Here is a 70794-nt window from a genome sequence, read left to right as displayed (position 1 = left end):
TTTCCGGGCACGGTCTGGAACTGAGAACAGATGTTTTGGATGTTACTGTTTTCTTTTGAAATTTTATGTTAATTGTGCGAAAGAGAAATTTTTCAGCGGCGATTATCAATATCCACGCTTTCTTTCAAAAACTGTTCAGAGTCAAATTTTAAGAAACGGAATAAATTGATGATAACGAGAGAAGTGATACATGACACGTAAAGAATGTTTTAAACCAAATGTTACTCATTTCATAAACAAGTGATTGAGCGTTACTTTAAATTTCTTGAGATTAATGAAAGGGTCATTTTAATGTTTACTTTAAAATCAATAAATTGGAAGTTTCTAAGAAGTTAGCCGTTAAGCGCTTGAATTTTTCAGGGTCCAAGTCACCACTCAATTCCGAACGGCAAAGGAACCCAGAGTTGAACATCCATTTAAAAAAGGTTTTCATTTTATTTTTCGAAAGTAATGAAGGTTTGCTCAGTAGAAAAATCTCGATCAGACAGAGCACTTGCCACGCTTTTCAATTTAGCGGCTGCAGCGAAACTGTCAAAGCATATCAAAGAATAATTTCATGACCATAAGGCGCGTCCAGCAGGTAATGAATCTGTTAGGTTTCAAGTGAAAATTTGCATGAATATTGGTGGCAAGTGTGCAGCCAACTCCCCAGCTAAGACAAAGGAATATCCGAGGATATCACCCAAGTTATGCTGGCCAATTTTCAAATCTTACGTTCACTACGATAATGCAAATGTTACATAAAATGAGAAATAATTGTTTGTTCATAGAGTAGAACCAGAGAACACCCAAAAGAATACACCCCACGCCGAAAACAGCGAGCTGTTCGTAAACCCCACGCGCTGCAAAATATTTGAAGGATAAGAAACATAATAGCCTCTATTCTGCGCGAAAATACGTTCGTATGTTTGTCCTTGAACAGTATCTGTTGCTCAAAGGTCACTTCTTTCCTTGTCATCAATTCATTTCGTTCTTTGAATTTTGAACATTTTTGATAGAGTACTTTGATGTCGATGAAAAATAGATGTAAATCTAAAACCAAAAAAAAAAAATTATTTCCCTTTTAACTTTCTATTTGCCGTTTTATTTTCCCATTCTTGATTCCCTATTCGTGCTGTTAGTGACATTCTGATTGTTTCGCAAAATAAACAAAAATTTGCCTTTTGCACCCACGCCCTAATTTCACTAGTTGTGCGGTGTTTTTACGACGCCGAAGGGAGAGTGACAAAACAGACGATGAAAAATACTCGGCGATGCCACATACCAAAACGACTGATAAGTTATTTATTATCGAACCACAGGTAGCCCAAGCGCCTGCTGTGAGATGATCATTTCGCAAAATAAGAGTCATGGCGAAATTATAAGAGTTTGTATTGGAATATTTACAACCGCTCTAAGGAATGAAAAATCCAATCAAATTTTCAATGAAAATACCTCACTTTACTTTCACGGTGCATTGCTTGTTATCTGATCACTTGCTATTTTGAAAAGAACCCATTTAGAACTCTAAGAACCCATTTAGAACTCTAAGTTTACTAGATAAGTGCTTCTCTCCATTAATAAAATTAATTCTGTAACGTTCAATGTATGATTCACACATATATTTATGGATCATTTTCCCAACAGATTGTGTCAGCGTTACAGAATTTGTATGATAACTGACCTCTTAATTTGGCAGCTATACATCTCTTGTTTTAGATATCAGTGCCACAAGCTTTAGCGTCGGTGATCCCATTCTCAAATTGAAATTGGGTGATTAAACACGGGTTTATGACTAAAAATCGCCAAAATTAACACCAGAGGCCAAAAATATTTTTATCCTCAAACGTATTATTAGGATAGGTCTTTTCTGTGATAGTACGTTTGTCGACATACAATGTTGTCGATTGGAGATATTTGTGATTAAAAACCCAATTTGTTTGTTTTTGGAATAGTTGCGTGACACAGTTAACGATTAATTGCTATTAATTGGCAGAAGTTATATCAAATTACCCCAACTTTAGGAAACTGTTTCTTTAAGGTTCAAACAACCATTGGCCATCGCATTCTATCAGTGTGAGAGAGATTCGTTGATATTTGGAGCTAAGTTTACCTTTTAATCCAGGAATTTGATGTGGGGACTTTTAACACCCCAGGGATTAGCCAGAAGCCCGAACTACTTTGGATTTTTGAATAACTTAGTGACCAATGTAAACTGTGAAAGTTTGAGAGAAATCGGTGAGATGACATGTGTCACGCCTGCCCGGTCCTCTCGTAGACAGCCTGACTCTTAACATGTTCATAATATCACATGGACATATTAGGAAGTCACTAAAGACGAAATGCCAGCCTGCTGCAGGACCGCGGTGAGAACGCAAGTAACGCGCGCGAGAGAGCTGACTAAAGCATTGGTGTACAGTGTTACTCAGATTTGTTACCAAAAATTTGTTCACAGTTAATGTGGATGAATTTTGGTTTTAAGATTTACCTTGTTTTCAGGAGTAATACATTTGACATGGAAAGATGGACGCAACAGACCCCAAGATCCCGAAAAACGCTGTTTCAGAATCCCATCTTGAGGATAAATTGGAATGTGATGATAATCAGTCGGCCAGACGCAGTACATTTGAACAATTTCAAGAAACGATGGATCAGTTCCAGCAATGCAAAGTGGAAGCGGCCATAGAGTCTTTACAAGCTGGGCATAAGAACTTCCTGAATCTAACCCCAGATAGCCTCGGAAACCCGACTGATTATGAAAAGGAGCTGGTGGATCGAGGTAGAGAGATGTGTTTGAGTTATTGCTCCGCTCCTCCTTTCTTTGGTGCTGTTTTGTTAAACCCCAAGCTGATCGCAGATAAGGATGACCATTTCTATGTCAACTTCACTATTGTTTTTGCTGCTGTTGCACTCAAGCTGCACAAATATAAAATAGCTATAGACTTATTTCAGCGATGTGATTCTCTTTACACATTTGATGCCACGCCATGTCCTAAAGACAACGAGCAAGTTATGGATATTTTAAGAGCAGTAGCCAAGGCAAATGTAGGCTACGTTTATCTGATTATGGGAGTTATGGACAAGGCTAGCGATTATCTAGAATGCGCGCTGGAGATTTTTGAAACATTTAAAAACAAAAACAAAACTGACTCTCCAGAAATAAACATTGTTGCTATACAAACCAACTTAAGCTTAGCTTACCAGCTTCAGAAGAACTACATTGCTGCAGTGAAGTTGCAAGAGCGTCTTATTCTGAAGGCCAAATACCCCATTCTTCCCCCACATTTGGTAGCTGCCATACATTACAATAGAGCAGAGTTGTTCATAGAGCTCAAAGAACCTGTAAAAGCGCTCGTGGAGCTGAGGACGTTGGATTCACTATTTGAGAGGATGAACAACGAAGAAGCAATATTCTCGAAATTTATATCTTCAAAAATTTGTTTGGCGTATCAAAAGATTGGAGATGTAGCTCGTGCAGAGAAAATAGCGGAGCGCTTGACTTTCCCTTCACTTTCGCCTGAATCGCTATCATCACCACTCTCGCCTTCGTTAAAATCGTTTTCGACAGCATCGGGGTCAGGGTCAGAGTCGTCATCATCATCGTCGTCGTCATCAGTTTCATCATCGTCATCATCATCTCCGTCATCAACATCGTCATCTTCATCGTCTGCTTCGTCACTAATGTCTTCATTTTCGTTTTTCTTTACCGATTTTGAAGCTGTCCTCGGATGTAATGGAAAATGCCAATGGGACTTCTTGTTCGCAACGATATTGAATTTAGTTGATTTTCACTTAAACGAAAAAAACTTAGACTTTGCATCTTTCCTCGACGTTTTTATACCAATTTGCAAAGAAACGTTAGGGAAAAACCACCCAACATATGCATCGTTTCTCTATAGGCAAGGTGTTAGATTTTTTCTGATGGAAAGAAACCTGTCATCAAAAAATTGCTTTGAAGAAGCATTAAATATTTTGACAAGTTTTGGCTGCGGTTTAGATCACTCAGATTTGTTGCAATGTAACATCGCTCTTGCAAGGTTATTATTGTGCGAAGACTTTCAAAAGGTTCCTCAGTTGAAGTCGCGCCGTGACCGAAGCTGGCGAGAATTTCCTTGCGACGCAGCAGATGGAGTTGTAAGCCCTGATATTCCATCATTTAGAGAAGACAGTAACAAGTGGGACAGCAACGAAGAATTAGACGGACCAGGTAAAATTTCTGATCGAGAAAACCGTAGAGGCAAGAATTATGATCACCTTGAAAATGCACCCCAAAAGGATGAGAACAAAGAAATCAGCATCTCACAGAAGATACAGAAAACACCAAATGAAGTCAGTGGTGGACGGAATGACACTCTTAAAGCCTCTTTTCATGGAGGATATGTGGTTGCAGACAGCGGTGAAAACCCCGATGTCGTTAATACAAATGGGGCTTGCGGCTTTGACAAAGATTGGAATACCCAAGCTGTTGCCCTTCCAAAAACACTAGGAGATTCCCACGGGATTAATTCGAAAACAAAAACATATTTTGGTTTGAAAGGTGGACGCCGAAGCGATCTTCCGTCAGGGCACAGCTCACAAAGGGATGCAAGTGGGGATGACTTTGGCACAAATCACATCGGAATAGATCCCAGTTTCCTCGCACGTCATTCTTATGAGTGCAATGCATCTGATGAGCGCTGGGATTCTTGTGATCCATTTGAAGATTCAGAAGTGCTTGCAGGTTCCCACTCCGGGTATACCAGATCTAGGTGTATGACTGAAGTGTACCACCTTACTTCTCCAAGTTCAACGAAATTTCCTGAATGTCGTGATTTTACAAAAACTGTTCCAGCGAAGACCTTTGGACTACCTCATTCTTCAAGTTTCCTTGAAGATGGATGTAAAGCAAATCTCCCGTTTACAAATATCTCCCCAGATGGACATGTACTCGCCGAAAGGCCGACGTTCTCATCGCAATTTGAAAGAAAAGATGACGCTCCAGGATTTCTTCCGGACGGGGAAAGTGCAGGAGCTGGTCATGGTCTGTTAAACAGTTATTCAAACACATCTACTGACGAATCATTGGCCGTACTCGAGCAACGTGTGGCTGAAGCTTGGTGTCTTGTCGAGAAAACGTTGAAAGAAAGACAAGAAAGAGAGAAATCGATGAAAGAAACGGAGCAAAAAAGAAAAGATAAGCAGGCAAGGAAACAACAACTTGCACGTGAAAGAAAAGAAAGGGAAGCGAGGGAAGCAAGAGAAGCGGAACTCAGAAATGAAAGAGTAGAGGGGAACTCCACGAGCGGTGGACAAGAAATACCTTTGCAAGACTCGGCAAGTGCTGGGGTTCGACAATGGCTGTGTGAACATTATCAGCGGCTCTGCCGTGTCAAGTTCTCATGCTGCGGAAAGTTCTTTCCTTGTCATCGTTGTCATAACAACTCTGGGTGTCCAAATGATAATTCCAAAGCAAGAGAGGCGTGCTCTGTTGAGTGCTCTGTTTGTAGCCATCAACAAGAGGTAAATAGGAATGACATTGACTTGAAATTTTACATGAGAGTAAAGAGAGTTCTCCCACTTAGGTTATAACCGATTTAACTTCGAATGTTTGATTTTTAAGATCAACCAGGACGCCCACACCTGTGTTAGATGCAAAACAAGGTTCTCAGCATATTTCTGCTCGGTGTGTAAACACTTCACAGGGGAGGATAAAGCTCCTTATCACTGCGAAAAATGTGGTATCTGCCGGTAGGTGAAACAATATTCATGACGAGTTTTGTCTTCGTTTGTTTGGATGATATGCTTGTTGTCCAAAAGAATAAGGGTTAGGGAGTTATTGGCCTGCTTCAGAGCTATTGACTTGAGTTGAAGTAGGTATGAAGAATCCTGGCACAATCTGTAAGGCGAGAGCAAAGTATTCAAGGAGAGAGAAATGCTTTATCGAGGAGTACATAAAACACCCCATTGCTAGTTGTTTCTCAAAAAGGAATAAGAGTCCGACAAAATACAAGTTTCCTCCTCAATAATTATTGCAGCTTATCGAGTAAAAATACGGCGCTTATCAGTGTGAGTTCGAAATTTGTTTCCCAGCGAATCATGTTGTGCTCGAGTAAATACCTGCAAAGTGATGTTTCTATTTCCCGTTCAGTATCTACAAGGACCGCTCCTTCCACTGTGATGTGTGTAACGTCTGTCTGGACAAACGGCTGGAAGGAAGACATTCCTGCCGAGCAAATTCTGGACACGATGAGTGTTGCATCTGTTTGGAGGTAGTTACTTAATTTGCATAATAAGGTTGAATAAGAAATATATTTTAAAAGGTTTTGCTGTTTAGCCAAAGCAATTAACCTTGCACTACATTTGATTTTATTCACCTGTCACGTTAGTGACGTCAGGTGCTTGCATTTCTGGAGTCGAAATCTGACAAAAGAGAAGCAGATCACAATCCAAATGTCTGTATTTTTATTTGGTTGATCGATTCTTTATTTCCAGGACGCTTTTAGCGGTTGTCAGATCCTGCCATGCTCACACAAGGTTCACCGCGAATGTGCTATTTCTATGATACAGAACGGCGTGTAAGTACGCTTAAATATCGCTATATCTGTTTTTGGAAATAAACTTAAATATGTAAGAACACTCCACCACTGCACTGACAATGTGTTGGTATTTAATTCTGGATTGGGTGTGTGTGGACCTGCTCCAGCTATGAGAGTGCACTGAGCAGTTTTCATTTGCATTTATAATAAAAAACCTCCGTGCCCTCGTAAGGAGCTTTGGTCGGCAGTAGGCGAAGTGATTTATTAACAAACAGCGATTGGTTTTCGCAATTAAAATAACTTCAGAAAAGATTGGAAACTACGTGAAGAATCAACAGTACGGACTTCCGGAGATACAGACCTCAGTTCCCGCCTACAGCTGGGAATAAGTCTGGTGAAATCGACAAATCCCGGTTAACGCCCTCATTATCCTTCTTCGTCCCCTAAGCTTTTGGTAGGTCCAAAGATTATTTCGGTTTTGGTTTTTTAAGACGCTCTATGCATGTTGTCACGGAGTTCTCTTATATCTAAAGCGATATTACTTCATCGGTCAACTTTGAAAGACCTTTACGTTAAGTATGCCATAATTATTGCGACATTCCCACACCAGTTTTTCTCGAGTTCACTTGAATATTTCCTTTTAATTTGCAGTCGCAGCTGTCCTATTTGCCGCCATCCTTTGTACAGTCAGACTGGAATGAATGAGTGAATTACAACCTCGACCCCATTGTTCAAAATTCCAAAGCAAAATTGTTCCCTATTAAGATGTTTTAGATAGTGTCCTGATTGACGTATTCATTCTTTTTGTAGCCGTGAATTTAATCTTTTATCCCTAACGATGACTGGTTCTTTATTTCTCCTGGCGGTATCACACTTGAATCAAATGATAAATGCAACGAGAATATAGGCAATAATCACCAATTTAGGAAGCTACTGATTGGCAAACAAACTATCATTGTCAGTACCAGAGTACAATGTAAAAAGAACAATGTAGATTTTTAGGGTTGAAGATTGTAATAGTTATTTTAATCTTACCTGTACAAGGACGCAAACCTAATGGGAGAGGGGAAATGAGGATGGCAGGATCCCCTTAGGTCAAAGTGACTTCTATGCAGTGGCTTTTATATCCAAATTTATCGCTTTCATCGCTTAAAAGATTTGTGTAAAAGTGTGCAAGGTATCGATTAGTCTGGCGAGGAGGTGGCTAAGTGTATCATAGTAGCGAAGCCATTGTATGATAAAAGTATATTTCTTATCATTGTAAGGAAACGACATAGTAAATTGTCCAAAGCCTAAGCAACAATTAGATTTGGCAGCGGGTTGTTTTTTTTTCCGCAATCTAAAATGAAAATATGCCTCAAGGGATTTTACAACCCTTACACTTTAAGCCAAACAAAACATTTCACAGGGTGTTGTTATTAAATTCCTGGTAGTGTTTTATGGTTCTAAGAATGCTGTGTGAAATAAAGTCCCTCTACAACCTTTTTTTCATGTAGAGTTACACCAGAAGAGGTAGGAATTGTAAGAGTTTCAAGTTTCATCTTCTTTGCCTTTCGGGAGACGTGTGATAGAAATGAAGTGAAGAAAAATCGAGCTTGCTCTTGAAATTTCGGGAATCATCTATTAAGTTAGTAACGAGTAATATTGATGCATTTTTAGAGACTAAATTTACTTATTACTAAGCTTATTTTATAATGAACTGGTAACCTTCATAAATAGAAGGTATTTACTTTTCTTAGGTTTTGCATTTTTCATAGTTATGTAGGTCGTTTCTTATTTCATTTTGGTGTAACCTTGGGATTTGAAAATCATAGCTACGCGAACATTATATCGTTTTTTTGACAGACACTAACAAAGCACCAATTGATTGTCAGGAACCGTTTCTTCCCACACCTTTCAGTTGTATTACCAGTAAAACATTTACTCAACTTTGATCTTATCATCCCTTCTTAATCTGAGGGTCTAAAAAAAATGCAAAAAAATGCAAAAAAAATGAATTCGGACGGTTGAAGAACTTCATTGAGGACAAAGCGAAGAGATTTGTTAAACCGGAAAGCAAAACTCAATATTTCATAGAACTGGAACTCCTTGCTACTGCGGAAGGCACTTTTTCTTCGATTTCTGATGATTTTTCCCTTTTGCCATTCGTGTTATCGGCAGCTAAGGATGGTTCAGAATCTAAAACGCAATCTCTGGTTCTCATCAAGACAGAGAACACTTGTGAAGGAAGCCCTGCATTTATCTTCCAAGACAAATTAATTGCGAATTTTCTATTCGGAAAGCTTCTAAAGCAAATTTTGACCCATGAAGACGAGTTTGGTGCGGTTGTGAACGTGGTGGTTGTGAACGTGGTGGTCAAAGACAGCCAGCTCGTGTTGAAAATCCAAGGTCCACCCATAGGGCAAATAGTAATTCAGTGCCATGAAGACACCACCGAAATGAAAACCCACTTAATTCACTATTCTCAAAGCCGTAGAAAAGTTGAGATTGTTCGAGAAGTGCCACCGTGCAGTTGCTCTCTTATTGAGACGATCATCGCTGACAAAATGGAAAAATGTGCCCATAGTATTGGCATGTATTTCGAGACAAAAAATGATAATGCTTGGTATATTTCAATGAGAGTAAGTGTTTGAATGTTGTATTCATCACTGTAGGCATGAAACTTGTTTTTCAACCATGGTGGTGAATCCTTGTTATGCAACGATTCATGTACTAAAATGTAAAATCCAGCTTACCAATATAGCAAAATAAAAAATATGACAAAGTCAGAGTGAGAATGTTTTTCACCGCTTTTTCAGCTAACTTCAGGGATTTATGCATTAAATTGAAGAAATCTAAAATTTGGTTGTCTTTCAAATTTAAGAACAGCTTCTTTTTGCCTTAAACCCGTAGCAGGATCAGAAGTTAATTTTTGGCTATTGTTATAGTTTTTTATTAGCTCTGTTCTTAGGAGTGCAAGCCGCTAGAAATGCAGCTTAAAGCCGAACGTCCAGGCCGTATTTCTCCTCTTCCAACCTTGCTTTCCAGACAGTCATTCCTGTCAGAATCATCGACACCGACAGATTCCTGGAGTATTCCCTCAACATCTGACCTTAGTACTCTAATAGAGCTCAGTGACTCCGATGAGTCTGAAAATCTGGTGGAGCCCACATCATCATCCAGTGAAGTAAGTATGTCACCATCATTACCTCCATCGTCATCGTCATCGTCACCATCATCATCTTCATCATCATCATCATCATCATCATCATCATCATCATCATCATCATCATCATCGTCATCATTATCATCATCATCCTCCGGTGAAGAAGGTACTGATGAGGTCCCCAGAAGGTCAAGGTCAGAGCCAGCAGAGAAAGGTAAATCATCAACGAATTCTGTCTATTCGTGTGGTTTAGAATTGGAGAAACGCGGAAGAGAAGTTCCAAACCTTGCAAATTCAGAGGAAGAAAGATCTAGCATGGCTTATCTCAGTGTTTCAGATCTAGAGTTGAAATATAATAGCAACGATGCAGAGGAAAGACGGACAAATCTACCACCACTAGTTCCGCCATTAACTTTTAAGGTTCAGACGGATGGAAAATCACCCGAGAGTAAAGAAAACCTTGAGAAGTGTATTCAAACCGATGACTGGCTGGGGCATGCTATGGATGATGAAATAGATGGTGCAATGATAACAGTTTCGTATGAAAGTTCTGCAATCCAAAATTGTCATCCTTGTTACTCCTCAACGGGATCTGGTGAACCACCTTTTCAAGGGGAAGGTGGTGTAACTGACAACCTTCCACGAGTTACAGACCAGGTGGAGCGTCATGGTGGTGCCGCTGCCTCAACCAGTTGGTGCAATGATGCCACGGATGAAAACCGAAGGAATAAGGAACTTAAGTCGATTCGAAGTCACTGAAAGTTTCTTAAGAGAGGAAAAATAAGTATCAAGAGTTTCTATCGGGAGTTTTTATTATCGCGTTGTCTCGCTAAATTCGAATTCTTCATCGATGGAGGGAAGTGGAGGGATAGAAGCGACACTAGGAAGAGAAATAGATTATTAGTCGATTATAATTACCTCGGTTACCATTTCTGAGAACTTTCGATTTCGTCCTTCATTCCCTATTTTTTTATCTTAAACGCAAGGCCTTGTATCCTTGAATGAAGTTAACTGTAACTGGGAAAACAATGGTAATGAATATGAAATCTCCGTAGAAAACACTCGAAAATTGAGATAAGCACAGCACATGACAAAGAAAAAAAAACGGAGAAAGAAACAGAAAAAAAAATCAGTTTAAATCAGTTTCTCAACCGAACGCATTCAGCGGATTTTTCCAGGAAAGTTGGTCCCTTTTTTGGGTTATCAAAGAAGGATACACCAATAATTTTTGTCAATTTATTTTAGGTGTTCGACAAAAACACAGGTTTCATAGATGTGAAGCGCTTTCGTAAAGAACCTGAATGTAAATGATAAGAAAATGTCACGAAGCTACCAACGGAAATTCACGTAATGATCAGGAATGGACCTCAACTCTGCGGAGGTTTAACGCTCTCCACTTTTAGCACTAAAAATATATTCATATGGTCCAGAGCCTCCCAGCTTTAAGTTATAAAAAAATTAAGGTGGCTCTGTAAATGATCTACAGATTTTGTACAAAGTTATCTGGATATAATGGACACCGCAAGATATTGGCTGCTTTTTTGGGGACAGTTCGAAAGTCAAATTAATGAATCCGGTACCCCTCAAGTCACGAAGTTTTCTTATTTGAAATAATTAGTTGATTTGAAGGTGCGAAATCTCATCGATGGTTTTTTTGGGACTCTTTTTGTGGTTGCTTTAACCGTGCAAACAAAGAAATTGTGGTGTACACTGCGGTAACCATTTCTGTAAACGTTTGATTTCGTTCTTCATTCCATATTATTTTTTTAAAACCACATCGCCTTGTATTCTTAGATGAAGTGAACTGTAACTGGGAAAACACTGGTGACGTTTGCTTGAACGTTGGAAACAAAGAAATTGCGGTACACACTGTGCCAACCATTTCTGAAAACTTTTTGATTGTTCTTCATTCCCTACTTTCTTTAAAACCACAAAGCCTTGTTTCCTTAGATGAAGTGAACTGTAACTGGGAAAACAATGGTAACTAAAGTTAACGTGAAGTCTCTGAGGAAAACACTACAAAAAATTATTTGTGTATGCTTCTTTGATAGCGAAAGAATATAACCAGTTTTCCCGGAAAATCCGCCGCATACGTTGGGTTGGGTTGAGAAACCAAATTCTCTCTTGCCGTAAATATTATTAGACGTTTTGGTGTGTAGTATCGCTGAGTATTTTAACGAGCCCCGCAGGGCACGTAAAAATATGAACAAATAAATGTAGAGTAATTCTAAATATGCCTGTAGGTGTCTTGGCTCATCGATTAACAAAGAACCAATAAGCTTAATTCCGGACTACATCCTTTGCATCGTACATTCCAGACTACATCCATTGCTCAGGTGTCGATTATTGTTTGCGCAGGTGTCAAAACAATTTCCTGTTTGTATAATCGAAAATTATTGCATTAGGTAATGTGATAAAACAGCAAAAGGCCATAGAAGTTGCATTACGCTTAGAAATGTTGGATTATTATGGTATGAGAAGAACAGGTCGGATGCTGTACGCAAAAAATTTACAATGCCGCGTGATCGATGCGTGGCAAATTTCGCGCTAGGCTTAGGTGACTCAGAAGTGATGTGATTGTCACGCTCGACAACTTCCACGTTCGTTTTCATTTTGAAAGAGACATTCATGTAAAGTGCACCATGCTAAAATGAATAGAATGTTGTCAATTGTTGATGAGAACAAGTGAAAACAAAGAACAAAGAAGACATTGCACGTGTCAAATCTGCAGTCTCTTCCAAATCAGTGGCTAGTAATTAGTGATTAATAACCACATTACAAAGAACAATGAAAGCGCCTCCGTGTTGTTTTTAATGGATTTGAGAGTATTTTTAAGAAACTTAATATGTATTTCATGGGTCATTGATTTATCGATAAATTTAAAAACAATGTTCGCGTAGAACTTACGACAGATTCGTGTAGAACTGAGAGAATGAAACTGCACTTAACACACGGAAACTGATCAAGTAAGTACGGCAACAAGATATTAAACAGTTACGGTCAGTTAGGAGATATTTTTTCAACATATGTGAATTGAGTGAATCGTTCTGAAAATAATTTTTTCCTGCTAGCTTCGAATCTACGGATACTCACTGATGTACAAATAACTATTTCACTCATACATAAAGGGACGATTGTCTGAATGTAGAATAGGAACAATTTTACCGCATCATCGGGATCGGGATTGGCTGGTATAAACCTTCCGGATTACGGGATTGTGGAAAATTTTAGTCGGGATCGCGGGATTGAAGAATCCTATTGGGACCCTCGTTATAGACTGTGGCTCCAAAACACTAACATTCAACGACGATTAGCGACTTTTGATCAATTATATTTATGTTTGCATTACTAGCTTGATTTTAAACTTCTTTAAAATTATTGAATCTCTCGTATGACGACGTACAATGCAGAAGTGAAAATCGTTGGACTGCAAATGATGGAACTTGGCTCATGAGTGTTGTGAATGTGGCCGGAAAACTACATCCGGCCACTTTTAATTTTTCCTACTCTAATTTCTGGTGTACAACATTGGTTTCCTTCAGTTGCAAATACACATATCATGGAAAAGGAATCTAACGGTTTGACAGAGTCCTCCGAGGCCAGAAACACTACAGACCGTACCTTACGCCTGGAACTAATTTCTCGTAATCAAAATGGCCTACGCCATGACCAAGACACAGGGGTGGGGGCAGAGGTAAGAAACATTGAATACAGCATAGCCTTAAAAATAAAGAGAGGGGAACTGATATTGCCTGTCTGAGACTACGTAGCCGGCCGACTAGGGGAAGGAGGGCGTTGTAAAAGCAATTCATCAAAATTGAAGCTGAGATCACAGCTTTTATTTACTGCGACATGAAAACTGGAGCTACGAGGCCAAATGATCCAGAAAATTTGATCGCAGAGGCTCATTCAAAAATTGATTCCCTGTATGGCAAAAGATACTTTGGAGAATTACAAAATAAACTCACGAAAATCGTTGTTGTTTCCCAGTTGCGACTGCCCCCTGGAGGTACTTTGCGACATCTTTACAAAAAAAATATTTCTAGTTTTTATTTAATTAAAACAAAAACATTTCAGAGATTTATGAGGCATCAAAACGAGCGCGCCAAGCGAGTAAAATGATTCTAAATCGTCCGCTCAAAGAGCTAGCCATATAATAAACACTTTTGCAAATTATCTTATTTTGTTTCGTTTCTCTAGATTGTCGGGTCAAGCAACACTGCCATCGACTCCTCTGTGGCCGGTTTCCCTTCGGCCGAAGTCTTCCCAACGAACACTCAAGCTTCAGCTTTGTTTGCATTGTCTGCACTGAACTTAAGACCTTGGAATGTTGAGTCTTTAGAGTCCACGAACAACAGTCATCTTGCATTGGAGCAAGGAGTAGCCAGAGCAAAGGTCCAAATGAACAGGAGAATGCGGGAAAGAGAACAGCGTGAATTGAAGCGGGAACAACTTCAAACAAACCAGGACAGAAGGGAAAGAGAGATTAGAATGAGAAGAAATAGAGAGATGATAGAAAGAGAGAGAAGGAAAGTAAGAAGATCTAGTGGATGGAGAGAATGGCAAGAGGCAGGAGAATAACGCAATAAGAGAAGAGATTTGCTAAGTACGTGAAACCTTGTTTCATATAACATTCCTATTGTTTTAGAAATTTTTGTACAAATGTAGCTAATATGCATTTTCCGCGCAAGATACTGGTCTATGTAAACACCTAAAAAAATTTAATGTGTTCAACTTCCTCAATAATTGTGTTATCAATTTAGAGAGGGCTTGTCGCTTGCAATTTCGTTTAAGTTCTAAAAATCATGATCTTTGTTTTTTTCACATTAATGAACAACTTGAAAGTGAAATGTGATCATCGCAGTAAATTTTCCAATTTAAGCAATTGGAAAGAAGAAGCCTGAAAAAAAAAAAAATCAGGGCTTCAACGGGATCCCGTTGAAGCCCTGATTTTTTTTTTCAGGCTTCTTCTTTCCAATTGCTTAAATTGGAAAATTTACTGCGATGATCACATTTCACTTTCATCTACAACCGCAGTACAAATATGAATTATTTCATATAAAAACTTCACAATGAACAACTTGTTAGCTTTTAGCCAAGTCGTAACACTATAAATTTCATCGTTGAGGTAAACGATAAGAATAAGATTTCGGAATAAACATTCAGAATCTCTTATGCAAAAGCAGTTGTTAGACAAGAGCATATTTTCAGTTAGGTACCTTGAGATACGATTATGTACAATTTTTTTCCCAATTTTTCGAAAAAGCAGGAAGTATTGAAATTGATCTGTAATTTTAAATCAAGGATGGGTCGTCCGTATTTAATACAGGGACCACTTTTGGCAATTTTAAGTTTAGATGGAAAAATACCTGAAGTCAAAGACAAGTTGAAATATCCAGCAATGGTTCACAGATAAAATGGTGGACCTAGGCAAATTGTCCAGTCCAGGACCTTTGCCGTCTTTAAAGTTTTTTACAACTTCGAAGAGCTCGTTTATTTTAACGGAATCAAAATTTTGTAGAGAGGACGATGAGACTGGCGTTAGGTATACATTAAAAGATTGAGACAATGGGATGATCTTGCTGGCTAGATTTGGGCCAACATTAGCAAAGTGTTGGCAGAACCTATTTGCAATGTCTTTAGAATCAGTAATAGTCACACCGTGTTCTTGTATCAATGAAATTTTAATAGGTTTACATTTCGAACGATTTCGTAGCACAATTTAGAATTTTGCGTGTAGCTTTGAAATCACTTATTTTTAGCAAGCAAGGCTACATAATATTGTTTTTTGGTAATTCTTAATAGTCGCGTCATTTTTATTTTTAACAAGCAGGGCTTCATAGTATTGTTTTTTGGCAGTTCTTAATAGTCGCGTTGAGCGAGAACCCAGGTATTGTTTTTACAACTTGTTTTTTTGGCTTATTGTTTTCAATAATCCCCTAGAGATCGAAGGCTTTGTAATTTTTAGTCAACCCTTTTCTTTTTCACGTTATTAAAAGGAAAACAAGTGCAGATGATTCCTATGTATTTTTCTATAAATGAATCGTAAACTATATTTACATCTTCAGCTTCATTAATGAAAGACCAGTCGTTATCACACAGGCACATTGAATTATTTTCTTCGCTTTGTAGCTGTATCTCTCAGAGCCAAGCCTCTTTTGTCTTCCAGCGGCCTGTCGCGACCGTCTGAAACAATTGAAATCATAAATGTGGGTTTGTCACAGCAAATTCAATATATCTGTTCAAAATGTTTCATTACGCTCAAGTTAATGATTAAAACCAAAGACTTTTAAAGAGCCCCTAAACCTCCCTTCCACCAAAACAGGTAAAACTTGCTAAGAATAAAATAATTACCAAAATTCAAAACACAACATCTTACTGGATAAAATTCCTAAAGTTCAAACAAGTGATGACACTACTCAGGTTACGGAATTTATATTTTGTTGAACATCAAGATAATTTTTAAGAAGTTAAATAATTATGGAAATTGAGACAAGTGCTTTGTCGGATCGAAATTTCTCCTCTTATCAAACCTCTATTACTTTCGGTAATAAGTTCCGGCCACCACGGATTTAGTTTCAGCGTTGTATATTCGTGGAAGCGTTGTATATTGATTGGAAGCTTCCAGATGCAATTTCATAACAGAGTGAAGCTGCAATGCTAATCCTCTTGGCAGACAAGACTAAGACATGTTGATTTTAGCATGTATATCAATGAATTTGAATTGTAAGGCCAACCTGAACGGTGCTAGCACGCCAAGGCAGAATGCATTATGCGATGGATTTTAATTAAGCTACGACATAGATGGTTCGCGAGCCCAAGAGTCTTGCACGCCTCTTTGCCGGCGGCGATGTAAACGGAATGATATTTTTGTTTCCGCCTGGGCATGTTGTGAACTATCAAGCTGCGCTTCAATGATAGCTTTGAACAAAATTGAATAATGACCTTGGACAGCTTATGCTTTGATCAGTAGTTTCTGTTTCGATTATGTGACATCATTTTTTGCCCGCTCAAACAAGAACCTATCCTGAACTGAACAGTAGCTCAATCTAGTTTAACCAGGTAAGGCTAGAATTTTCCTGACTGTTTTTCAGATTAATACGCACAAGAGAGGTCTGTTTGCCAAAGCCTACTCCACAGGTCTGCAATCAAATCAACAGATTGTCACGAGATTAGTTTTAATTTAAAGGGGAAGCTAAACAAGCCAAACGCTTTGAACTGTTGCGGTTACTGTTAGAAGTCTAAATTCCTGCGTAGTGCAGTAGTCAGTGCTCATAGTGTGTATTTAACTTAATGTTCAATCGAGATGCACGCATGGGTGAACATGGAGGGAAAATAAGCTATCCGTTCTGCAATTGCTTGCGTGTCATTTCGATCCCAATGGATGACGGATTTGTTTTAAACCGCCCTCTAAACAGCTTCCGGACACAGCAGAAGAGACAAAGTGAGCAGATATTCGTTAACAGTCAAGATATAATGCACACAGGGCACTCCTTTGAATGCATATATTAAATGCAATAGTAATGAAAATGCATATATTGAATGCAATATTATGCCTTCTGAACAGCTTCTGGAGTAGGTTGAATAAGTAAAGTAAGCAGATGGTCGTTGATAGCCGAGATAGATTGCATAAGAAGAATGAATTTTAAAGCATGTCTGTTATAATTATTCTTTATTTTTATCGGAAATTGATTAAATAGCGGTGCGTTCCTCTTGAGTACTCGTGATCTGCTTTCATTTTTAGCTAACCATGTACCAAATAAGGGAGCATCTTTATCGAGTCTCTCGAAACCACAAGTAAAGTACTCACGAAAGTCAATCAGTGGAAAGGAAAACTGTGAAAAGGAACCAATCAAAACTGTAAGTTAAACCAACCAAAGTCCTTTGGGCGCGTGTTTCTGAAGTGTCCAAGACGTGATTAGGGTTAGTTTTGAACTTGATTGGCTGAGAGGATGGCGTGAGTCATCTGGAACGATCACCGAGCGAAGCATTCCCGGATTAATTTCGACACTCAATTCACATTTGCCCACGTAAACCAGTGTAAACCGTCAGATCATTTTATTTTTTCGTTTCCAATTGGTTATCAACAACTTATTGAACCATAGGTAGACAAGAGGGTAGCAAGGGAGGGTTCCTAATCCACGCACATTCACGCGTAAAGTTTAGAAACAATCACGCGTCACATGTTCTTAAAATAGTATTTCACGCGCCACGAATTTAAAAGGGAAATTTAAACCTCACTGAACCTTGCCTTCTTGTAAAATTCACGAGTCAAGTCTTGATATTTTGGACCTAATCACGTGTCAGGTACAAACTCTCTACCACCCTCAGACAACCCTGCAGGCGGTTTGAGATCGCAAGACGCCATACAATACGGTAATTGATCTCCTACGTAAGATCTACAGTGAAGTACCCGCAAAACACAGGAAACCACCGGCAAGGGAACAATTTTTTTTTATCAAACGTTAAATAAAATAAATTTTAGGAATCGAAGGTTACGAATTGTATCGAAGTAAATTTTCTCGCGATCACTCGAATTAAAACCAGATCAGCCAACAGAACAGGTGTCATTTCTAATTTGCGTTTGTCAGATAAGCGTAAAACAAACGCAATGCAAGCGCGAGGCTCCTCCATCTCCTCGCGCGAGTCTCGTGGGCCTCCGCAACTTGAGAAATGGATCGGTCGTTTCAAATTATAGTTGACCTAGTTTACATTCAAATTGATGGCACTAAATGCTGTTTCAGTTAAGATACTAGATAAACCAACGCTACAAATGTAATGGAAGCTAAAGTAATTATCGATCGATTCAACTTACTTTGTCACGTAGATAGGTGAATCTAAGTCTAAGACAAAAAAAACAAATCCACTTCCTCTTCGAAACCTAGTTGTTTTATTTCAACACGTCCATAAGATCATATGGACATGTTAGAAAATCACCAAATACGAAATGACAGCCTGCTGCAAGACTTCGGTGAAAACGAAAGAAACGCGCGCTGACTAAAACATTCCGCCACGTGTTTCATTATTCAGCTTGAGTATAAAAAAATTGAGGCCACTTGATGTGAATGAATTTCTGTTTTAAGCTTAAAGATGGACAGAACAGACCCCGAGATTCCGAAAAACGCTGGTTCAGGACTCCATCTTGAGGATGAATTGGAAGGTGATGATAATCAGTCGGCCAGACGCAGCACAGTTGAACACTTGAGAGAAACGATGGATCAGTTCCAGCAATGCAAAGTAGAAGCGGCCATAGAGTCTTTGCAAGTTGCGTATAAGCACTTCCTGAATCTAACCCCAGATAGCTTCGGCAACCCGACTAATTACGAGAAGGAGCAGATGGATCGAGGTAGAGAGATGTGTTGGAGTTATTGCTCCGCTCCTCCTTTCTTTGGTGTTGTTTTGTTAAACCCCAAGCTGCCCATAGATAACGATGACCATTTTTATGCCAGCTTTACTACTGTCTTTGGTGCTGTTGCACTCAAGCTGCATAAATATAAAATAGCTATAGACTTATTTCGGCGATGTCATTCTCTTTTCACATCTGATGTCGCGCCATGTCCTGGAAACAACATTCAAGTTATCGATACTTTAAAAGCAGTAGCCAAGGCGAATGTAGGCTGTGTTTATCTGATTATGAGAGTTATGGAGAAGGCTAAGGATTATCTAGAATGTGCGCTGGAGATTTTAGAAACATTTAAAAACAAAAACAAAACTTACCCTACAGAAATAAACATTGTTGTTATACAATCCAACTTAAGCCTAGCTTACCAGTGTCAAAAGAACTACCCTGCTGCAGTGAAGTTGCAAGAGCGTCTTCTTCTGAAGGCCAAAGACCCCATTATTCCCCCACATTTGGTAGCTGCCATATATTACAATAGAGCAGAGTTGTTCATAGAGCTCAAAGAGCCTGTCAAAGCACTCATGGAGCTGAGGACATTGGGGTCACTATCTGAGAGGATGAACGATGAAGGAGGAATGTTCTCAAAATTTATATCTTCTAAAATTTGTTTGGTGTATCAAAATGTTGGAGATGTGGCTCGAGCAGAGAAAATAGCGGAGCGCTTGGCTTTCCCTTCTCTTTCCCCTCAATCGCTATCAACACCACTATCGCCTTCCTCACAATCGTTTACGGCAGCATCAGGGTCAGTGTTAGGGTCATCATCATCATCATCATCTTTATCAGTTTCATCCTCGTCATCATCATGTTCGTCACCAACATTGTCATCTTCATCGTCTGCTTTGTCACCGATGTCTTCATTTTCGTTTTTCTTTCCCGATTTTGAAGCTGTCCTCGGATGTAATGGAAAATTCAACTGGGACTTCTTCTTCGCAATGATATTGAATTTAGTCGATTTTCACTTGAACGAAAAAAACTTAGACTTTGCATCTTTCCTCGACGTTTTTGTACCATATTGCAAAGAATTGCTTGGGAAAAACCACCCAACACATGCATCGTTTCTCTATAAGCAAGGTGTTAGATTTTTTCTGATGGAACAAAACCTGTCATCAAAAAATTGCTTTGAAGAAGCATTACATATTTTGAAAAGTTTTGACTACGGTTCAGATCACCCGGATTTAGTGCAATGTAACATCGCTCTTGCAAAGTTATTATTTTGCGAAGACTTTCAAGAGGTTCCTCAGTTGAAGTCGCGCCCTGACCGAAGCTGGCGAGAATATCCTTGCGACGCAGCAGATGGAGTTGTGAACCCTGATATTCCATCATTTAGAGGAGATATTAACAAGTGGGACAGCAATGAAGAATTAGACGAACCAGGTAAACTTTCTGGTCAAGAACATCGTAAAGGCAATCATTGCTATAGAGATAAAAATCCATCCCAAAAGGATAAAAACAGAGGAATCAGCATCTCACAAAAGATAATGAAAACACCAAACGAAGTCAGCGATGGAAGGAAAGTCGATTTAAAAACTTCTTTTCATGGAGGAGATGTGGTTGCAGACAGCGGTGAAAACTGCGATGTAGTTCCTACAAATGGGGCTTACGGCTTTGAAAAGGATTGGAATACCCAAGCTGTTGCCCCTCCAAAAACAGGAGATTCCCATGAGAGTAATTCGAAAACAAAAATATCTCTTGGTTTGAAAGGTGGACGCCGAAGCGATCTTCCGTCAGGCCACAGTTCACAAAGGGATCCGAATGAGGATGATTTTGGAACAAATTCCATCGGAATAGATCCCAGTTTTCTCGCACGTCATTCTTATGAGTGCAATGCATCTGATGAGCAAAGGGGTTCTTGCGGTCCATTTGAAGACTTAGAAGTACCTGCAGGTACCCACACCGAGTACAACAGATCTGGGCGTATGCCTGAATTGTACCACCCTACTGCCCCAAGTTCATCGACATTTCCTGAATGTCGTGATTTTACAAAATTCGATGCAGGAGATCAGTCTGCCTACCCTAGCATCATGGGATCTCCTCCACAAATATACTCAAGTCGTGATGGTTATCAACCGCAAGAGTCATCCCTTAACTTAGTCCTAATGCCCAAAACTGTTTCAGCGAGGAAGTTAAGACTGCCTCAATCTTCAAGTTTCCTCCAAGATGGATCTAAAGCAAATCTCCCGTTGAAAGTCAAAGAGTTTCCCACTGGTAATGTACGGGCAAGAAATCCGCCAAATATCTTAACAAATGGATATGTGCTAACCGAAAGGCCGACGTTATCATCGCAGTTCGAAAGAAGAGATGACGCTCCAGAATTTCTTCCGGACAGGGAAAGTGCAGGAGCTGATCAGGGTCTGTTAAACAGTAATTCAAACACATCTGCTGACGAGTCGTTGGCCGTACTCGAGCAACGTGTGGCTGAAGCTTGCTCTCTTGTCGAGAGAACTTTGAAAGAAAGACAAGAAAGAGAGAAAGCAATGAAAGAAACTGAGCTAAAAAGAAAAGAAAAGCGGGCAAGCAAAGAACAACTTGCACGTGAAAGAAAAGAATGGGAAGCGAGAGAAGCGAGAGAAAAGGAACTTATGAATGAAAGAGTAGAAGGGAACTCCACGAGCGGTGGACAAGAAACACCTTCGCAAGACTCGGCTAGTGCTGGGGTTCGACAATGGCTGTGTGAACATTATCAGCGGCTCTGCCGTGTCAAGTTCTCATGCTGCGGAAAGTTCTTTCCTTGTCATCGTTGTCATAACAACTCTGGGTGTCCAAATGACAATTCCAAAGCAAGAGAGGCGTGTTCTGTTGAGTGCTCTGTTTGTAGCCATCAACAAGAGGTAAATAGGGATGACATTGATTTCAAATTTTATATAAGAGGAAAGAGAGTTCTTACGCTTAGGTTATAAGCGATTTAACTTCGAATGCTTGACTTTTAAGATCAACCAGGACGCCCACACCTGTGCCAGATGCAAAACAAGGTTCTCAGCATATTTCTGCTCGGTGTGTAAACACTTCACAGGGGAGGATAAAGCTCCTTATCACTGCGAAAAATGTGGTATCTGCCGGTAGGTGAAACAGAGAAATTTTTCATAGATGAGTGCTTAAAACACCCCGTTGCTAGTTGCTTCTCAGTAAGGAATGAGAGTCCGACAAAATATTCCTCAAACGTATCAAGTTTCCTGCTCACTAATTGTTCTAGCTTATCGAGTAGAAAAATACAACGCTTTTCAGTATGAGTTAGAGATTTGTTTCCCCAACGAATCATGTTGTGCTCGAATAAATACCTGCTAAGTGATGCCCCTATTTTCCGTTCAGAATCTACAAGGACCGCTCCTTCCACTGTGATGTGTGTAACGTCTGTCTGGACAAACGGCTGGAAGGAAAACATTCTTGCCGAGCAAATTCAGGACACGATGAGTGCTGCATCTGTTTAGAGGTAGTTACGTAATTACTTATTAAGGCTGAATAAGAGTAAGGCATGGGAGAAATATGCTCCAAAAGATTTTGCCCTTTAGCCGAAGGAATTAACCTTGCATTCAATTGGGTTTTATTAACCTGTTACGCATAGCAACGTCAGGTGCCTGCATTTCTTAAGTGGAAATCTGGCGAAAGAGAAGCAGGGCAATTAGATCACAATCCAAATTTTTTTGTTTTTTGTTTTGTTTCATTGATCGGTTCTTTATTTCAGGACGCTTTCAGCGGTTGTCAGATCCTGCCATGCTCACACAAGGTTCACCGAGAGTGTGCCATTGCTATGATACAGAACGGCGTGTAAGTGTGCATGAAATATCGTGATATCTATTTTTGGGAATAAACTTAAATATGGGAGAACACTCCACTGCTCCGCTGAAAATTTGTTGGTATTCAATTCTGGATTGGGTGTGTATGTGTGTGGACATGCTCGAGCTATGAGTCTACAATGAGTAGTTTTCAGTTGCATGTAAAATTAAAAAATCTGTCTCCTCTTAAGGAGCCTTGGTCACCAGTGGGTAAGAGTGATATATTGACAAACAGCGATTGGTTTTTGCGATCAAAATAACTTGGGAAATGATAGGAAACTACATCAAGAATAAACAGTACGGACTTCCGGAGAAACAGACCTTCGCTCCCCCCTCTAGCTGGGAGTAAGTCTGGTGAAATCGACATATCCCGGATATCGTCCTGATTGTCCCCTTAGCTTTTCTGAGGTCCAGAGATAATTTCAGTTTTGGTTTCGAAACGCTCTTTGTCTTTTGTCATGGAGTTCTCTTCAATCTAAAGCGATGTTACGTCATTCATAAACTTGGCAAGACTTTTGATGTTAGGTAGGCCAGATTTTACTATGACATTCCCACACTAGTTTTTCTCAAGTTCACTTGAAATATTTCCTTTTAATTTGCAGTCGCAGCTGCCCAATTTGTCGCCATCCTTTGTACAGTCAGACAGGAATGAATTAATAACAACGTCGACTCCAGTGCTCAGAATTCCAAGAAAAGGCAAATTGTTCCTAATTGAGATGTTCTACTAAGTGTCTTGATGGACGTTTTCATTCTTTCTTGTAGAATTGAACTGTTTATCCCTGGGAATGACTGGCTCCTAATTTGTCCTCACGGTATCACCCTAGAATCAAATGGTAAATGTAACGAAAATAAAGGCAATGATCATTAATTTAGGAAGCTCCTGATTGTCAAACAAACTCTCATTGTTAGTACCAGAGGAAATATAAAGAGAACAGTGTGGATTGTTAGGGTATAAAGTGTTAACGATCGTAATAGTTATTTTAATCTTACTTGTACAAGGACACAAACCTGAGGGGGGAGGGGAAACGAGGGTGGCAGGATCCCTTTAGGTCGAAGTGATTTCTATACAGTGACTTTTGTATCCAATTTAGTAGAAGGCCATTCATCCCTTAAAAGATTTGTGTAAAATTGTGCAAAGCATCGGTTAGTCTGCCGAGGAGATGGAAAGCTAAGTTTATCATAATAGTGAAGCCATTGTAAAATTCTATTTCTTATAATTGTAAGGAAACAACAGAATACTTAGATTTGGTACGGGTTGTTTTTTATCGTCATCTAAAATGAAAATATGCTTTTATGGATTTTATAACTCTTACACTTTCAGCCAAACAAAACATTTCTCATGGTGTTGTCATTAAATTCCTGGTAGTGTTTTATGGTTATTAGAATGCTGTGTGAAATAAGGCCCCTCTACAACGTTTTTCTCAAATTTAGTTCCACCAGAAGAGGAAGGCATTCTAAGGGCTTCAAATTTCATCTTCTTTGCCTTCGGGAGACGTGTGATAGAAATGAAGGGAAGAAAAACCGAGCTTGCTCTTGAAATTTCTTAGGTTTTTACTCTTTTTATAGTTATGTAAGTAGTTTGTTATTTTATTCTGGTGTAACCTTGGGATTTCAAAGTTCAAGTAGCCATGCAAATCATGGCTACACGAACGTTACATCGTTTCAGCAAAGAAACTATACCGAATTCCTATTGAAAATGATTATTTACCTTGTCTTAGCAAGTTTGTAGTAAATTGTTTTTGCTACCAGACATCAGAGTCTCTCCATTCTCTTTCTCTTCTCCGTTTTTACAATCTTTTAATAGGCAAGCAACTAAACAATTAATTTGGCAAAGGAATGCGTCGCGAACATATCCTTTGGCACAGAAGATCCCCGTGTGGAGCTAAAATTAAATGTTCTCCCAAAAACATGAGGTTTTTTCGGAGAGGGGGGGATGACCAAAACCTCTTAAAATGAGAACCATTCTACAATTGAATTTTATCAGAAATAAGCTAGAAGCTCTGCAAGTGTGGCGCTTATTCATGAGCTGCGCCTATTTGAGGGTGGCGCTCATTGAATGCAACACAGAAATGTTCTTTTCTAATTCAACAGTATATTTATTGTCTGTTTTAATAATTTACAAGCACTAACGAAGCACTTATTGATTGTCAGGAATCGTTTCTTCCCGCATATTTCATTTATATTACCAGGGAAATATTTACTCAACTTTGATCTCACAATCCCTTCTAAACCTAAGGGTCTACTATCTCCAGCGTGGAAGGGCACGCTTCTTCTAAGTCTTCTTCTAGTTCTCCTAAGATATCAAACTGTGTAACATTAGAGGATTATGTCCGCGAACAAATATCTGTGCGTATTTTGGCGCCAAACGAACTCGATTAGTCTGGTACATTTCTTCACCAATCTCGCTCTATCTACTACCATATATAGTCTCACGTCAAACCGCCTTGAATATTGCTGGCTCAAGAAACGTTTTACTGTGCCTATTTTTTTTTAAAGCGATTCAGGCTCTCAAGAACCCGTCACTCATTTTTAAAAAACTCATTGCTAGTTCAGAATTTCATATCATGGCGCTAAAGACTCAGTCTTGCATACCCTGGCTACAGACTTAACTCGGACTCAGTCGCTGTCTTCTCAGGGCGCACAAGAAAAGTGTGGGATGTAGTGGGAAGAGAATAAGTCAAATATATTATGGTCATATTTGAGTAATATATCGTCATTAAATGAAATAATTCATATTTGTACTGCGGTTGTAGATGAAAGTGAAATGTGATCATCGCAGTAAATTTTCCAATTTAAGCAATTGGAAAGAAGAAGCCTGAAAAAAATCAGGACTTCAACGGGATTCGAACCCGTGACCTCCACGATACCGGTGCGATGCTCTACCAACTGAGCTATGAAGCCACACATTGGGAGCGAGGTCAATTTATTGAGATCATATCTTCCCGTGCAGTGAAATGATGTGAAGTTTTTAAATGAAATAATTCATATTATTCATAATATGAATTATTTCATTTAAAAACTTCACATCATTTCACTGCACGGGAAGATATGATCTCAATAAATTGACCTCGCTCCCAATGTGTGGCTTCATAGCTCAGTTGGTAGAGCATCGCACCGGTATCGTGGAGGTCACGGGTTCGAATCCCGTTGAAGTCCTGATTTTTTTCAGGCTTCTTCTTTCCAATTGCTTAAATTGGAAAATTTACTGCGATGATCACATTTCACTTTCATATCGTCATTCTCACAACTCTCCGCGTCCTCCGCTTGCCTTGTGGCCATAGCATTCACATCAGAATACGAAACCCACGGACTTCAAATTATTACGCCACTTCCTCCATATTTCAGAGAATTAAACAGAAAACGCATAAATTATGAATGGCGTCCAACAATAATATCTTCTATCTTCTTGCTTTATGTCTTAAACGATTATACATGCATACACATCACACTATCTTAGTTAAGACTGTGATCTTAGTTAACTAAGCTTTCCCGAAGTCGATTCATGAACCATAAAAGGAAATAACTCTGTGATAGTTACGTTAACCCTGCCGATGTCGAGTACTAATCATTACGTCACTTCCTTTATATTTCTGGGAAGTACGGTGGCTTCGAAGAATTCACTGATTGTGAAGAAGTTCCCATGCACTGAATCTGAGCATGAAGGCAAATCTTGAAGATTAAGGTATCTATCACAACATTATTTCCTATATTGTTCAGGAATTCATTTTTAGAAAATCTTAGTTGATCAAAATCTCTGTCTTAGTCAAGGTAGTCTGTTACCTATGCATATATAGAGGAACGGTTGTTTAAATTTCAAAGGATTAGAGCTTTTCTTAGATCAAAGAGTCATAAGTCGTTGTGTGAGGACTGGTTTCACACGTATCAGTGAACCAAATTTGTAAGAGAGAAGTATCATTCGTGCCCCTCATTTAAGATCCACTTATTTTTGGGCTGCTTCACTCGATAGAGGTAGAAGTATGGCGCCGGCCATAATCCATTCACTCAACTCTTTGTGAGCATGTTTAGCAAAAAATGGAAGCGAATTCGAGAAGGTGTCCAGAGAGAAGTGCATTTATTTTCTCACGAAAGCATGTGGTTTATGCCTTTTCTCGCGTCAAACGTCTCCCTGGAGTGCGCAGCTTCGGAAAGGCGAATTTTACGATAGTTCTGCTTCACTTGTGTGGGAAAGCAAAGCTCAAAACAAAGAAAATATTGGGTCTTACTTCAGCTTGAGAACCAGCCAAAAATTATTCTTCGCTTTGTCACAATTACCTTACGAGCCTCTTTTGCTTAACTTCTTCGTTTTGTATGTTATTCGTCGCTCATGAACGTGTAGGTAGACTTGCACCGAACATGAGCCCAAACATGAACTATTTTGGGCTTAAGTTTTCTAATTTCAGACATAAATTTCTATTTCAAAATTATCTGTTTAACTTACTGTCAGCTGAAGTAACCAAAAAGGTTGCCCTCCTTCTATAATCCCTCTTTCTGCAAATATGTTTTGCTAACTACTACGATTAAAAAGTCTTACGATGCCGCCACATGCTGTAAACTAAATTTATCAGTTACACAAACCACTGATAATTTTACGGAGAATGTCATTGTTTTTCTATTCGGTTACAGAGTCGTCACGAAACTTAAGAAGTACCTTTCTATTGTTAGTGATTTATAAAAATAGACTGTTTGCTGGTTGCCGTCTGTGGAGCTTAAATACGTATTTTCTGTCGCCAATTTCATTGACGTGTAACTTTGATCGGATTTCGTCTCGGCGCCGTGACGCATATGCTTCCTTCACTCTATCCAGCATGACATAAGTATAGCCGCAAACGCTAATCACTCGTATTTCAAACTTTACTAGAACAAACTTGACACATTGTTGAATACGGTAACTGAAAATGACAAAATTAAACACGCGAATGAGCATAAAATAACTTACATCGTATGAGTGAAAGTACTGGAAAACGACAAAGCGAAATGAACAAGGATACTTACAAGACGAATGTGACCCAACCAAAGACGAAAACATGAAACCCAGAGCTAGATATGTAACGATAATTTTCGCGAACTAGACAACTAACCAAATAAATTACGCGCAACCAATATATATACGATATGCAAATAAATATAACAAGTACAAAACTGGTAACTGACAAAGGACACTAATGAAGACGAGAAAATAAACAAATACAAATTCTTGCGCCTACAATAAGTTTCAAAACGCTTTTGATCTCAAGCTCCTTATTGAGAGAATTATACTTTTTGATGAGCAGGTTAAAAATTAAAATTCAAAAGAGCTCATCTAGCCCAGCCCTAGATTAAACTTTCTTTTTTCTCAATATAATAACACCCCTTGATTTTTTTAATCACCGTGAGAATATCCTAGAGTTAGTCCTTTATGACTGAAATTATCAGAGGTTCTTTTCCAGCCACTTGCGAGAAAAATTTGTACGACGGCCACCAAATTTTCATCAGTGGTCATACTCGTCTCCAAAGCCTACTCGGTTTTAAAAATTGCATCATTTTTCACAGGAACAAGTCCTTTCGGAATGAGGTCGATCTTTGGTCCTTAATTAAGCCTGCTTCAGTCCGGGGACTCCCCGGATTTCAAGTGTAGTTTTACCTTTGTTATGAATACCTTTAGAGTATTCGGGGTTTTTTAATTGCGTCAATTACAGTCAAGCGTAACGTGTCCATAAACAGAAACTAACAGTCTTTCAAACGTTGATTGGCACATTTGACACAGTAAAAGCAAAACCCGATTCGCAAACAGCCAAAGACTGAGAGGGGCTGATCTGATAGTTCTAGAAGCTTCTTCATTCATGACCAGTTTATATCTGTAACTTAAATTTTCTTCTCTCTGAAAAAACTTTGTGTCAAATAGTGGTTTCTTCATCCGAGAGCGCAATAATTCGCTTTGTTTCATCCTAATTCTCCTTCTTGCGTCACCAGACGGAATTTACTTTATCTCCGCGCAAGCTATCTCCGAGCAACGGGAATCGGTTCCTAATGAACACAATACCTGCTATTGTATAAGTTATGAAAACGTTTTACAATGATGAACTGATCATTGTGCCATAGTAAGTGAATAAATTATGGCAAACTAATTTTTGAGCTTTGTCGTTTTAGGCTCCGAAATTAAATTTTCCTTTTCTTATATTGTATTACCCATTATCTGACCATTGCCCTTTACGAAACATCTCGAGAATGTTTGCATACCTTAAAATTAGCTTAGATAATACACTAATTGCCTCTTTGTACATTGACCGCAGGCTGAAGGTTTTGAAATCTGTTTCCGAAAGTGAAAATTATATGTATGTGATAGCGTTGATTATTCTTCCAACTCAGGAACTTCGATATTAACGAGATCCCGAAGATCCATCGTACTTGCGGTAACAAGGAAACGTTTCAACAAGGTATGTTATCTGTGGCCTGAAAAGTCAAATCCATCAAATGAAGTACTGATGTCTTTAAGGGAAATTTTCTTTTTCGGGTAGTCATGATTTACCTCGAGCTATCGTCACAATTTCCGCTTTTCCAGAGTGATACAATATGAAATTGTGGCATGAAAACTTGATTCAAAAGTCGAGTTTTCCGCTAGTATTTAAATCAAGTTTGCGGATGCCATAAGCGCTTAACAGAAACCTGTCATGACATGCGAAAAGTATACCTCCATCTGGCGAATAAGCAGTGCGAGTTTCTTCGAAATGTAAATCAATGCTGCTAAATCTATAAATTCTCACGACCAGACACAGTGCAGCTCAAAAAGGTTATGTTTATATTACTCCGAGAACCAGACTGAACCAGCTACTATAACTTTTTTATTTAAGGGTATCCAATTGTGATTTTATTGGTTTCTTTCTGTTTTAAATGCTGTACGAAAACTTAAGCTGAGTTACCGTGTTGGGCAAAATGTGACCTTTCAAGTTTTCACGCTAGCCTGAGTATTCATTCGGGAAAATTTCTAGCCCGGACATTGAGACATTCACATTTTTATACTGAGCAGAATGAAACAACGAAAATAATGATGCGGCGAGACCTCGGTAACCGAAACTGAAAATCTTGGGAGATTGTTGATTGTATCAAACATATCTATTACCCAAAAGTACAAACATTCGAAGTACAAACATTCAAGGTACGCACTCTCATATCATAAAAGTGAAGTATCATTTATCGTTTCCATTGAAATTCGCAATCATAGTAAGTTATTGCAGAACTATTTTAATTACAATACGTAAATGGTTAATTAGGTTAATGAAGAACTTTGAGCAACAGCCTTGGAATGTAACAGAAAGATTGTTTGTCGGGGCCATTCAACGAAACGTTACGTAAAGGCTAATTTCCTCTTTCCTTTCTGAGAACAGTGGACTGCATGAAACGGATGTGGCACACTACTGCACGTGAAGTTTTTTATTAAGGTAATAAACTTACCTGAAAGGCAATTTGGAATAGGTAAGCTCGAGTTAATTTTTCAAAGATGAATAAAGTTTGCGATCCTCGAAAAAATTAATTAACGTCGTAAAGTCTTTAATTAACTAATTAATTAACGTCGTAAAGTCTTTCAGCTTTTTGATTCACGGCCATTCATCAATTGCCAGATATTAAGCACTTAGCTACCTGTGTACTCCTTGGTCTTGAATCAGGGGACTGAGAGAGAAAAAAGGAGAAAACAGAGGAAAGAAAGATGGAGAGAAAGGAGGTGCTTCTCTCCATATTCCATTCAATTAAAACTTCTCTCACGTACTTGAAGACCAGCTGCCCGTGCTAAGCGGAGAGCCTGGTATAGAACGGACAGTATAATATACTTGATTCTGCTCCACTTCCTTGTTCCGTCAGCGAGGAATACATGCTAACCAAATGTTTCACTATGAACAATATGATGTGATCTGTAGCTATAGTTGTGCGTTATGAAAGGTGAGTGATCTGTATCTTGTATGGGTCACATACATATACCATTACTGTGTTCAAAACTTCTTCATGCTGATACATATTTTGGTTCTGTTATCAAATCGATATAAATACGGAAGTCTGAAGTTCGGCTGACAACATGTTTCAAAACTGTTGTTTAATTCAGTTATTTTTGCTTTTGAGTGAGAAGAGATCGTCCGTTTGCTCAATATCTTTCCAAAAACGAATGACTGTTTATAGCCTATGAAAGAATTCATCTTGTACACAGCCATGCGATTATATCTCTCTTCATCAACAAATTTTCAATAGACATAGTAGATATAACTCCAACTTTGTATATAAATGGCTCAGGCACAGACAGTTTCTGCCTTTTTGTTTTATTTCTTTAAAGATTCAACGTCACTCTACCTTGATAAAGCAAACAAAGCTTACAGAGCACGCACCACGCGAAATCCTAAGCGGAAAAAAGAGGCACGCGTGTGTGTATATACTTGTCCTTACGACGGTCAAATTAAACGTGTACATAAGAAGTTTCTTTAATAGGCCTAAATTCAGTCCTTGGTATGCATAGTTATTTTTAACAGCCAAATATCTGGTAGACATAGATTCCAATTTTTTAGAGAGCGTCTCCTGGAGAGAGTGTATTCGTAAATTGTCTCGGATTTACTGTTACATTGCAGTCGGCTCCCGATGACTCGAACCCTCCCTAACTCGACATCGCGCTAACTCGAACCAAAATTGATCATGATTTCCCCTTGATGTCCGTCATACATTTACTGCAATTTTACCCTCAAATCTCCTGCTAGCCCTTCAAGTAATTCTTTTTACATTCTTACCCTCAATGACTCGAATCGCATTAAACCACGTCCGCCAATACGTGACAAATTAAAACAAACATTGTACTGCAGTCAAAACCCATTAATTTATTTTGAAGCAGAAATTTAATGTTTGCTTCGATGAAAATGTGTAGTGTAGGAAAAGAAAAACAATAAACGCCGTTTTTCCGCTATTTGCGACCCTTTGTTTTCAACTATCGAGTCTTTTTCCCATAAAGGTTCAAGTTATCGGGCGTCGACTATATTTAATTTCTCCTGGGAAAATAACTAGTATGCGATGCTCGACCCAGTTTACAGATTTACGCGGTAAGGGATCACGAAACGATGTTACCATGAAAAATGTACGGAATCTATTTTCTTTACAAACTTAGTTCTCTCAGAATGCTTTCTACTCGTTTACCTCTAGACAGACATACGAGAGGTTACGTAAAAGAAAGCTGGCATTATCGATCTGTCTAATATTTCAAGACCTCTGAGGTTGTTCGGAGGTTAATCGCAAGTTTTCGGAGAAATGAAGACTTCGAAGTAGACTGGTTTTTCTCAAAGTTTGTCTTCTGTTAAACTTTATTTCTTGATAAAAGAGACCACAAAACAAAAGCGAAAAGGAATCCTACAAAATTTTAATGAAAGCTAATATAATCGAAGAAGTAGGTCTTCCGCTCTGTAGAAACATCCGCGGTGCTTCCCCGCTGTAATATAAATTTCTAATTAATTGTGACGTCAACATGAACCGAGCCTAGAATTGCACCATCTTCGATGAAGAATACAGAGGCGGACATAAAAATGGCAGAAGAACAGTCAAAGACTATCAACACATCTCTGAACCCTTATGGATAATTAAGCGTTGTCAAGGTATCGAAGCTGATGTAAGCCATCGCTGTCGTCAAATGGGTGACTTGAAGGTGCCGATTATGTGGAGATGTCTAACACCTGTACCCCGCGAGCCAAAGCCATCGGCCAATCATTCTGTTTTTGCGGTGCCCAAATGCATGTTTATTAACATTTGTAGCCTCACTAAAACCAAGAACAAAGTTAGAGCCGTTGTTGCACTCGAGGCTGATATGTGACAGAATGATATAGCTGTGTGTGTGTAGTAATGGAAAGCACCTCAAACCAGCACAACCGGACGCCTTAGTAAACATCGCAAATTGTTCTATCTTCAATGTTTATCGCTCAACCTTGTATGAAGTTATCTGCATAAACTTGCGTCTCCCAACGGGACACCAGTTTTTAGTGTGCGGAATGTATCACCTACCTAAACGCAAATACGCGGAAGTAGATTCAATGAGCCATATAACCAACATTGTTGATAATAAATTGGATGAACACCCGCAAAATGTTGTTGTATGCGGCGGCGATTTGAATAAACTGAACATCGATCGATTAGAAGAATTGACAGGCTGGAATCGGCGATGCTGGATTTTCCGACAAGAGGCCTCTCACGCTTAGATAGTTGTCTCTCAAATCGCACGGACCTTTTCGGGAAATGCTACCCTTACCAAATGCTGACAAAAACCGATCACTGTGGTTTGAGTTTATCAGCTGGCAAAAAGTTTCATCCCAGCCGACACTAAGTTCAGGTGCGAGATCTGAGAGAGTATAGAAAGCGTGATTTATTCTCAGCATTGGCAGAGGAAGACTAGATAACTTGCTAAATTCGAAATCTTTTTTTCCCGAAATGTTGTTTCCAATCTAATATTACCATTCATAATTATTATAACTCGCGATGTAACGGTAAAATCCGACGGTCTCATTTCGTTAAGGTAGCTGCTGAAGGTAAAATAGATTCGTTTCGATTCTGAGAAAATGAAACAACAATATCCTGTGTGTAACAAAATTCCGAATGCAACTTTTTTCAGTCAGCCAAAACGAGCGTTTATTGTTCTCTTTTCACATCTGATCGTTGGCAATCGTAGTGTTTCGTAGTGTCACCTCCATCAATGCAACGATACTGAATAAAAACGGATCGGAGCAAAGCAGTTTATTTAAATCTCATTCGTGTGCCGAAGGTGACGTAGCCGTGTGTTCGTTTTACAGTCGTATTGTTTACATATGCTACATGTTATAGCAATACTTTGAAAGAGTAAAGTAAAGAGTAAAGTAAAGAGAGTAAAAGAGTTCACGTGTCCTGCTCGGGGGAACAACTGCGTGTTTAAGTTCGGAATAAAAAGTTGGTCTTTTGTTACACAGAACTGGGGTTTACTTCAGAAGGTGAAATCGATTAAAAAAACCTCGATTTATTGCTTATGAACTCACTTCGTCAGATTGCTGCGAAAGCTTCCAAAAAGCCGCCGACTTTATTCAGCTACTTTCGAACTTGCGTAGCTTGTTTACCTAGTTATTTATTTACTTTAATTCCACCTCTACTGTGGCGCTGTAACTATGAAAACAAGCAGCGGAGCTTCACTGAAAACTCTCGTAGAACAGTCACTCGTTTTCAACTCTCTGTCGCGCAACCCGTCAAAGTGCACGATGCCATCGGATAGTCAGTTTCCTACAATTACAAATGCCTCTCTGTTGAATAGAAATCATAGCATTTGGCTGGATGCCTGGGAAATGTCAACTACTTAAGTAGCTGTAGGTAACTATTTTTAGTACATCACGGGATAAATCAGTTTCAACTTTAGGCGCGAAAATCGTTACCTCGTTCTAATACATTGGAGGTTCGGCGCCAACACGTTGACCAATGGCCACTTCTACCTAACTGATGATTCTTCTATGGTAGATATCAAGGATGACTTTTAAATTAAGCTTTGTATTTGTAAAATTTGTAGCGTTGATACTTCACAAAGCACATCTTCAAATACATGCTTACATATATGGGAGTGTGACGCATTTGGCGCCAATTTACCCTTGAGTTTAGAATGGAATATGTGCTGTTGACATGTTAACAAACTGTGTATGTGCGATCTTTCTTAATTAGTGAGATGTAACTGCTCTGGGCCGGAAGCTGCTGATATGTTCTGAGAAAACGGACGAACGAGGTAATAAACGTTTGGAATTTATAACAGACGCTAGCTATAGTGTTAATTTTTTTCTGACTTGTAATTCTGCTTATGTTTCCGTGATTGAAACATGTTATGAGAAGATTCACTTAAGTGTTTCACAAGCGAGTGATCGTCTTCAATTTTATGTCCGCTTGTGAACCTTGCGGTGTGGTGACTAAATTTTCAATTCATACTCTGTCGAAAGATCAACAAGTTCACATAATCATATACTATATTGCGACGTGTAGACTGAATTATAAAATGATTGATTTGCATAATAATTGTTCACGATCCACTGCCCAATGATAGGCCTCAGTGACTTGATTAATTATAAACATCATCAGTAAATCGCTTAATGGCGTCCGATCCAAATAGGAGTCACAGAGCTAGTCTTCTTAAATTGTATAGTATTCTGTAAAGGGTTCTCTTTCCTTCTCAAATAAGAGCATCTTGAAGCTTTTCGCTCGGTTTCTGTTGTTTGTAGGCTATGTCCTGTCAACTGATCCAAATGTAAACAAATTCAAGATAGTTGGAAGACATGGGGTGACGTTATGAACATAAGGATAATAGTGTTGCCCCAGACAGCTATATCCGTTTCGCTTCCATGACCAACGCACTCTCTACCAACGTCACGTAACAACCTATCCATTTCACTTCCATAACTGACAGGTTCGCGACCAACATCACGTAACAACCGAGCAGTGGGGGTCTCATCATGGACGGGATCGGACGAAAAAACTTATCCTTGTGTTTGTTCGCCAAATACGATTTCAGTCAACTTTAACTCTTTATTAACACCTATCGTTTTCCTGGCGGCTTCAACAGAAAAGTATTTCTCCTTCAGGCCTTCGCTTTTTTCTTTCTTTTTTCATTTAACGGGGGGGGGGGGGAACTTGACAAGAATTCACGCGAAATGTAATGTAAATTTGTGGAAGGGGCGTTTAGGACTTGTCAATATTCATCACGAAGGGGGAGGGGAGGGGTTGGTTGGTTGATTGACAAGCAATTTTCTTAAGTCCTTCTTTATACACTGTTTTTAACGACTAATTCCCCAACGACTAGTCCCTTAATACATAGAAAGGAAAAAAGCATAGAGGACTCTTTCAAGGGTCGGTTAACTTTATGTTTTCTTTTTTGTCCACCTGTTTTAAATAAGAATAAATGTTATATTATGGGGGAGCAAAGTGATTTGTAGAGAAACTTTACAACCATCAATATCACCATCACCGTCATTTAAGCCAAAGGAACTTTCTTCAAATAAACCAGCTGTTTTCTTTATCCTAGAAACAAGGAAAATGGATCCTCCAGACAGAACTGAATTCCTTAGATTAACGGTTAGCTATCTGCAACAGGGGAACTTAGTTCAAGGGAAAGAGTCATTACAAAAAACTCACCAGTATTTCCAAGACTTGTTGCCAAGTGAGTTATCCAAACCTACTTTACAGGAGATAGAGATAGTAAACAAGGCAGAGAAAATATCGATAGAGAATGTGGCGTGGAGTCTTCGAAATGGAGTAATTTTGTTGCCCCAGACGTTCGTTAAGAACAACTTCTTTGTCTGCTTTGCCAATGTAGTTGGTGCTGTTGCTTTAATCACGATTTGTGTTGATATAGCTGAGAAAGTATTTGAGCAGTTAAAAGTGTACATTGAGAATGCTGAAGACGAAGAATCAATTATTAGCCTTGGAGTTGCCCTTAACAACTTAGGTTGCGTGTATATTATCAAAGGAAGTTTTCAAAACGCAAAAGTTAGTCTTCAAAGAGCTCTTGCGATATTTAGAGTACTCAAAACAGGAAAAGAGTGTGTCACTGTCGAGGAGAAAATATTAACAATAGCAAACAACTTACGACTAGTGCGTCAGGCTCAAAGAAGTTATGTAACTGACATGCAATTACAAAACGATTTCCTTTCTAATGTAAACCGCTTTGCCATACAACCAAGAATCACTGCAGTTGTTGATTACAATGAGGCCGTAACCTCTTTGGAGAGCAGAAATCTTAGAAAAGCTTTGGACGAGCTCGAGAACTTAAAAGCATTTTGTGAAACAAAATTACACCTAAACAAGGGTTTGTTAACCTTCCTTTTGTTAAAAATCCGTTTACTTTGTTTGATGCTTCAAGCTTCTAGTGGGACCACGACATTTATTGATTCTAAGATTTCGACCTTGCAAGGGCTGAAGGAACTTGTTGATGTTAGTACAAACTTTTCGTCAGACTTCTCAGTCACAACTGTGGAGACTGTGGCCGACATTCACCTTTATCAAGGTAATCTTGACCTTGTCTGTAGCTATTTCTCCTATCTTGTACCGGTTGTTCGTGAAAGATGTGGTGCAGATCACCCAACAGTTGCTTCTTTTCTGTCAAAGCAAGGACTTGTCTTCCTCCACTTGGAAAACTTCGCTCGTTCGAGGCAATGTTTTACCGATGCATTAGAGATTTTCGCCGGAGCTTTTGGTGCTATTCACCCCGATGTTCTCAAATGCAATGCAGGTCTTGCGAGGCTAGAATGGCTCGGTGGACATGAAGAAAAATCCTTAACGCGCAGTCAGACAGTTCTGGAAAATGTGGAAAGGATTTGCCAAGTTTCACTTGAGTGCCAATTGAAGCCAAAATTCATTGAATTGTCTTCACAAAGCGAAAGAACACCATCTCCTGATGTCGATCATGAAGAACAACTAAAACTTGAAACTCTGGTTTCTGAGTTTGGCATAGAAATAACCAGGGTTCTCAACCAGCATCAAACGAGTGATCTTGGGGATCGTCCAGGAGCACTCTCAGAAAGTGATGATTTTGTGGATTCCTCCATCTCCAAGGAATTCTATGCAAAGCTGAGCTTTAACTGGTTGAAAGCTGGTCTTTGTTTGTTTAACGTTGGAGTGGATCAAAGTGTCGCTTTTCTCTTTCTCTCGTTTACATATGCAAGTATGTTTTATGATCATTTGGATTGTTCTGAAGTCATTTTACTGAAAGTGATTTTCCTTGTGTGTCATCTAAAATCTAAGAAGTGTCGAACTTTTCTGAAAGTTCAAGAGAGATTAAGAAAAGAGTTCGGACGGTTGAAGAGCTTCATTGAGGACAAAGCGAAGAGATTTGATGAACCGGAGAGCAAAATTATATTTTTTGACGAAAATACAAACTTGATGGTTGCTCTGGCCGTAATCCTTCGGACGTTTGTAGAAATGGAAATGTACGAGATGATAGCTGATGTGCATAGTCTATTGTCTTTCCTGTCAAACCAACAGTCACCTCAGGTAACTCATGTATTTCTCGTTGAAGAGCTTCGGTTTGCGTTTTTTAGTTCAAACATACAATGTCTTGGCAAAGAAGTTATGCATGACCTGATTTTGTTGACGCCTCTTGGGGTGATGAACAATCGAAAAGTCACTGAAGAAAACGATGCAGATACTCCCTGTTACTCTCAAAGCAAGGAGCTTACAACATCTTTACGTGAAGATGAAAACTTTGGAGAAAGGAAATCGAGGCAAATTTTCAAAACTTTGGCACTCAAAACTGATAGTAATCAGTGGAAAGGATCTCGCAGATTTCTTGTGGAGTGTCCAATATCTCGTGGAGTTGATATTTCAGCACTAAATGAAATAAATGCGTGGAGTATAAATGCAGTAGAAGACAGTCTGCCTCACTTGATCTTATGCAGCCCTCAGAGCATAGAATTGACAGCACAGTACTTCCTAGAATTGGAACTCTTAACCTCTGCGGAAAGCACTCTTTCTTCGATTTCTGGTGATCTTTCCCTTTTGCCACTCGTGCTATCGGCAGCTAAGGATGGTTCAGGATCTGAAACGCAAACTCCGGTTCTCGTCAACACAGAAAACACTCATGAAGGAAGCCTATCATTTATCTTCCAAGACAAAATAATCGCGAATTTTCTATTCGGAAAGCTTTTAAAGCAAATTTTAACTAATGAAGGCGAGCTTGGTGAGGTTGTGAACGTGGTAGTCAAAGACAGCCAGCTCGTGTTGAACATCCAAGGCCCACCCATAGGGCAAATAGTAATTCGGTGCCATGAAGACACCATCAAAGTGAAAACCCACTTGATTCACTATTCTCAAAGCCGTAGAAAAGTTGAGATTGTCCGAGAAGAAGTTCCACCATGCAATTGTTCTCCAATTGAGACGGTGATCGCTGACAAAATGGAAAAATGTGCTCGTAGTTTTGGCATTCATTTCGAGACAAAAAGTGATGATGCCTGGTGTACTGCGTCACAACTGACTGGAAACGCTAGGGACATTTTAATGAGAGTAAGTGTTTTGAATGCAGCATTCATCACTGTAGGCATGAAACTTGTTTTTCAACCATGATGACGAATCCTTGTTATGCAACGATTCATCTCTTAAATGTAAAATCCAGCTTACCAATATAACAAAGTAAAAAATATGACAAAGTCAGAGTGAGAATGTCTTTTTTCAGCTAACACCATTGATTTATGTATTAAATTTAAGAATCTAAAATTTGGTTGTCTTTCAATTAAGAACAGCTTCTTTTTGCCTCATACCTCATAGCAGGATTAGAGGTTAATTTTTGGCTATTGTTCTTGTTTTTGACTCGTTCTATTTTTAGGAGCACCAGCCGCTAGAAAATCAACTTAAAGCAGAACGTCCAAGCCCTATTTCTTCTCTTCCAACCTTACCTTCCAGACAGTCGTTCCTGTCGGAATCATCGACACAAACAGATTCCTTGAGTATTCCCTCAACATCTGATCTTAGTACTCAAACAGAGGTCAGTGACTCTTATGACTCTGAAAATCTAGTGGAGCCCACATCATCATCCAGTAAAGTAAGTTTATCACCATCATTACCTCCATCGTCATCGTCATCATCATCTTCGTCATCATCACCTTCATCATCATCATCATCATCATCATCATCATCATCATCATCCTCCGGTGAAGAAGGTACTGATGAGGTCTCCAGAAGGTCAAGGTCAGAGCCAGAAGAGAAAGTTAAATCCTTGGTGTATTCCGTCTATTCGTGTGGTTTAGAATTGGAGAAACGCGGAAGAGAAGTTCCAAATCTTGCAAATTCAGAGTTCAACTATAGTAGCAACGATGTAGAGGAAGGACAGACAAATCAACCACCACTCGTTCTGCCATTAACTTTGAGGGTTCAGACTGATGGAAAATTACGCAAGAGTAAAGAAAACCTTGAGAAGTGTATTCAAACCGATGATTGGCTAGGGAATTCTATGGATGATGAAGTTGATGGTGCAATGAAAAATGTTTCGTGTGAAAGTTCTGCAATCCAACATTGTCTTCCCTGTTATTCCTCGATAGGATCTACTGAACCACCTTTTCAAAGGGAAGGCGGTGTGACTGACAACCTTCCACGAATTACAGACCAGGTAGAACGTCATGGTGGTGCCGCTGCCTCAACCAGTTCGTGCAATAATGCCACGGATGAAAACCGAAGGAATAGGGAATGTAAAGTCGATTCGAAGTCACTGAAAGTTTCTCAAGAGTTGAAAAACAAGAATCAAGAGTATCTATCTGGAAGAAGTCACAACACAAGGCCTGGGGAATTTACAGGCTTAAAGGGTGGACGAAAAGTTCCATTTTTCTCTAACAGGGGCCGAAGTTACGAGAATCGCGAATCGGTTACTTACTGGAACGACAAAGACGCAAAACCTGAGAAGGTTAGACCACAAGATGATATGCGAAACACCATAGATAAAAAAGAATCAAACTTCTTTGGTATAAGGCCTTGCTTCCTTGCTCGTCACTCAGATGACAGTTGCATTACCACTCCTATCGATGACATGGGGAATACGAGGGAAAACGCCATTGGAGGGTCTTCCAACACCTTGTCAGGGAATCAAGGGTCACCTTGTTTAACTAATGAGCAAGACTATCGAGCTACGTACTCCTTTCAAGCCCCATCGTTTCAGTCTGAAAGTTCAAATGTATCTGCTCACGCACAAGGTCCAAACCCTTACGGCTCCTTCGATCCTAACCCTGCGGTCGGCTGGGATCTACAAGTGCCTGTTCGTCCTCTACTCTCTCTTCCCTGCAACGGATCGGAGCATCTCAAAACGCTTTCCTGCGATGAACGGCGAATTGTAGTGATATCTCCGCATGCTTTAATGAATGGTTACACGCCGTTGGCGCAAACACCCCTTCTACCAGAACAAAGAAAAGTCGAGGATCAGCGTTCTGATCCTGAAGTAAAACAGGAGAGAAAGTATGATTTTAAATTAATGAATGGAAATCCTGCAAGTTTATCTAATACCACTTCAATTACACAAGGCCTTGTCTCCCCTGAAATGGAAATCTCCACTCTACCACGAGCAGCCACTAACAGAAATCTGACATGGGAAACAAGAATACTTGCAGATCAGGACACTGCTTGCCAAGGGCCACCGTCTCTCTCAAATTGTGATTCGTTAGCTGACCTAGAGCTACAAGTGGCCGAAACTTGTTCCTTTGTCGAAAAAACCTTGAAAAAAAGACAAGTAAAGAAAAAGGCAATGAAGGAAAAAGAGCGAAGGCAAAAAGAAGAGCGGGCCAGGAAAGAACAACAAGCACGTGAAGGAAGAGAAAGGGAGGCAAGTGAAACAAGACAAACGGAATGTAGGAATGACAGAGAGGAAGTCAGTAACCCGAAGAGCGGTGGAAGGGAAACACCTACGCAAACATCAGCTGGTGCTGAGGGTCGACAATGGCTCTGTGAACATTATAAGCGGCTCTGCCGTGTCAAGTTCCCATGCTGTGGAAAGTTCTTTCCCTGTCATCGTTGTCATAACAACTCTGGGTGTTCAAATGATAATTCCAAAGCAAGAGAGGCGTGTTATGTTGAGTGCTCGGTTTGTAACCATCAACAAGAGGTATTTAGACATATCATTAAATTTGAAATTTCATAAGTGCGGAAATGGACAAGTAACATTTAGACTATATGTGAATTGCTTTTAATGCTTTCTTCTTTTTTAAGATCAACCAGGACGCCCAAACCTGTGCTAGATGTAAAACAAAGCTCTCGGCATATTTCTGCTCTATGTGTAAACACTTCACGGGCACAGACAAAAATCCATATCACTGCACAAAATGTGGTATCTGCCGGTAGGTGAAACGATATTCATGACGAAATTCCTTCTTTTTTGTTTGTTTCATGATATTCCTGCTTTCCCAAAAGTAAGGAAGTAATTGGCCTACTTCGATACCAAGTCTTACCGTATGAATGGAAAGAAAATTCTGACGCCAGCTTCAGGGCGAGAGCAACGCTAAGTAAGAAAGATAGACGCCTTGATCGATACGAACATGAAATTTACCACTTCCAGTGTTTTCTAATCCGTCTTTGCGAAATCGTAATAAAAAAATTGAGCTCGACTGAATATGAGTTTTTGTTTCCTCATTGGCATCAGGTTTCCTTTCGTTAGATCGAATCGAGTAGAAATGTAGGGTTTTTACTTTGCATTAGAAATTTATTTTCTTTACGAGTCATGTTAAGTTTTGCTCGAGTATTTACCTGCGAAGTAATGTTCCTGTTTTCGTTTCAGCATTTTCAAAGACCGCTCCTTCCACTGTGATGTGTGTAACGTCTGTCTGGACAAACGGCTAGAAGGAAGACATTCTTGTCGAGAAAATTCAGGACATGATGAGTGCTGCATCTGTTTGGAGGTAATGACCTACTCTTCGTACTAAATGTTGCTGCAAGGGGATTTCTCTGTCTTGTTCGTTTCACATCTTTTCTCGTTTGTCGCGTCTACTTGTTAAATGACTGTCAGTGTCTGTGGATTTTGTCATCGGTTGTACTGTATGATTAACATTTTGTGTTCTCATGTCGTTGTGAAGTATCACGTTATTTGTTGTTTATGCCCGATTATTATGAAGCAACTGCACACTTTTCACTGCCGTTAAATATGGATTCCAATAAGGAAAATGTCTCTTCGTGTCATGGAACGTTTTCCTTTTTGCTTGTGTAAGAGTATAGATTTCAAAAAAATTGTCTAAAGACACGGCACACAAAATCGGCTCTACAAGAGGAAATATTGGCCAACAGCTTTTTTCCTTCTGCTGTAATTATAGCCTTATTATCGACAATGAAGGTGAAATCTGGTAAATGCAATGTTTGAGCGACAAATCTAGCAACATACTAAGGGACCGGTCATTATTTATCGCCTGGGGGGGGTCGGAGTATTTTTGTTGTCACATCGGAGCATTTACCTGATCCCCCCGTAGAGTATCTAGTTTTTTAGAGATCCCCCCTTATCGGTAGTGGAAAGTTTCATGATCCCCCCCCCTTTTCTCCCAGCCACCGCCAAATAACTTTTTGAATATGCAAGTGATATTTTAATAGTGGTACTTACGTCTCATGGACCTTGAACCACAACGGTAAATATTTGCTCGTCAGATACGAACTGAATTGTCGAGGAAGTGCCAATCTCAGGCTGTTCATCCAAATCCACGAAAACATAGTCATCGTCGCTCTCTGCCTCTCCACTTTCGGATTCTTCATCCTCGGATTCCACGTCATCTTCATCACTCGACAGTTCTTCTGTTATCACAGTCTCTTTATTCTGTCGGTAATAGTGACATCGAATGGCCTTCACTTTGTCAAGTTTCCGACCCACAGTCATCAAACCATGCTTGTTGAGATACAGGTCTAGTTCTCTTACCCGCAACTTTTCAACTTTGCCACCCTCGATGAGGTTATCCCATTGAAAGTCCTTGTACGTTCGTTCGGCCTCTTGCCTTCTTCGCTCCTGAGCTGCTCTTGTTCTGATGTCCTTTCGGATCTCAATATCCTTCAAATGATTAACATATGCAATGACGTGCTTCTCTTCCACATTATATTTTGAGCAGAAGCTCTTCATGGTATCCTGATCGTTTCTGATACTGTCAGAATTTCCTCGTACAGATTTTTAATACATTTTCTTGGAAGGTAATCATCTGGTGTCCTGCCCGTCGATTCCGTCTGATAGATATCCATGAAATGTCCAGGATTGTTTGAATCTGGTACAGGTTGCGGAATTCTTTCCGTTTCTGGACCGACCCATCTATTGTTAGAACACCAGGAACAGAGATTGGAACTTTCTTCTCTTGACTCTTTACAGGCATCACGACAGAATTCCATAAAAAGTTCTCCACGAATATAGTGGTCTTCCATAAACGATTCGATCTTTCGGAAGTATGCTGCACCGGGCGCTTGCTCTTTGTTTCGTTCTGATGCACCCCGATAGTTGTCGAGGTAAACAGACCTAAAATTCCTTTTTTTTTGGTCTGATCCCCCCCATTATGCTTGTCAATTACGGCTGATCCCCCCTAAAGGTCTTCAAAAAACCATGTGATCCCCCCCTAAATACTCCGACCCCCCCCCCCAGGCGATAAATAATGACCGGTCCCTAAGAGAGCATTTTATTTTTTCTCAGCAATGTTCTTAAGACAAAAGAAAGCGTTTTAATAGAATTGTTCAAAAAAGAAATGATTGTAAAAGTTAAATTGATGGATAATACCTGCAAATACGTTTACTTAATGAACGTTTGGAACATTTATTTGAAGGACGCATTCAGCGGTTGTCAAATCTTGCCATGCTCACACAAGGTTCATAGAGAGTGTGCCATTGCAATGATTCAGAATGGCGTGTAAGTATGCTTACAAAGTCATGATTTGTTATGAATTAACTAACATAACGAAGAGAGCGTTAGTGCTCTCTTCCATTTGACGGTATCTTGTTAAAATTCTGAATCGGATTTGTAGGTGGAGTTGTGGCAGAGGCTGAAGGGGGCTGTTGCCTGCCTCTGTTCATCTCTCGACTTCTAGCTGCGTGAACTGGAGCGTCAAAATCAAGCATTGTTTTTAGCGTCTTCTTTCCTTTCAAGGAACTTGTCTTTGTTTCAACTGAATCTTTCATTGATTTGTGATGTTAGCTTCTGACTGGCTGTTGTGAGTAGCTGGGTTTTGGTCTAACGACACTCGAGAGAAAAGCTCTCTTTGCATGCAGCCTTGGAACAGTTCTGAATCCACAGCAATGCTGGGTCGATTGGGAGTTTTGCAGTCTCTTATAGTTTTACCCGTGATTTTACGGTGATATCGACTTGAATGTTCTCGCGTTTAATTCAAACAAGTTTAAGTTCCATTCGCCCGAAATATTTCCTTTACATTTGCAGTCGTAGCTGCCCAATTTGTCGTCATCCTCTATACAGTTAGACGAATGGCAACGAGTGAATGACAACGTCCATCCCAGGCCCTTCTCTTCTCGCCTCGTTGATGAAATAAAGAGGACTCTGTGAATGGAGTTGAAAGGATGTTTTGTTTAAATTTCTTCTAGATAATTTTTAGGTGTTCAGAGTTTGTTGACCTTTTAGCATAAATTCTATAACAGCTTTAGTACTTAAATTCAATGGAGTTGTCTGATTGTCCTGGTAAGAAGGCACTACCTACTCAGAACTTCTCACGCCCAGACGATCAGACTACTCAATCGTATCTTGCCCCAAGTTTAAAATATATATTGTACTATCTTTTTTAGTTTCATTGATCGGTACGTTTTTACATAAGTGTGACATTTAGAATTCGAACAAATGTATTAGGTTTAGGTGTGTGAAGTGCAGATGATATGTAGGTCTCCAGAATCAAACTATCAAAACGTTATCGCTACTTGTAAAATATTGAGTTTTTTCACCGACAACCCAGAATTTAGAGAGGCAAGTTAAATAAGTCGTCGATGCTGATCTCAAATTTCGCGTATAGAAAGCCTGGCTTAAGATTTCCTTAGGTATATGTATCCAGGATATTGAGTTGCTTCGGTAATGAAAGATACTCTGGCGAAAAAAAAAAGCAAACAAACAAGAACAAAACAGAACTAATATCGTCGATTATTCTAAACGTATTACTATACAACACTGCATAAATTCTAAAATGACTCGATTTATCCCAAGGGGCTCTTTCCTCGCAAATTTTGGCAACTTCGCGGGTCATATTCTGAGATCTTAATCTAAGGAGTAGTATAGCGGGCATTCGCTCAAAACCCAGCCCGTTCTGTTTCGTTTTCATAAATTTTTTATAGTTTGAATTTCAAAGCTATTGATATCTGAGAAACGGCATTTTCGGACTAGTGACTACCGGAACTTTCAGTAAATGGGCTCCTGAGCAATCAAAAAGACTAAATTTGTAAACTAGAACGTAAAATTTTGCATTCAAAATTGAACAACTTCGCGTCTATGAGAAACGATGAGAAATTCAGCGTGAGTTCATCGCTTATTTTGGGTTGGTTGCTGAATTGAATCATTCTATATGGCACAAAATTGAGTAACAAATGATCCTATAAGTTAGCTTTATGAAGAATACCGCATGCTTTTAGTTAGTTCCTTGTTCATAATTTTTTTTTAAAAAGCTGTAATCTCAAATAAATTTACGAGTTCCACCGTATTCTTGAATTGAACCTTTTAGTCACGTGGTCGTCGTAAAATAGAAATAGTATTGTGGGCATGAAGCCATGCTTGTAAAGGGGTACCATAAACTCCTCAAAATTTATATCGAAATCATCCGAAGCTCCAAACTGGCTCTGAGAGTTAAGAAATAGAAATTGAGAAGCTCATGAGATAAATCTTCGGTTCAGGCCACGCTCAGACGCTCTATCACTTGGCTTACAGTCAGCTTAGTCAGGCTGTTACTGAGCTTATATGTGACACACATCCCGCAGTCTGCTAGGAGCAACAGTGTCGAAAGCTTCGTGTGATTTAATATTGTAAGAAAGATGTTGGGTCCAATTTTGTTTCTTCGTCCACTCTCGTAACACTGGAGGCGAAAAACATCTTTCCTCATTTTACTACCCAGCTGAAGATTCATCGACATTGTTGATCCTAGCAGTATAAAGTAGTGACTTAGCTCACCTTGGAGTCTCTGTGGCTCAGTTGCAGAGCATCAGGGCGCGAAGGTCTCAGTTTCGACTCTTCATGACTTGGCGTTTTTCTTTGCCCCATGCTTGTGATCGAATCAGAGAAAGAAAACTTTACTCATGTACTTATCCAAAAAAAAAAATTAATAAACAACAAGAGATTTCCAGATTAGAGGGTGTACAATACTGCAACAACTCATTGAGAGTTATATATTTCTTTATTTTCTGATGTCAATATAATTTTTTTGGGGAAACTTTTTCTGGTTGCTCAAACCGTGCAAACAAAGAAATTGCGGTGCATTGCTGAAAATGTCAGGCTTGTTGGTTTATGTTGGGGTGAAAATCATGCGATTTTAGATGTTTATTATTTGTGGTGACTGGCCTGTTATAAAACCGTAACCATTACGCTATTATCTCCGTAAGTAAATATGTTAGTAAATAAGCAAGCAAATAAGCACGTAAGTAAGTTAAAATGTAAGAAAGTAAGTAAAAAGAAAGTGTGCGACTTTTCGAAAACTTTTGAAGCAATCTAAAGAGTGAGACCGAAAACTCCTCGGGAATTACTAATACCGCGTAGTCTCGCTGAATTCGAAAGTTGTCTCGCTAAATTCGAATTCTTCGCTGGTGGTGCAAAGCGGAGGGCTAAAGGCGACGTAAGGATGAGAAATAGGTTATTACTGTAAAGTCGATGAGAATTACTTCGGTAACCATTTCTAAAAACTTTCGATTTCGTTCTTCATTCCCTTCTTTTTTCTTTTTTAACCGTAAGGCCTCGTATCCTTCAATGAAGTGAAAAAACTAGGAAAACAATGGTAACTAAAATCAATATGAAGTCTCCCTGGAAAACACTCGAAAATTAGGCCAAGCACAATACATGTAAAAAAAAAATCAGTTTAAATAGTTATGAATAACATTTCACGGAAAGAGGGAGTTGGTTTTTCTCAACCGAAAGCATTCGGTCGATATTCCGGGAAAGTTGGCCGTTTTCTTGCGTTATTAAAAGAAGCATAAACTTAAAATTTTTGTCAATTTTTGTAGGTGTTCGACACAAACAAAGGCTTTTTAGATGTTGAGGGCTCTCGTCGAGAACCTGACCACCTTCGCGGGCATCCTTCGGGAAAAAAAATTCCTTTGCGCGCTAGTTCCACTAAAATCCTAGCAAACTATGCATCAAAAGAAAGCTTAATAAATGCAGTTTACGATAAAAATATAATTTAGGCGACTTTTCTTTAAGGAAGTGTCAGGAGCCGGTAAGGCGTGAAACGACCGAAGGTTCTTCAACTGAATTTATCGGGTATCGAATGCCGCAGCACGAGCAATATGGCTGCATAGTCTTATTCTCAAGGCATCAGTCAATAAATAGTGTCAGGCTTTTTTAGATAAGATATCTGCATCTAAAATTGGAGTAGCTAAAAATATGGGAGGCGTGTTGCGTAAATGGACGCAACGAGACAACTCATCACGAGCCTCAGGTAAACGGAAGTTCAAATATTCGAGCTGGTTGGTATGGTGTGACGTCATAAACCGGCTACGTTCCATCATCGCCTTGACAGCTTGTATTGATAATTGCTTACAGTTCCTTTGCAAAGACTGTGACAACGAATACATCGGACAGACCAAACGTCAGTCTGGGATACGTTTGAAAGAGCATCAAGAAGCGGTTTTCTTTTTCAAAAAAGAAAATCCAGGTTTATCGGAGTACACATGCCTAGCTAACCACACAATTGAATGGGATAAGTCTAAAATTATCACCACTAATCGGCGTTACCACCAGCACCATTGATTGGCATATTAACTCCGCCCACGCTGCTTTAAATCGTGATGATGGCGGCTTACTTCCTGACGCCAATTAACACCTCGTCAGAAAAAAGGCAGCTAATTAGTGATCGTATAAAAGGACCTCTTGTTGCAGCGTTTAGATCACCCCTAATGAAGGCACTAGACAGGAGTGTCGGAACGTTGGGTCTATGAATTGTAACTTCTTCGGTTACATTCATTAAATCTGTAAACCAGAGTAGCATCAAACTATGTCTGCTTACAGTAATCTGAGTAATTGCTTTATTTTGTACAATATCTCTATTCCTGCATGTTTTTTTTAAGGGGCTGGATCGGCCTATTGACATTTCGAGATTGGATTTGATGTTAATACGCTTAGGCAAAAGCGGGAAAGTTTAGTTTCCCACGGTCGAGTGCACTTATGCATCCCTTCGAACTTCGAAGGGTTGAATTGCTGCACTCTCCTTCTACAGATGAGGCAAGGCAATGGTTTATCTTAAGTTTCAAGGTATGTGACTTAAGGGTCAGCAAATTTTTTTCAAGTTGCCCGTTAGTGGCACATTTTCCAAGCGAGTTTTTTACGGTCCAGCTATCGGATTTGAAAAATGGTGGGAGCTTGGATGGCCGATATGTTCAGAACAAAGCAGTGGCCATCGCCTCTCTATTTGGAGTTGTTTCTGCCATCCTCCGGTAGAAATTCAAAGAAGGAGAATTGGCGAAATATCGTTGGTTGATCGATAAAATAAATTCACTTTAAATCAGAACTAAGGCTAGCAGGACTCGACCAAGTGAGGACTTTCGTGAGGAGCTGAAAGATGCTCATGATACCTCCGCAGCTATCGGAATTAAAAATGATCGACTAAAAGCTGAGCTCATCAAGCGCAGAGTCAGCTAGAATCCCTATTAGAAGAAATAAAAAAAATCAGTCAAGTTAGACAAACATCAGAGTTAAACAAAATTAAGGAGAAGGATGAGAAGGTCACCAAGGATGCGTGGACATCGATCAGCGATGTTTGCGACAGATTTCTGGTCCACCTCGCTGATGTAGGCGCAAGTCAGGTCCACAGTCCTGAGGTGGGGCGAATGCTCAGTGACATCGCTTAGAAAATTAGAATTAACAGCAGCAGCCCGCTGCAAGCGTTGGAAACAATGCTGGGATACAGTGGCCCTCAGTTTTTGCAATCTCTCACAGTACCAGACTGGACCCCGCTGTATTTCAAACTGCAGTCGAGGATCCCGGACCAAGCCTGGCAGACGTTACTTAGCATTTGCAAGTTAGGACGAACCGGCGTAAGTCATAACGATTATATTTTTATTAAGATTGGAAAAAGTGTATTTGCTGTCTTATATTTTGTTGTGATTATTAATTTTAATTAATTAATTAATTTTTGAGCAAGTCACCTCATGCTAAAAGACAAGGAAAACTAGTGAGTTGCAACAATTTTTTAGAAATGTTACAATGTCACATTTTTTGCTCTATAGGGAAAATGTGGAGGCCCTAATAAAAGATATAAATCGCCAGAAGGATGCCATCAAGAAAACGGGAATAGCGGTTGATGGAAGATGCTTTAAAGTTAAATTTACAGGTTATTTATGTCTTCCAATCTTGACTCTTTATACTTTTTTTACCTTATTATTATTTTTTTTTGCAATGTTTTTATGTTACATGTCTAGCCATGTTATAGTATTATTGAATCTATTTTATGCCTGGCAGTGTTAAAAAATATCTAGGAAAGTGGTGTTTAATATAAAGTCTACCATTTGAGATCTGTGGTATAGCTATTTAAACTTAAACTTGATATTATCTTCTTGTCTTTTTTGTGACAGTTACTCTTGATTACAAAGCATTGATAACGCTACTCAAGCGAAAAGGTTGTGGTGCCGACAAATACATCGATAACCTTTGCAACCGACGATTGGACACAGAGCGCTGTGTATTCTGCAAAGTTATTAGCGTAGGTTCTACCTGAAATTGCTAAATGACATGCATCATAGCAGAATTCTACAATAACACAAAACATATTCAGGTGACCGGTATTTGTGATGAGTTTTTCTACAGTGAGTAGGAGCTTTCTTTGTGTTGACTTTATGGAAAGGCAGAAATTTGTCCATAAAAATGAACATATTTTATCTTTGGTGAACAGTGATTATATATAATTTATATTATAAATTTCCTCCTTAAAGTTTTATCTATAATTTAGTCTCTTCGTAAAATTCATCGACCAGTATAGTTTCGTTGCCTTCGTCTGGAGGGAATTCGTTTTGACTTGTTCCCCTTAAACTATTTTGTTTTCTGAGAAATAAGGCTTGAAAGCTTTGACGGTATGGCCGCATTCTCCAGGCATACAACAACGGGTTTAGGGCAGAGTTACTGTACAGAATCGGGATGGACAGTCGATAACCTGCAATGCACCATTTTTGATGAACACACTCTTTGCAGTAACGCCGGATGGTGGTGAATAACCAAAACGGAACGAGAGAAACGAAGAAGACAAGAATTATCAGACAGGCAGTCGTCATCAGTTGCTTCTGCATCTCAGCCGATCGCCTGGATATTTTTTCTTTTTTGTAGAGTCTTCCATGTCGATATTGCACTATAAAATAAGCAGCTGAGTATGTGAAAATAATCGTGAGAAGTGGTAGGACAAAAATGAGGTAAAGAAACACAACATCGTACAAATCTCGCTCCACTACCAGCTCCAGACAGCTTGTAACAATGGCTAACATCCAACACAGCACACAACAGAGGATGGTTTTTGGGATGGTCAGGGAGTTACGATAAACGTACGGGAAGGCAATAGCTATGAACCGTTCAACCGCAAAAATGATCATGATACAAACACTCGCGCGAACGGTTATCTGCGAAACGATCTTGGCCTGAAGCATAACTTTTCCCACTTCCATTCCTTCCAGAATATGTGCTATTCCAACATCCACGGCGGTTACACATCCCGTTAGAAAGTCTGTTATGCCCAGAGAGACCACAAGAACTGCGGTGGCGTTGCGAAATTTCCTCAGCGGGTCTTTGTAGATTATGAACAGGAGGATGCCATTGGAGATCGATATCAACAACGCGAAAAAGAGTAGTATGCTTCCGTTGATAATAAAGACATGGGACTTGAAGTCTTCATTGCCTTGATTAAGGCTGGCAGTCATCCTTACCAAAGTAGCGGACGAAAAGCTAGAGGACCTTTCTATTCAGCGACAAGCGACAACTGACGTTAAATGCGGAAATTCAATGTATACTAATTGCTTGTGGTTTTCATGAGCCGTTTCGTTCGTTCAAATGGAATTCAAAGGGTGCTATCAGTTTCAAATATCAAATTTTCCCGACACACCTTCGTTTGTCATTATTCCTGGAATGTTTTGGTGAAATCTGACGAAAATCGGTCAAATCTCCATACCCTATCAATTTGCTCAAAGTGGTTGTATTCCTTCAAAAATCAAATGCGAGATCTTGGCTCATATAGGTTCGCAAACAACTCGCGCAACCCCAGGAGATTATCTCGCCCCCTGAAACCGTAAACCGATGGGACGGGACCTCCTGGCGTCAATGACGATGGATTAACGTCATACGACAACAGGATAGTGTGGTTTCTAAAAGTATGTCTTCTGTTAACCCTTAGATCACAAAAGCGGAAAATGAAACTTTACCACCGGAAAGACAGAAAGACAGACAGACGTAAAAGACTGCTGGCACTATGGATCTGCCTAATCTGTCAAGACCTCTCAGATTTATGGCTTTCAACATATGAAAATCATGTGTGCACTACGGTTGAAGAAACGAATATAGAATCGAACCTCGTAGTTATGAACATTGCTGAACTAGTAGTTGAAATAAGGCTTTAAAAAAATCATGACCTTTGCGATACCGGTGCAAAGCTCTACCAACTGAGCTAACAAACCTCTGAGATTGTTTGGAGGTTATCCCAAGTTTTCTGAGTGATGAAAACTTCAAAACCAATTAAAACCGGTCGAATTGGACTGGTTGTTTTCAAAGTGCGTCTTCTGTTAAACTTTATCTTTTGGTAAAAGAGATCACAAAACATAAGCGAAAAAATAATCCTACAAAACATTAAATGAAAGCTGATTCCATTGCAGAAGTAGGTCTTCCGCTTTGCTATGCCCACAAAAGCATCTTTGTTTGAAGTGCAGCTAGTGGTACTTTTAGTCAATTGAATTTGTTCTTCAATTGCAGTTTCAAATATTAGAAGTGTTTCAAATCGATCTCATGTCGGCACAAGATTTAATGTGAGGTGGCACTCTCAGAATGTTCGCCTTCATTCCCTAGGTTCATGAAGTTCACATAATTATTTGTCCTTCAAACCTTTACACTCATTTTTGAAAAATGCTTGATATAGAAGTTTAGACATTGGAATATATCTGTATAAATCAGTTTTCTGGTTATAGTCATCCTACCAATTCAAAGTATCATTTTTGATGTTCTAAGGGTTTAAGTTTATCTTCTTTTTGGCTTTCGAGAGAAAAAATATGTAAAGTAAAACAATAGTGCAAGACTCAAAGACTGAAAAACATGATTGTTGTCAGGTTCCACTGTGGACTCTGAATAAATTGTACTGCTAACATCACTGTGTACCGATAAACTTGTTAAGAATGATTAAAAGAGTGCTTATCGTGTCTGGCCGCCGCCTCTGAGAGGGAAATGGGACAAAATGTAGTAATTTAGAACCTTCAGTATGGTTGAGTCTAGGAAGTGAAATCCATTGGGTCGAATTTGAAGAACAGTGATTAACCGAGCGGCAGTAAACGCGAGAAAATGCATGCCTTGCACGAATTAATTCGAATTCACCGTTGCAGAGAAATAACCGAAAAATCCGTGACGTCAAAATGAAGTGAAGTCTTAAAGTGTGTCTTCTGTTAAACTTTATCTTTCTATAAAAGAGATCACAAAACATAAGCGAAAAAGGAATCCTACAAAATATTTAATGAAAGCTGATCCCCTTGAATAAGTAGGTCTTCCGCTCTGTTATACCCACAAAAACATCCGCGGGACTTCCCCGTTTAAATATGAAAGTCTAATTAACCGGGAAGTCAACATGAACCGAGCCAAAACCGAGCCGGTTCTTCAATTGTTCGTCAAATTATTCGTAGCCCGCTCTCCAATGCTGGTGCCTACATCAACCAGAAGAAGAAACGCAGTTTGGAAGGGCCATAGGGCTAAGCTATGGAAATCTCATTAACATCATTGACGATATGCTTGTTCACTTAAACATGGCTCAGCCTCACACCATCTTCGATGAAAGTTTCTTGAAATCAGAAATCACGATCGTAGTAAACAATAGTTGTACAAAATGGTTTACCACCAAATTAGAACATTGCTACCTCTCGATCGAACAGTGCGCAGTGTATACATAGAGTATAGACAATAAAATTTCGTCTGTTTTGCTAACTTCGCTTTCTACGTTCGTCGAGAAAATCGCAGGGCTAAAAGTTACATTACGACGGGAAATAGAAGAGTGGTGTAATGTCTAGTTTTATTACAGCTTCACTCAAATAGACTGCAAATAGACAATAAACTTAAGTAAATTATCGCTACAACAAAGGAGACAACCAAAAGCAGTGACGCACCATGTAATAAAAGCACATAGAAATATAAATATAAAAGTCTAAATTATCCTAAATAAAATTAAAACGTTCCTTTTAAAGGCTACGATACTGTATTTGATTCTCAAGTATTATTAGGTAAACTACCCTGTTTATAAAGAACCTGGTTAAAAAAGCTACATTTAAAACCATTAGTTCTTCTAAAATTTGGAGCAAGGTCTTGTGTGTCATTTTTCCTCAAGTTACAATTTATATTTCTGTCCTTAAAAAATAGGAGCTTGTTTGAAATAGCTATATTACATTGAACAAAACTATAACATCTCTTATGAACCTCCTTCTAGATAATGAAAGCAATTTTAACTTAGATAATCTAGTATCATAATGATCATCAGACTTAGTGATCCATCTGGTGGCTCTTCGCTGGACAGCCTCTAGTTTATCAATGTTGCAATTAGTATATGGGTGTCAAGTTTTGCATGAATATTATAATAAAGGTCCCACAGGAGTATAATAGTAAAGTGTTTTCAAAGTATCAATGTCATTTAAGTCTCTACAAGTCCTTTTGAACAGCCCTAAAAAACCCTATTAGCCTTAGTTATTTGATCCACATGTTGGTTCCATGAAAGATCACAAGTAGTAAACAATCCTAAATCTTTATACACACTAATACTTTCCAAAGGTTGACCTTCCATATTGCATTCCCCAATTAAAGGTGACTCTTCCCTAGTTATTCGCATTGTCTTCTTATCCATATTACACCATTCTGCTATTTTATCTGTGTCACTTTGAAAAGTAGTCAGGTCTTCTTGGGTATTGATAAGCCTCAGTGGTAGATCCAGACCTTGAGCAAAAGGGGAGGGAAAGCCGGCTTTTTGTCCTCTGCCCTGTCAGCTTTTCTTCCTTCTGCGATTTTCCTTTTTCACCTAAAATAAGGGAAGGCCCGAGCTCCCTGGGCCCCTCCCCTTGATCCGCCACTGAGCCTGTACATTTTATTGTCGTCAGCTAACAGACCAACTGAACTGTCCTTACTAAATATCCCCCGGTAAATAATTAATATATACTATGAAGAAAAATGGTCCCAATAAGGCACCTCGTGGAACACCAGAGGTCACGGTTAATCGATCAGAAGCCTCTTCTTTCACCACTACACGCTGTTGACCCTCTGTTAGATAAACTCAATTGAGCTAAACACCAATTGAGCTAGCCTCTGTCGACACCATATTTGCAAAGCTTGGCTAAGAGGATATCCTGACAAACAAGGTCAAAAGCTTTTGAAAAGTCTATAAATACTACATCAACTTCTCTCTCCTCTGTAATTTTCAACTGGCTCTCGTTCGCCATCCTTATGAATAGGTGTAATGTCTGCTGATTTCCATTTCCATAATTTAGGCAAACGTCTCTTTTTGACAGAAAGATTGAAGAACATACTCAGAGGAGCTGCAGATGCATTAGCAGTCTCCTTTAGTAAACTAGCAGGTTTTTTATCAACTCCACAAGACTTATTACTCGGGCTCACTTAACTTTTGAGTTTCTTTTCCGATGACTGGGTTTTGCTTGTAGTTGTTTTGCGCTTTTCCATTTGTATCTAAAAATACAAACCCTAGTTCTTTAAGCGCCGGTTTGCGAGAAGAAAAGAAATAACTTCTACAGCCCACGCTTCATGTAACAAAGTTTCCCTTCCGTACTCCCGGTAAAATTGTCTTTGTTCTAAGCGACATTTCCCTTACCCCACCCCGAGAATTTTGATATTGTCAACATCTGGTAGTCAACGAATATTTTGAATCTTGCGCTCGGAAGCTGGCTAAGCGTCGGTTCTTTCAAACCTTTGTTCCAGAAACAATAGAGCCTCTAAGCTGCAAACAATTAAAATTCCCATAAAAGGAAAATAATCCAGTGCCATTGTCTACCAAAAATTAAACACAAAGTTTGATATGCATATAGTCAAGGGGATGTTGTTGTATTTGGACAAAATGCAGGCAACAATGTGTTGAAATGAGTTTACGTGCATTAACTTACCACAATATGAAAGGAATAGGCAATCCCGATGACTTGAAACAAACAATGCATAATGGTAATAAACTATATAGCAGTTTGTTACAATTATCAAGATACAAAAGTAAAGCAATTGTCTTCTCTTCTGACATATGAAGACATTTGTTCCCCTGCAATGAAACAGACAAAACACATTCGTGGTGTGAATAATCTAGAAGAGGAAATTAATAATATTATTAAAGAAAAAGAAAGGAATGTCAGACTATGGAATATGATATACAATTGATTTGATTCTCAAGTAAAATTACTGAAATTGAAAGGAAACGCATCGTGAGAAAACACAGAAAAAAACATACGTACGACAGCAAGGAACCTGTTGTCCAAAAAAGGTTTCTAGAAGTGATTAAAAGAAAATATTTAATCCAACTATGGATGCTACAAGGAAGAAAGAGGTACTTTCCCAACGTAGTGAGAAATTAGTGAAAGCCAGATCGGTTGAATTGTGTATTAAACAGTTCAAGAGGAAATAAGAAAAGACCCTTATTCTACATGTACTCTCTGTAATCGAATACTTTATAATAAATCAATAATAACATGCATAAACTAGAAGTATCTTGCCAAACATATTTCAATATTCAACAGCACGAAGAATTAATACAGCAAGTTCTTAACTGGCTCAAAGTACATAATCCATTGTACAAAGATGTACCAGTTGATATTAACAATATTAATAGCAACCTCACAGCTTTACAAAATGATGCAGACGATAATGCTACACATCAACATGGTACATCAAACAATGTAACAACAGATAGTGATTCTGCATTGGAGTATGATGCAATAGAAATGATAATTGAAATAGTAATGAAGAAGAAAAAGATGAACCCGTAAATAAATGTAGAGCCCCAGTGTGCGAGATGTGCTTAGAGTCAATTATGCCAAACTATCCAGTGGTGAATGCTCAAATAAAACGCTCGATACGAAGCCCGTGTGAACGCTCTTCGAGCCTCTAGTTAGCATTAAAACGGTTGAGTAGTTTTTTAACTTCTATTTCCCTTCTCTTTCTTTCTACATTTTCTCTATTTCTTCTCATTCTAATCTCTCTTTCCCTTCTGTCCTAGTCCGTTTAAAGTTGTTCCCTTTCCAATTCACGCTGTTCTCTTCCCCCATTCTCCTGTTCATTTGGACCGTTGCTCTGGCAACTTTTTGCAAAGAGAGGGGTGTTGTTCGTGGACTCTAAAGACTCAACATTGAAAGGTCTCATGTTCAGTGCAGACAATGCAAACAAAGTTGAGGCTTGAGAGTTAGTTGGGAAGACTTCGGCCGAAAGGGAAACAGCCGCAGATGATATAGACTCATTTTACCCGCCTGGAATGCTCATTTTTATGCGTCATAAATCTATGAGCTGTTTCAAACAGGGCCAGTTTGTTTAAGTAAATAAATATTGGCAATATTTCAGTCTTTAAAGATGTCGCAAGGCACTTCAAGGGGGCAGTCACAATAGCGAACAAAATAACGATTATCGTGAATTAACGATTATCCTGAATTAAAACGGTAGAGAAACTCTGATTTAAAGTGATGAATGGAAATCCTGCATTTTTATTTAATACTACTTCAGTTACACGAGGCCTGGTCCCCCCTGAAATGGAAATCTCCGCTCTACCACAAGCTGCCATGAACAGAAATCTGACATGGGAAACAAGAACACTTGTAGGTCAGGACATTGCTCACCAAGGGCCACTGGGCATCTTGAACGAAAATTCGTCTCCGTCAAATGATGATTCCTTAGCTGACCTAAGGCGACGAGCGGCCCAAAATTGTTTCCTTTTCGAAAAAAACTTGAAAAAAAGAGAAGAAAAATAAAATAAGAGGCAATGAAGGAAAAAGAACGAAGAAAAAAAGAAGAGCGGGCCAGGAAAGAACAACAAGCACGTAAAAGAGGAGAAAGGGAGGCAAGTGAAACAAGACAAACGGAATGCAGGAATGACAGAGAAGAAGTCAGCAACCCGACGAGCGGTGGAGGAGAAACACTCGAGCAAATGCTAATGTCAGGGACCTCTCGTTTGGAAAAAAAAAAGGGGAAAGAAAGGGTAAAAAAGGGATGGAAAAACAAGCTTGGCCCGGAAAGAACGATTTCAAAACAGACATAAGGAAAGGAATCAGAGCCAAGAAATGAGCTCGAAGGGCATTGAGAGTGACAGGTCGCAAAACTCAGCTGGTGCTGCAGCTTCTAATCGGCAGTGTGAACATTATCAGCATCTGTGCCTTCTGAAGTTCCCATGTTGTAAAAAATTCGCTCCGTGTAACCTTTGCCATAAGAACTCCGGCTGTCGAATGTTGATGGCGAAGAAAAAGATGCGTGTTTTGGTATGTGATCGGTTTGTGGACATAAGCAAGAGGTATGTATACATTTCATGGCTTCGAAGTTTCAAGTTGCAGATGAGTTATTTTACTTGTAAGTTCTGTTAATTCCGATTATTAAATTTTTCAAGATCAACCAGGACGCACAAACTTGTACTAGATGTAAGACAACGTTCTCTGCATATTTTTGCTCAATATGCAAACATTTCAGTGGTAAAGACACAAGTCCTTTCCACTGCACTAAGTGCGATATCTGCCGTTAAGTTAACAACATTCATGACAATTTATTTTCCCTGTCGTGTTGATTGTTTGTTTGTTTTCCTAAAGAATAAGGGTCAGAGAGTTATTGGCCTGTTTCACTACCAAGTGTTAGTGTGGGGATGAAGAATATTGACGCTAGCTTAAAGGCGAGAGCAGACTTTAACAAGAGAGAGAAACCTTGATATATACGCACATAAAACTATCTACTGCCAGTAGTTTCTTCCTCATTTGCTCCAGCAGAATTGTCTTCAAAATATACGCGAGTAACCATGGTAACGAGTTCTGGTTTCTCATCGCGCATCAAGTTCTCTTTCAATAGGTTTCTCAGCCGATTCGAATAGAAATACAAAGTCTATGAGTATGAGTTAGAAATTTATTTGCTCAACGAGTGGTTGACCTGCGAAGTGACGTTCCTATTTTCTTTTAGCATCCATAAGGACCACTCCTTCCACTGTGATGTGTGTAACGTCTGTCTAGACAAGGGGCTGGAAGGGAGGTATAGGTGCAGACCGAATTCAGGGCATGATGAGTGCTGTATCTGTTTGGAGGTAATGACTAACCCTGTGTTACGACAAAACTTGAAGAGAAGGGGTTCTCTTTGTTTTGTTCGTTTCATTGTGTTTCGTGTTTGTCGGGAGCACTTGTTAATCATAGTTGTTAGTGTTTGTAAATTTCGTCTTCAGTTGTTTCGTTTACACTTTATTATATCGCTGTGAAATGTTCCGTTATTTGTTACGTTCTGTCTAAAAACTCAGACCTTTAGGTCAATGTTTATGTTCTGGTGCTGCAGAAGTGCCGTTTGCTCTGGAGTCTTTTGGAGAGTAATTCATACATTTCTAAGTTTTCGTTTCCCTTAATGCCCGTGCTTCAAACCTTTTTTCCCAGGACTCATTCGGTGGTTGTCTCATCCTGCCATGTTCACACAAGGTTCACAGAGAGTGTGCTGATGCAAAAGCTGAAACTGTCTGTATAAAGAACTGCGGTCTTGTTTGGTTTAGAAAACTTTTGCCACCCTCTCAACCATTAAAAACCGGCTGAACCAAAACTCATTTCCTTCAATGAGCCGATACGTGTGTGTTTAGATTAAATCTTTCATAAGGCCCTTGTGACGTTATTTACAGACCGGCCGTGATAGTTTTAGTTTTGGCCTCGGGACAGTTGAAAGAGAAGTTTTCTTTCCATGCAGCCTTGGATAATGTTTGGATCCACAGGAATATTAGGCTGTGAGTGAGCTTTGCAGAATCTTTTAATCAAACTCGTGATTTCGACAGTGATCTCGGCTTGAATATTTCCTTTCCACAACCAATTCAAACAAGACTAATTTAAGTCAGTCTAACATACTTTTTCATTTAATTTACAGCCGTAGCTGTCCAATTTGCCGTTATCCTCTATACAGTGAATGACGTCTTCCCCGTGCTCCTCTTTTCTTCCTTCGAAGTGGTGAGGATCCTGTCTGAATAGATGATTGTAATCTCGAGCATTCTACAAAGAGACGTCATCCTCACGAAATCTCCTTTTTTTTTTTGGTATTTTTTTTTATTTTGGTTTCTTTTGAGCGCGTTGGTTCTCTTTTAGTCTGAGAGCATAAATTATATATCATCTCTTGACTGAGTTCTCGTAGTCTGATAGTCCGGCTGAGAGTAGTCCCTAGAATAGGTGTGGTTGGTATTAACGTTTCGACAACCGTAACAGAAGTCATCATCAGGTCCTACTCTGCTTGTGTGACTCTGTTAAGGTTGTCTAGGCGTTAGTAGGGGCGTAAGCAAACCACGGCAGCGAAGGTAACGCACCCGTCAAAACAAAAGATCTAATGGGCGGAACAATAGCTCAGCACGTGTGTTTTCAGATTTTGGTCATCTTCTGCAGAACATCAGTGAAACCCTAAGCAAAATTTGCGTCGTCTGAGAACGGAAACTGCAATGGCAAATTATCTTAATTTCCATTTGGAAATCGACGCTGCTCACATACTTTATGCTCAAGTGAGGTGTGGCTTCGTAAGCCGGAGTCGGTAAACAAAAGCAGCCATTTGGAAATTTTAGCTAAGAGTAGAATTTATTTTTAATCCACGTCTTCTGCGGCGTCTTGACGACTCTCTTGTTCTGACTTAAAATAATAAAGGAAAAAGTTATTACAGGATAGAATCTTTTCATTGGTTGTCCGTTCGTGCTTATTTGTCGCGTCCAGTCTAAGTTAAAACAAAATTGTTCAAAATTTGTAACCCTTAGTAGTCATATGATGTAATAAGGATTGACTGAATTTGGTTTGGTTTGGCCGGACTAGAAAATATTTGGGTCTCGGTCACGATGTTCCGACTAAGCGCATGATCTCGGGGCTCTTACTCACTCGTTAAATACATATGAAGTTACACAAGCAATCTCGTTTAATTTTAATAAATTAGGCGCAAAAAAATTTTGATCAGCTCCTTCCATTTGACGACAGGTTCAGACTCTAGTTTTGTCTTTTTCGTTTCTATCTTATTTGTTTCGTTGATTTTTTTTACGCCTTCATCGGTCGAAATATCGACAGTTTTTGTTTATCGATAGGTTTTGTGTGACTGGAATTAACACAATTAAAAATCTAATGGATATTATCGAAGTCTTCATAACAATGGCAAAACTGCACTAGAAATTAAAGAAGGAAATTCCCCTGATTGAATATCTTTTATCTATCAACCACCGTGCACTGAGCAGGCTATTCATCGACCAAAAATCGATCTAATTTTAGAGGGCTAGTTTATGTAATGAAAATACTGCAATTTTTAAAACCGAGAAGCCTTGGGCGGGAGTTTACAATTAGTAACAAAATCTCGATTTTTATTTCCTGGTGAATAAAGGCGATCTCATCATTACAAATACAAATTCGACTAAACGTGTATTTCACGGCCGTGAATTATTTCAGGTAGGCTATCATTTGTAAATTAACATGACATAATTCGTTTATATTAAAAAAAAAAAATTATAAAAAATTCTGACCAAGGCGTTTAACAAAATACTATCAAACGATTTCGACTGAATTTAGTCATCATCAAAGTAAAAAGTACAATGTTAACGTATTACGAAAGATGACCCCCAAAGGAAGCAGTGGTTCATAAGGCATATCTTTGATGTTGTTCACTGTTTGAGTGAAAATCCTACACTTTTGGACTGCTATGAAGACGAGTGAAAACCACGAACAGCAGGAATTGTACGATTTTGTCAGAATTTTTTTTATATCTGTTCTGAGTCGTGGGGGTGAGATAGAATACTTTTGCAGTTTTTCGGGGTCTGCTGTTTTACTGAGGTTCCAATGGAAATCATTGAATGAAACTATTTTGGTAGGCCAATGTCATTTTCCGTACTTAAAATTCCTGTCTTGACTAACACGCAAAATTACTCACTTTTCTAGGCGTCGCGCAGGCCCGTAAACACTTTTTAACTTTCAAACGAACGGCAACAGACAGTGAATCTCCATTACATTCCACTTATATTCACGCTACCTCGTTGCCACCAAAGATGATGTTCACTCCACCACGATAGAATGCAAATGATTCATTTTTTTGTGTTACGATTATGATGCAACACAATCAGAGTGTACACACGGCCTGACGTCATTGATGTCAACAGACAGTGAATCTTCATTACATTCCACTTATATTCACGCTACCTCGTTGCCACCAAAGATGATGTTCACTCCACCACGATAGAATGCAAATGATTCATTTTTTTGTGTTACGATTATGATGCAACACAATCAGAGTGTACACACGGCCTGACGTCATTGATGTCAACAGACAGTGAATCTTCATTACATTCCACTTATATTCACGCTACCTCGTTGCCACCAAAGATGATGTTCACTCCACCACGATAGAATGCGAATGATTCTTTTTTTTGTGTTACGATTATGATGCAACACAATCAGAGTGTACACACGGCCTGACGTCATTGTAGTGGGTCCACCAAAGTAGATCAGATTAAGAAACATAAGCAGGCTCTGTTTCTCAGTCAGATGTACTTTGTCATTTAACGCATCAAAAGAAATATAAACGTCCGAAGATTAAAAAATGTTTGTGGTCTACATCTGCACAAGTGCGCAGAAACAAACTCACCCAATCCCTCCAGTCCATCCACTATCCTGAGGGCGAAGTTCGTTAATGTTCATCATTTCGTCTCCATGCACATATCCATTAAGCCTTCAAAAGTATTCATGCTGCAAAGTAAACTTGGCTTTGTCTCCATGACTGCCTATCTTGTGAGTCATATCATGTTTGACATAAGCAGCCTATCGCTTTTGCGTGTTTATTTTTGATTTGACACATCGAGGAAGCCTGCTGTTTTTGAGCCTTTGTCATAGCTGTGTTCCGCAGCAGTTATGTACAAAAAGGCTTGTACAATTGCGCTGAAAAAATAATTTCGAAAAAACTGAATGGACCATCAGATACTTAACTCCGTAAATGGCGGCATTCTGGTATGCCAGAAGGTCAAATCCGATTTGTGGTAAGTGTTAAATTTATGTAAGTATGAATAGTAAGTGCTGTCCTACACGTATTCCCTTGAACGAGACTCCTTATCCGGAGGACAGAACTCTTGCAGAAACGAAATACAAATTTAAACACAGAATAAAAAGTGTCCATTTTGAAATGCAAAAGAAATTTAAGAACAGAAGGAATCGCTTGATAATAAAACTCACGGTTTTGCAGTTAAATGTGAAAAATATAAATTTACATGAATCAAACAATTCGTGTATTTATTAAATATTCGTGGCACTTGCGTGGGGTAACTTCGAGAGAAGTGACAAATCGGGCTTCGTATAATCTCTTTTAAATTTTCATACTGTCGTCGTTTGTTGGCTGACAAACGGAAAAAAAATGTTTCTCGGAGAACTTATTGTGGTGTCCCCTTAGCTAAAACTTGCAATGATCGTACCGCCAAGAAGTAGTTATGTGGGTTTTAGTACGTAGTTATGTGGTATTTTTAAAGAAAATCACAATTACCTTTTATTTTCACGATGCAACTGAAATTTACGCCATCCCCATGATTAGCGGTGCGTTTTCTATTTTTTGTAAAATTCTAATAGACCTTATATCCACTTCCAGTTTTTCGGGCGCATAGCGAAAGTGTATGCGGTAGAGACGCAAGTATGAGCGGCGACAAGAAACAAAATAACCACCCGCCGCTCAGCCTTTGTATGTACTTTTTGTGAGCGAATGGCGCTCTGACGCAGGGTTTACGCTCGAAACGTCAGCTTTAGAAGCTCTTTAAAGTGGCAAATTTACAAAGTTATACTTCAGACTTACTGTGAAAACTCTGGTTGGTCGAGAGCATACATAGGGAAATGCCTGTTGCGATCGTAACTACATGGTAGCGTAATTTCACTTTCAGAATTTCCCAGTGAAAACAGCATTTGCCTTTCTCTTTCTTGGTTTCTCTATGTTTCTCTACCTTAATGATGTCGAGCTTGAGGAGCGAAGAGTGTATTCTGTTCGATAGTATCATTCGTTTAAACGTTATTTAGCTACAATGTTGAATTGATTTTATGTTTTCGGAACATCTAGGGTGCTGTTCGTGGAAAAACATTTTATTTATCTAACTTAGAGTATTCTTCGGGGGCAAGAAGGATTTAAATTGATTTTGAATTTATTTGAAACGTGAATCTCATGGGTTGGTTGAAGCAGATAAGTGCTGATCCAGGAATAAAAGCTAAACGCAGTTTAAATTTTTGTAGTTTATAAGTGTTTGTTCTTGTACGCGAGCATCATTTGCATTTATATCGGTTACGAATAATTTCCGCCCCGCTGAGCTTTAGAAGTGCGCAAAAAATTAGCGATTTTTGTCCTGAATATCGTTTGTCTGATAATGCCAAGAAACTCGAAATTGACTATGAATCGAAAGCTACTATTAAATCGGCAAAATAAGAAATTTCGTTGAGCGACTCTGACTATGACTAACAGCTGCTTTTAAAGGAGTGAACTCAAACACGTAGATTATTGCATCCTCGTATAATCGTTATTCATGAGCTCTCCTAGGTTTTCTAGAGTCGCAAGTGTGTCCACTTATGTCCAGGAATGCACGCAGTAAAGAAAATTGCAGATTTGACAAAACGTCTTAAAACCAAGTGAATGTACATGGATTTAACGATTTTGGCGAATTTAGTTGAAGCTCCTCAAAGCGAAATCAGCTCGGTGGATTTTGCATGCATTTCTGGACATAACTAATGATATGATACTCGCTCAAAGCAAATCGTCACAAATCCGTTTCGTTTAAAATTATTTTAACCACTATCCGGAGTCAATTGAACAAAAAGCACACATTGGACTGCATTCCATAATGCGCCTAAGAAGTGAAGAGAAAAATTTTCATGACCGTGCTTGATTATTTACCTGTCTTTGGATATCCGAAAAAAATGTAAAACAGGAAATTTTCACCTGAATTTTCACTACACTAATGCATTCAGACTCATCGACTGAAATCAAGCTGATTGAAGGAAACAAACCTTGGTTACTGTTATCTTATCGATTTGCGAATCCATGTCTGTATTACATAATCGACTGCAAAAATTGTGAAAATGAAAATCATGTTAAGCAGAAAGTGAAGTGTGCAGATGTTTTCACAGAAGAAATTAACTTGTGGTATTTAGACTTCTGGAGAGAGTGGATTTTTTTTTGTTTTCATTATTGGTGAATTGTGACTGGGGGTGGGTAGTGTTGAGAAATTCGTATGCCATACCTCGTTAAAACTTATCATAAAATAGTATTTCCCCTTTCAGCCTTGTATTTTTGGTCCTTTTCATTGAGGGCCTTTCCGTCGTAACTCCTTATCTGCGAATTTGCCTGAGGGAGAGGTAGTGTAGTAACGGCAGTCTGGCATACTAGGTGGCTTATTTTCGGCCTCCACATTGAAACCTTTGCATTTGTGTCGGAAAAATCTCAATGATTTCTTCAATCACTTACTCCCCTTGTCTGGGAATAGATATTGTTAAGTTAACAATATTGACAATTAAGATTAAAAATCCCTTTCTACAGTTTGATCAGGTAATTATTCTCATATACAAAATTTCACATTAAAGATTCCAATCAAATATCCCATTTTCACCATTGGTTTATTGCACATAGCACTTTTTTTCAATTCGCTTTTCTAAGTCAACGATGAAAAAGGTTTCCAAGTCGTTTGGCTTGGATAGTATAATTATGTCACGTCAGAACTGCATTAGTTTTAGATATTATATTGATTATCCATTGAAGCATAAACATGGAATTGAACATTTCTGGATTGTTATAAAAATTATACATCTAATCAGGCTCCCTAGAAAATATATGTTAAATTGACCAGTTGATTGTTAATTTTTAATATCTTTCGGTTTTAAGATTTTTTCTTTTTCACGAATAGGTACTGCAAGAAGATAATTTGGTTTGATCACTTGCGTTAATAATATGGATTGGCTACCGTAAATAGTGTTTAAAGCTGACGTTTCGAGCGTTTCAGAGCGAAGGACAGAAGACCGGAGTACTGGTAACCGAGTATGGAGAGTGTACTATTCTCCAGTGGCATAAATATGTGAGGAGAACACCACGATAGACATAGCTCGGATTGCACTGATGACTTATCAGTAAGACTAGACACTGCTAACCACCTCCAACAATATTTGGATCTGTTTCAACGAGGTAATTTGGAAATGGCTGAGAGAAGCCTTCAAATTGCTCACAGGAATCTCCTAGAGATAAAACAAGATAGCTTTTTTAACATCTTCAAAGACCGCTCCTTCCACTGTGATGTGTGTAACGTCTGTCTGGACAAACGGCTGGAAGGAAGACATTCTTCCCGAGAAAATTCAGGACATGACGAGCGCTGCCTCTGTTTGGAGGGAATGACTTACTCCTCGCATTAAAATTGCGTTGTTGCAAAACTTTCCACCATTACTCGCATTTCTTTTGAAGACGATTCCACTGAGGCAAATGAGCTAAAAAACCATTGGCAGTAGATAGTTTCATGCGCGTATATATAAAGGTTTCTCTCCCTTTTTAAAGTTTGCTCTTGCCCTTAAGTTAGCATCAGTATTCTTCATTCCCACATAAGCAGGCCAATAACTCTCTGTCTTGTTCGTTTCATTTCGTTTCTTGTATCTTGGATTTCGTCATCAGTTGATTTGTGTAGTTAATATTTTGTGTTGTCATGATGTCTCTTCGTATTATTTCTGCACTGGAAAGTTTTCCTTTCTTCTAGTGTAGGAGTATGGATTTCAAAAGAATGTCTAAAGACACTCGTGACACTGGTTGCACACAACATCGGCTCTGCAAAAGGAAATATTGGCCAATAGTTTTTCCCTACTTGTGTGATTATATCCATATTATCGACAATGAGAGTGAAATCTGGTAAATGCAATGTTTGAGCGACAAATCTTAAAAAAAAATAATTGTAAAAGTTAATTTGATAGATAATGCTTGAAATTCCTTTTGGTTAATGGAAGTTTGGAACATTTATTTTCAGGGCGCGTCCAGCGGTTTCAAATCCTGCCATGCTCACAAAGGTTCGTAGAGGGTATGCCATTGCAATGATATGGAATGGCGTGTAAGTATGCTCCCAATGACATGATTTTTATGAATTAACTAACATAACAAAGAACGCTTTAGTGCTTCCTATCCATTTTCCCGGACGTAGTTAAAATTCTGAATCGGATTTGTATGTGGAGAGTTGTGTCAGAGGCTGTAGGGGGCAGTTCCTGACTCTCGACTTCTGGATGCGAGAACCGGAGAGTCGAAATCAATCGTTCGACTGCAAATGGTGGAACTTGATTCACGAGTGCACTGAATGTACCCGGAAAACTATATCCATTTACTTGTAATTTTTCCCACTCTGCTTTCTGTTTGTACAGCATTGGTTTCCCTAAGCTGTAAATAAGTGTATCATGGAAAACGAAGCTTACGGTTTGACAGACTTCTTCGTGGCCAGACACACTACAGACCCTACCTTACGCTTGGAACTGCTTTCTCGTAATCAAAATGGCTTCCGCCATGGCCAAGACTCAGGGATGGGGACAGAGGTAAGAAAGACTGACTACAGCATAGCTTTAAGATGAGGAAAGGATTTAATATTGCTTTTCTGGGACTAAGTGGTGGGTCTGCTGGGGCAGGAAGGGCGTCGTAAAAGTCATTCTCGATCACCAAAATTGATGCTGAGATCGCAGCTTTCATTTATTTCGACATAAAAATTGGAGAAAACTGACACCAAATGATCTAGAAAAATTTTATATCACAAGCTTACTCAAAATTGATTTCCTGTATGACAAAAAGATACTTCCAAAATTACAAAAATTACAAAATAAACTCACGAAGATCGTTGTTGTTTTCGTTGTCACGGCTGACCCATATAGGTGTTTTGCGATATCTTTACAGATAGAATATTACCAAATTTTTTGTACTGAAAAAAATAAACAGCTCAGCTTTATGAGGCATCAAATCGAGCATTCTAAGCGAGTAAAATGATTCTATATCATATATTAAAGTTCACACTTTAATATATGATATGGCCCGCCTTAGGAGCTAGCCATACAATAAACATTTTTACAAATTGTCGTATTTTGTTTCATTTATCCAGATTGCCATGTCAAACAACACTGCTACCGACACGTTTTTAGATGGTTCCCCTTCAGCCGAAGTGTTCCCAAGGAATTCGCAAGCTTCAACTTTGCTTGTATTGTCTGTACTGAACATAAGACCTTGGAATGTTGAGTCTTTAGAGTCCACGAACAACAGTCCTCTTGCACTGGAGCAAGGAGTAGCCAGAGCAATGGTCCAAATAAACAGGGGAAGACGGGAAAGAGAACAGCGTGAACTGGAGCGGGAACAACTTCAAACGAACCAGGACAGAGAATCGCAAGAGGCAGAAGAATAAGGCAACAGAAGAAGAGATTTTCTAAGTAGATGAAACCTTGTTTCATATAACTTTCCTATTGTTTTAGAAATGTTTGTACAAATGTAGTCAATATGTATTTTCCACGCTAGATGCTGCCTGTAAACACATTAAAATCCTCAACAATTGTGTTACCAATTTTGAGAAGGCGTGTCGCTAGAAATTTTTGTTTAGTGCTAAAAATCATGATCTTTGTTTTTTTCACTTTAATGAACAACTTGTTAGCTTTAATCCAAGTCGCAACATGACGAATTTCATCGTTGAGGTAATCCATAAGAATTTTAAGATTTCGGTTTTGGTAAAAAATTCTGGTATCTTTGGCTAAAAAAAGTTAATCTATTAAGTTTATCTGTTATGCAAAACCAGTTGTTAGACAAGATCATATTTTCAGTAAGGTACCTTGAGATACAATTATATACAATTATTTCAAAATTATTCGAAAAAGCAGGAAGCATTGAGACTGGTCTGTAATTTTTAATCAAGGATGGGTCGTCCGCCGTTAATACAGAGACCACTTTAGTAATTTTAAGTATAAGTTGTGGCTTTTCTGCACTATCAATTTCATTTTCAAATTTGCATATTTACATCGACATCAATTCGTTCACCCCGGTAAAGTTTCGATGTGAACGCTATACGTCCTCTGAATTCGTTCACTTCGGCAAAGGTTCAATGTGAACGCGATACGTCCTCCCACTTCAACGATTAGAGGGCAAAAGATTTAGACACACGAAACATATTTCAAGCTAACGTAGGTGAGTTTGTCTGCGGTTAGTAAAATTTATTATGTTTGTTTACATTACATCTTAATTCTGATCGCATCTGGTCGAATTGTTCAATCACATGATTGTCATAAGGGAGAGACCCGCTCGAAGCTTGACTTTCTGATATGTGGTACGAATATTTTCCTTCAGATCCCTGTACCCTATGTTTTCTTTCGTGATCGTTTCTTTTTCTTTTTTTTTTTAACTGAAGAATCCCTTTATCTGTCTTCAATTCATGCGCTATCTTTGTTGTGTGCCCAACAAAAATGGTGCGCAACGAAGGGATTATTCAGTTCATGAAACATACATGAGGGTTTCTCACAGACAACTTCAATTGTAAACATTGCAACTTTCAAAGTTCGATGTTTACGTCATCGTTTTTAGAAAAGTGCTGTATAAGTGCGTGGGAGGAATTTTCAAGACAAGTATTAGAAACTGCTGCTCTTGATTAACATGTTATCTCTTAATAACTGTCTGATTTTCAGTCTAGGGGACGAAAATAATTTTTTTCTATTCGTTTTGAAATAAATCTTTGTTTCGTAGGCTACAAATGTTCACAACTTATTTGATTTCAACAAGGCATATAGCCTGATGTAAACACAGAAACCATTTTACATTTCTTCAATAGTTTTCATTTTATTTTTCGAAAGTAATGGTGGTTTGCTTGGAAGAAAAATTTCGATCAAGACGAAGCACTCGCCACACTTTTCAAGCTAGCGGCTGTAGCAAAACTAAAAAAGCATATCAAAGAATAATTTCATGACCATGAGGCACTTCCAGCAGATATCGAATCTATTAGGTTTCAAGCGAAAATTTGCATGAATGTTGGTGGCGATTGTGCAGCCGACTCCTGAACTTTTAAAGGTTTCCCTCAAACATGAGCAATCTCGATCTTAAAGTGTGAACGAACGAGCGTATTTCTGCACCAAATGGAGGCTATTTGATTTTGTTTATTTTCTCTAAAATATTTTTTCAAATTGCCGGTAAAAACTGTTAATGAACAGCTAACCATTCACTGAGTGGGATGTTCACTTTTCGGCGTTCTTTGGTACAATTTCATGAACAAATAAACATGTCCTCTCTTTTAATTAAGATACCACAAAACGCTCTCTCGTTTTAAATCAATTTTAAAGAAAGATTTATTGTAAGGGGACCTAGACCCTGAAAATTAGGGAATATCACTTGTGGTATATCCTCGATTATGATCCATGCAATATTTTTGCTCGCGCGACTGGTTTTAAGGCATCACGTTAACAAATATTCCCCAGCTAAGACAGGGGAATATCCGAGGATATCACCTAAGTTACACTGTCCAATTTTCAAATTTTACGTTCATTACGATAATGCAAATGTTACATAAAATGAGAAATATTTGTTTGTTCATAGAGTGGTACCAGAGAACACCGATAAGAATACATCCCACGCAGAAAACAGTGAGCTGTTGGTAAGTATCTTATCACGCGCTACAAAATATTTGAAGGATAAGAAACATAACAGCCCCTATTCTACGCGAAAATGAGCTCGTATATTTTTCCTTGAACATTACCTGTTCCTCCAAGCTCATTTCTTTCCTTTTCATCAATTTATTTCGTTCTTTGAATTTTGAACGTTGTTGATAGAGAACGTTGATATCGATGAAAAATATCAGTAAATATAAAAAATTGAAAAAAAAGATTAATTTCCCTTTTTTCTGTTTAACATTTTATTTTCCCATTCCCCATTCCTGCTGTTAGTGACATTCTAATCGTTTCGTAAAATAAACAAAAATTTGCCTGGTGCACCAGCGACCTAAATTCACTAGCTGGGCGGTATTT

General features: G+C 39.0%; 5 protein-coding genes and 1 long non-coding RNA gene across 15 annotated transcripts in view; 5 read left to right on the top strand and 1 right to left on the bottom strand.

The window, feature by feature from the left end:
* Positions 1-8422, top strand: part of LOC113675828 (uncharacterized) — a 14026-nt gene extending 5604 nt beyond the window's left edge. For all 3 annotated transcript variants that reach the window (XM_089214456.1, XM_089214455.1, XM_089214454.1), the window contains exons 2-6: positions 2479-5478; positions 5579-5706; positions 6107-6227; positions 6451-6533; positions 7146-8422. In XM_089214456.1, the coding sequence (XP_089070582.1) occupies positions 2503-5478; positions 5579-5706; positions 6107-6227; positions 6451-6533; positions 7146-7203 (3366 nt within the window). In that variant the 5' untranslated portion in view covers positions 2479-2502 and the 3' untranslated portion in view covers positions 7204-8422. The remainder of the gene's footprint in view (positions 1-2478; positions 5479-5578; positions 5707-6106; positions 6228-6450; positions 6534-7145) is intronic.
* Positions 8423-16440: 8018 nt separating this feature from the next.
* On the top strand, positions 16441-24557 carry LOC113675829 (uncharacterized). 2 transcript variants are annotated; one of them, XM_089214452.1, is made up of 7 exons: positions 16575-16701; positions 17384-17499; positions 18723-21867; positions 21968-22095; positions 22346-22466; positions 22719-22801; positions 23412-24557. In XM_089214452.1, exons 3-7 carry the CDS (start codon positions 18730-18732, stop codon positions 23464-23466), a joined length of 3525 nt encoding a protein of 1174 aa, XP_089070578.1. In that variant the 5' UTR covers positions 16575-16701; positions 17384-17499; positions 18723-18729; the 3' UTR covers positions 23467-24557. The 2 variants fall into 2 exon arrangements, with proteins under 2 accessions (XP_089070579.1, XP_089070578.1); XM_089214453.1 differs by lacking the exon at positions 17384-17499 and having other exon boundaries at positions 16441-16701.
* Positions 24558-29055: 4498 nt separating this feature from the next.
* LOC113675830 (uncharacterized) lies at positions 29056-45911 on the top strand. Of its 5 annotated transcripts, none has more exons than XM_089214447.1 (8): positions 29056-29222; positions 34474-34534; positions 35822-38796; positions 39116-41374; positions 41479-41606; positions 42044-42164; positions 44046-44128; positions 44654-45911. In XM_089214447.1, the coding sequence occupies exons 3-8, from the start codon at positions 35833-35835 to the stop codon at positions 44691-44693; spliced, it is 5595 nt and encodes a 1864-aa protein (XP_089070573.1). In that variant the 5' UTR covers positions 29056-29222; positions 34474-34534; positions 35822-35832; the 3' UTR covers positions 44694-45911. The 5 variants fall into 5 exon arrangements, with proteins under 5 accessions (XP_089070573.1, XP_089070574.1, XP_089070571.1 ...); XM_089214445.1 differs by lacking the exon at positions 29056-29222 and adding an exon at positions 30405-30720; XM_089214446.1 differs by lacking the exon at positions 29056-29222 and adding an exon at positions 34144-34271.
* A 2642-nt stretch (positions 45912-48553) lies between these two features.
* LOC149041140 (uncharacterized) lies at positions 48554-50110 on the top strand. Of its 2 annotated transcripts, XR_016189137.1 has the most exons (3): positions 49168-49446; positions 49639-49742; positions 49984-50110. It is a non-coding gene; the product is annotated as an uncharacterized LOC149041140 (long non-coding RNA). The 2 variants fall into 2 exon arrangements; XR_016189136.1 differs by lacking the exon at positions 49984-50110 and having other exon boundaries at positions 48554-49446.
* LOC113675832 (adenosine receptor A1) lies at positions 49450-52738 on the bottom strand. The gene has a single exon (XM_027192431.2). It carries the CDS (start codon positions 51310-51312, stop codon positions 50347-50349), a length of 966 nt encoding a protein of 321 aa, XP_027048232.2. The 5' UTR covers positions 51313-52738; the 3' UTR covers positions 49450-50346.
* Positions 52739-66790: 14052 nt separating this feature from the next.
* Positions 66791-68382, top strand: LOC113675833 (uncharacterized). Of its 2 annotated transcripts, XM_089214457.1 has the most exons (3): positions 66791-66878; positions 67183-67350; positions 67905-68382. In XM_089214457.1, the coding sequence occupies exons 2-3, from the start codon at positions 67216-67218 to the stop codon at positions 68199-68201; spliced, it is 432 nt and encodes a 143-aa protein (XP_089070583.1). In that variant the 5' UTR covers positions 66791-66878; positions 67183-67215; the 3' UTR covers positions 68202-68382. The 2 variants fall into 2 exon arrangements, with proteins under 2 accessions (XP_089070583.1, XP_027048233.2); XM_027192432.2 differs by lacking the exon at positions 66791-66878 and having other exon boundaries at positions 67079-67350.
* Positions 68383-70794: the final 2412 nt, after the last annotated feature.

This window comes from Pocillopora damicornis, chromosome 8 (genome assembly GCF_964200805.1).
Source record: "Pocillopora damicornis chromosome 8, jaPocDami1.2, whole genome shotgun sequence".
Classification (NCBI taxonomy): Eukaryota; Metazoa; Cnidaria; class Anthozoa; order Scleractinia; family Pocilloporidae; genus Pocillopora; species Pocillopora damicornis.
Note: the sequence above shows the minus strand (reverse complement) of the source record. Positions and strands in the feature narration are given on the sequence as shown.

Coding starts and splice junctions, on each gene's coding strand:
- LOC113675829 (XM_089214453.1), top strand. CDS start 18,730: ATGGACAGAACAGACCCCGAGATTCCGAAAAACGCTGGTTCAGGACTC. Junction 22,096..22,345: donor GAAAAATGTGGTATCTGCCG/GTAGGTGAAACA, acceptor TTTTCCGTTCAG/AATCTACAAGGACCGCTCCT. Junction 22,802..23,411: donor GCTATGATACAGAACGGCGT/GTAAGTGTGCAT, acceptor TTTAATTTGCAG/TCGCAGCTGCCCAATTTGTC.
- LOC113675830 (XM_089214444.1), top strand. Junction 38,797..39,115: donor CTAGGGACATTTTAATGAGA/GTAAGTGTTTTG, acceptor TTCTATTTTTAG/GAGCACCAGCCGCTAGAAAA. Junction 42,165..44,045: donor AGTGCTGCATCTGTTTGGAG/GTAATGACCTAC, acceptor ATTTATTTGAAG/GACGCATTCAGCGGTTGTCA.
- LOC113675832 (XM_027192431.2), bottom strand. CDS start 51,312: ATGACTGCCAGCCTTAATCAAGGCAATGAAGACTTCAAGTCCCATGTC.
- LOC113675833 (XM_089214457.1), top strand. CDS start 67,216: ATGGAAAACGAAGCTTACGGTTTGACAGACTTCTTCGTGGCCAGACAC. Junction 67,351..67,904: donor ACTCAGGGATGGGGACAGAG/GTAAGAAAGACT, acceptor TCATTTATCCAG/ATTGCCATGTCAAACAACAC.